The sequence below is a fragment of the Cupressus sempervirens genome, chromosome 2, assembly GCF_028749045.1.
Source record: "Cupressus sempervirens isolate cs-2001-9-10 chromosome 2, ASM2874904v1, whole genome shotgun sequence".
NCBI classification, from domain to species: Eukaryota; Viridiplantae; Streptophyta; class Pinopsida; order Cupressales; family Cupressaceae; genus Cupressus; species Cupressus sempervirens.
The window spans coordinates 82,987,169-83,059,257 of record NC_143119.1 but is presented as its reverse complement, the minus strand read 5'-3'; positions in this window follow the sequence as shown (position 1 = coordinate 83,059,257).

The following is a 72,089-nucleotide window of genomic DNA, read 5'->3' as shown; positions in this document are numbered from 1 at the left end:
CTAATCATGTTTATTGCAGGTTCGCCTTACATGGTTTAATGCTCTTGAAAAAATAAACTTGAATGCTTAAACACATTTTTTTTTAATAAATGTTGCTCAAACACAATCTTGAATGCCATGGGTTAAAATCAATTTTCCTTAGAATGCATGACTAAAACAAACTCAATCTTGAATGCAAAAGATCAACTAACCATTGCAATATCTCACACTTCAATTTTTGGGGCATAAAAGGAATCTACATTCTAGAAACTTCATAAATTGTAAAAATCAAATAAAGATGCTCTAAGTGAGTTTGTAGTTGGACTCTCCCTCTTTAATCACCCATCAATTTAACCATTGGTTGCAATCTCAGCGCTATCTACAGGGATGGGTCCACCTAAGAGGGTGTTAAGTGCTCCACAAAGGTCAAAATCCACTTGTGTTTTTATTAGTTTTTCTAACTTAGAAAATTTCTTGAATGCACATTAGGCTTGCTAATACTTCATTTGGGCATTAAAATTTGAACAAATCTTGACGTGGAGGGCCTCAGGGTGCACGCTTGAAACCAAGTTTTACACATCTTTCTTTTTGGGCTTAAAACAAAATCACACCACTCTTGAATGCGTTAAAGAAAAGTAATCGATACTTGCCGTGGAGGGCCTTCGGGCGCGCAGGTTTACTTTCTTGTTGACCCTATCTCTTCTTCTTGTTCACATTCTTCAATCGATTTTGCTTTGTTGGTGCATTTCAAAGTTGGAATTGAACATTGTCTCCTAAACATGAGTGCTTGCAAAGTCTAGATAAACACACATAAGAGTTAGTTGGTAAAGGAACAAGCGTGTTTTTTAGCCCAAGGTCATCCAAATCTTCTCTCCCCTTGTCGTCTTTTGAGGCCACCTTGGGTGCATAAGATTAGGATCCAAAACCTTTCTCTTTTTAGAAGGCCTGCTTGGGGATTTCATCACCCCTTGGATGAACTCAACTCCAGCATTCTGGCAGAGTATAAAAATTGGGAGGTGAATCCAAAGACACCTCTCTTGGAATCAAGATTTTGTCACTCGGGCTAAGCCTCAAGGAACTTTATACCCTTGAGAAGTGAAAGAGGAGAAGTGGGTTACCACTCCTCTTGCTTGTGTGACATCTTTTTGGTTTCATCTATGGATTTAGGCCTCATGTACCTTGGGTATATCGAGGACTCCTTAGCTAAACCAACTATCAGCCTTGTACATGACCATCTAGGATGTTAATGTGTTTGAAGTGACTGATCAAAACATTTGTAAAACATACACAATCCTTGGCACAAGTATCACATTTTGAGAATCAAAAAATTCTATCTAGTTGTTCCTATCTATTGCTTGATTTTTTATTTGTTGAATGAATGTTTGCCAAACTGAGTCAATCCTAGCTTAGGGCATGCTTACGGTAGTCACTGCCTATTCCAAAAGTCAAACGAGTTGAAGAAAAATAACCAAGATCTCTCAAAGCTAAGCAGATTTAGGAATTGATGTCAGAGCAACCCAAACCCAAACAAAAGTTTCACAAAGCCAAACTCAAGCCATCTCAGGCATGCCAAGAACTTTTAGCCAAGAGAAAGGAAATAACACCAAGCCCTTGAATTGCCAAACTCCACAAAGAAAAGGACAAAGCTATCAATGAATCCCTTCAAGATGCCTGGTTAGATTGCACTATCCAACTTAACCAACATCCAGGAGTTAACCCTGCTTATGCATTACCAACTAGGCATGATTTCTATAATTAGACCCCCTTGTTTCTCCACATCTTCTTGCATAAGCTTCACTTTAGAGTCATCCTTGTAGGTAAGCCAACCATCCTTAGTCATCTCCTTAAGCATTTAAGCTCATCCATCTCATTTAGAACCAAACAATCTAGCTAGCAATCCAAAAACTTCACATCCAAGCCTTCAAAATTGTTATCACTTTGCCAAAAGTTTTCCATTCCTAACATCTTCCAAATCCACCAACCTCACCAAGGTTATCCCTTTGATAGAGCTTTGTCTAGGGTAATCTAGCTTTGTCACTTGTTATCCCTCATCACCTTGAGCTAAAGGTTGGGATCCACAAGTGGTCAATATCATGTTCTTCCTAAAGGATTATTAATCTATCCTTAAGTTGACACAATCACCACCAAGCTTGCACATAGGAAAGTAGAACTTTCATGCTTTGGCAACATATCTTTGAAGTTAGAATCCCCAACCCAATTCTCCTTAGGTTTTTTCATATAGCTTTGCCTCAACCTAAGAAATCATTTGCATAGAAAAGCCTTCCCCTTTTGCATCCGTCAGCATTGTTACATCTCATCCCTAAGAAACATTTTGCATTTTCATGCCACCTGTCACTCACTTAGCCAAGAAGAAGGAAACAATGGAGCCCTATCATTTGGATCAAACAGCATCGCTCCCCTTGAGCAGTCAACCATCCTTCAGCCTAGAGAACACCATACCATCACATACTGACATTGAAGCTTTCATGAACCAACCAGGAAATGCAGTATTAGAGAATGCCATTATAGACAAAAACAAGGAAACAATCATGGCTAACTTTTGAAGGGAAAACATTGGAGCCTTCGACTTTGGAAGACCTCCTCCCCTATCAGAGCCATCTCACCCATTTTTTGAACAACTCTCACCACCCATAGGCTCTTATGATTCAAATTATCCTCAATATGAGCCAAAAGAAGAGCCTCAAACCTGTCCTTATGATCCAACTGACCCAAACATACCAGCCTCCACTCAAGTTGAAATCTCCCTTCTGCAAGCCAATCCAGCCACCACCACTCCACCATTGGTCCATACCACTCCATCCCAAACCCCCTTCGCCCAAAACACCTCAGCATTCACTCCCTTCACTATTGCTATTGTTGCTCTCCAACCCAGCCTTCCAAATCTGCCCATCTCCCAAATCAGTGCTAGCATCTTTGGCCAACCTCAACAATATACAATTGGGATGCCACCCATGGGGCCAAGTAATCAGCCTTTCATCAACCCCAATTTGTTTACCTCATCTCAGAGCACAATTCCATCATTTCCACTAGGTCCTTGGAGCTCAATGCCATCAACCACAAATCCACAAGCTACTACCCTCACTCCAAAAAGCTATCAAACCCCACAAGCTACTACCAATGTTCTGCCAAGCTCTCAAGTGACCCAAGCTCCTATCACCCCTCTACCAAGCTTTCAAATCTAGCCACCAAGCTATCAAACCCCATCAGTTCCATTTCCAAGCTTTCAATTCCCACCACCTCCACCACCAACTAATCCATTACCTCCTATTACCAACTATTTTTCTATGCCATTCTAGGAGGAAATCCACCACCACCAACCACCAATTACTTGGCCTCTTTTACCATGTAGACACCTTCCCATATGGGGGCACAGCCCACATATATTGGTCAAACTCCTCAAATCAAAAGTCAAGTTCCACAAGCTCCCCAATCCTTTCCCCAAGCTTCACAACCATCTTACACCTTGCCTCCACAAAGCAATCCATTTATCCCACAGCTAGCCTATGTTCCTCAATCCCAACCTCAAATCCAATATTAGCAGCAAGCCTCGCAACACATGCAGCAATATGTGCCACCTCGACCTCAGCAATCCATCATCCACCATTCAGTTGCACAAGCCATGTACAATCCCTACCAGCCCCTATCTCAAAGCCATCCATATTCCATTGCCCCATCTAGAACATACCTACCTCAGGGCACTCCTACATTGGGGGCACCCTAGCCATCACCCATTAATTCAGAATGGGAAGCCATGAAGATAGCTTTGAAAAACATCCAGGAGGGAAATGATCCAAAAACTTTCAAGTTTGAGAATGTGTGTCCTTACCCATTTGACAGAGCCATTACCATGACACCATTTCCCAAGCATTTTGAGACACCCAAATTTGACAAATTTAGAGGAAAAGGAGACCTTGTCACACATATCAAAGAATTTTACATGCATTTCCAAGAAGTGGCATACAATGACGTCTTCCTCTTGTGTCTCTTTCCCAAAAGCTTGGCCGAACCAGCTCTTGAATGATTTTATAGAATCCCCTGTGGCACAATTAAAAATTTTGCTGAATTATCTGAGGCATTTGTAGCCCAATATGCCCATCTTGTTGAAACAGAGCTATTAGTAGTTGATCTTGTCCACACTAAGCAAAAAGGTGGAGAAAGCCTTCTCGAATATCTACAAAGATGGAAAACCCTTACCACCCACATATCTTGCACCTTGCCAAAGCACCATTTGGTGAAAATGTTTATTGATAATGCCCATCCCAGCTTGGCTCACCACATGACCATGAACTGTTTGCAAACCTACAAAGATATCAAAGAGAAAGGAATGATCCTTGAGCAAGGACAAATTAAAGATAGTGTGTTCAAGATTTACAAAGAGGCCAACCAAAATCAAACACATTCCAATGACAAGTCTAGGTATTGGAACAAAAAAAAGTACGTTGCAACAGATGGCGTCACTAACACTAGACATGTGAATATTGTTGGTCCTTCCCAAAACCAGTCCAACCCACCGTATCAATCAAACAATTTACAAGCTATCAACTACCAACAATAGAATCACCAAAGCTATCAAAACCACAATCCAAGAACCAACTTCCAAGGGTCTAGCAATCACGCTAATGCCATCAATGTAGCTATAGGGAAAAAGCCTAGATTCCAACCTACACCTAGAAATTATACACCCCTTGGTGAGCCTTTGGATGTCATTTTTGAGAAATTAGTCAAGAAAAACCTCATCAAATTTCCTCCTACCCAGAAAATTGACCCAAGCCAATCCAAAGCTGCATGGTACAAAGATAATGAGTACTCCAAATTTCATAGGGTAAAAGGTCACACTACCCTAAGATGCATGAAACTAAAAGATTATGTGCAGGACCTCATTGATTAGAAAGAAATCACCGTTGGTGCCCAAACCTCTCCCAATGTAGGCTTACAAATCTATCAAAATGCTTTTCCTCCTCACAACAACCAAAATTTTGGAAAAGCACCTATCCAAGCCAACAACAACAACACCAACAACCACCAATCAAACCAACAGCATGGGAAGAATAATGACCACACTTCATCCTATATAGACTATGGTAGCCTCATAGGTTGTATATCTGAGAAAGAGCCTTTTTTCAATGTTATCAATATCCAAGGACCAAATAATGAGTGTGCAGTCAACACTCGAAGAGCACAATTTAACATCACAGGCCCACCAATTTTACCAACACCATCAGCTCCATCAAAAAGCCAATACAATATCTTGGAACACCTTAGGAACATGCCAGCCTAAATCTCCATTTTAGACCTTCTTCACAACAGTCATGTGTACAAGAACATCCTTGATAGTGCTCTTATAGAATCCCATGTCCCTTCAGATATCAACACTACTAATTTTCATAATCTTGTTGGACACCTATCCTCCTCATGTGCCCTATCATTCAAACCCACCGACATACCCGTGGTTGAGCGAGATCACACCCTTCTGCTTTGCATAGCCATCATGGTATCCAATTTTGTCGTGAAAAGAGTAATGATAGATAATGGATCAGCCTTGAATATTTGCACCCTAAAATTCATTAAAAAAGCTAGGTATACTGAGGCAGATATCATCAATGAGGTTATCACCATCAAAGCTGATGACAACTTGGAAAGAACCACATAAGGAACTATTTTGCTACAAATCAAGGTTGGGCCAGTCATCCAAGAGACACTCTGCCATGTTATTGATCTAAACCTACCATTTAACATCCTCCTTGGTCATCCATGGATTCATGCCATGAAAGTTGTTCCATCCACTTACCATCAGTGCGTCAAATTTTTGCATCAAGGCACTGAGGTAACCATCCATGCCAATCCAAAACCCTTTGCTTACTGCAATGTGGTTAAAGCTTCATATACAAACCATTGCCCTAGAATTGATATCGGCACATCCATCGCTAGCTCATCCCACACTTGTAATGACCCAAAAACCATCCTCGCCTCCACCCTGTCTACCATGAAGATCAATAACAAAAGTTGTGGAGAGTATAGTCTGTCGGATGCATTTGCTGTCGGGGCAGTCCCACTTGATCCACACACCCATGGATGACCAACATATCACAAAGCTAAGGAGATTCCACCTCCTTGATACAAAAAATTTGGTCCAACAACATTTGTATCCTCAAAAATCCCTCTTCATGAGGAGCACACTCCAGATATCAATAATTGGTTATATAAGGATGCACCTCCAAGAAATCAAGCATGCCTTGATCACTTCAGCCAGAAGTATCCCCAAGAACATAAGATAATCATTGACAAATGGAACTATCAAGGTGATGGTCTAGGACCAAAAGAAAGAGGTATGTAGTGCCCCATCGATGCACACAAGTGGGAATCAAAGTCAAGTCTTGGCTTTGGCATACCCACAACTGGGGGCACCAATACAAATGGTCATGCTTTTTCAAAAATTCACTATGACCTTGTCAAAATCAAAGACATTCCTGAGGAAGTTGAAAAGAGAGCCTACGATGATATCCTAGACCAAATCTCCTTTGGAGACTCTATTCTCCAAGAACTATCCATCCACCTCATTGACCTACCACTCGCCCATCCACAACTCATAGATTGGGACCAACCAAGCATCATACACATTGATGAGTTCACATCAGAGGAAGTGCTTCTGAGATTCATGGGAGCCAAAACTCCCCACAAGAAAACAAAGCCAAATTCTGCATATATCTATAAGCTAAATCCCAAGGGGTATTTTGGAGAAAATCCCCAACCTAGTTCTGATACACCCAAAACTGGAACTAAGGTGAATCTGAGACTAGCTAAGGTAGCGAAGAGAACCCCTAAGCAAGAAAATCTAGAGTCACAAGAAGAACATGAGGATTTAACATTGCCTTCTCAAGATAATTGACCAGAGGTATCTTCTATTCTAATTGAGGATACTAGAGAAGTCAACATTGGTTCTTTAAAGATCCCTAGACTTGTTCACATTGCTACATCCCTATCACAAGACCAAGCTGACCTCCTCTTTGAGGTCTTAAGAGAGAACATTGGTCGATTTGCATGGTCATATCAAGACATGCCAGGACTTGATCCAAAACTTGTAGTTCATCATCTTGCAGTCGATCCAAAGATCAAGCATGTCAAACAAAAGCTTAGAAAATGTACCCCAAGGTGGCATTACTAGTCAAAGTTGAATTAGAAAGAATGTTAGCTGCTAAGGTTATCCGACCTATCGACTACTCAGAGTGGATCTCCAACATGGTCCCCATCACTAAACCTTTCAGGGACATCATAATCTACACTGATTTCAGAGATCTTAAAAAAGCTTGTCCAAAAGATGATTTTCCCTTACCCAACATAGATATGATTGTAGACATTACAGTTGGACATGAAATTCTGTCCCTCATGGATGGATTTTTTGGGTATAATCAAATCAAGATTGCAGAAGAGGATCAGCATAAGACATCATTCACTACCCCTTGGGGAACCTTTTGCTACAACATGATGCCTTTTGGCCTAAAGAATGCTGGGGCTACCTATCAAAGAGCTATGATAGCCATTTTTCATGATCTCGTCCATAGCATTTTGGAGGATTATGTGGATGATATCTTGGTCAAATCTCATACCTTCATGGATCATCTTGCTGACTTGGATAAAGTCTTTGATAGGTTGGCCAAATATCATCTCATGCTGAATCCCAAGAAATGTGTCTTTGGGGTCACATCTGGTAAGCTTCTAGGTTTTATAGTTTCTAAACGAGGTATAGATATTGACCCCAAGAAGGTCAAGGCTATCTTAGACATGCCTCCTCCTCAAACACTGCAATAGCTTCGCTCTCTTTAGGGAAAGCTTCAATCCATTTGGCACTTCATCTCCTAACTTGCAGATAAGTGTGCACCATTTGCACATTTACTAAAGAAGGATGAGAACTTCAAGTAGGATCCTTTATGTGAGTGCAGCTTCGATCAGCTCAAGCAATATCTCACCAATCCCCCTATCTTGGTTCCACCAATTCCTGGTTGTCCCTTGATCTTGTACATATTAGCAATGCCTACTGCTCTAGGGGCACTTCTAGCATAGCTTGATGACTATGGCAAAGAAAGAGCCATCTACTACATCAGTAGAACCCTAGTTGGTTATGAACTCAATTATACTCCTATGGAAAAAGCATGTTTGGCAGTTGTTTTCTTAACTCAAAAGCTTCGCCACTACATGCTAATTCATACCATCCAACTAGTCTCCAAGATCGACCCTCTCAAGTATATGCTCTCTAGAATAGCACTTACAGGCCGTTTGGCCAAATGGGTTATGCTCCTTAGCGAATTTGACATCTAGTATGTGGACAGAAAGGCAATCAAAGGGAAAGCTATAGCAGATCACCTAGCTGATGCACCTATAATAGATGATTATCCTTTGATCACAAAAATTTCCAGATGAGCATATTTGTCTAATTGAAGAATAGCCCCCATGGAAACTTTAATTTGATGGCTCACACACATCTCATGGATCAGGGGCAAGAATATTGTTGGTCACACCTCAAGGAGATTACATTCCAAAAGCCTTCAAGCTACAATTCCCTAGCACCAACAATATAGCTGAATATGAGGCTCTCACAGTTGGATTAAAGATAGCCACAAAATGGAACATTACTGAGTTAGAAATCTTTGGGGATTCTCAGCTCATCATCAAGCAAGTCCTCAATGAATATCAAACCAAAGATGAAAAGCTATTACCCTACAAAGAGCTAGTTGATCAGCTAACCCAGCATTTTACAAGGCTTCAGTTTACACAAGTGCCTTGAATACAGAACAAAGCAGCAGATGCTATGGCTACTATAGGCTTGCTCTTGGAAATTCCCCAAGCAGCTACACAGTATGAGTTTTTAGTCGAGCAGCTCCTCACACCCACCTATGCGAATGAGGATTCAAACTGTGTTTGCATCTTGGTTGGTCCCCAATCCCCTTGGTACCACGAGATTTATGCTTACCTTAACGATGGTATCATATCCCCTCACCTCACACGTACCCAATGCTAGAACCTCATCCAAAAATCATCCCACTATGTTATCATAGCCAATACCCTATATCATCAGGGTTATCACGATACTCTCTCTTGATGTTTAGATGAAAGTGAGGCCGCGATGGCATTAAAAGAAGTACACTCTGGACTTTTTGGTGCCCACACGAGTGGTATTGTCCTAGCACAAAAAATTCTTAGAGTAGGCTACTATTGGCCTACCATTGAAGAAGATTCCTGTGACTTTGTCAAAAAGTGTCTCCCATGTCAGCAGCATGCAAATCTTATGCATGCTCCAGCACAAGATCTACAGCCTATTGCACCACCTTGGCCTTTCACTTGTTGGGGCTTTGATCTAGTTGGAACTATCACACCTCTCTCATCTGATGAACATAAATGGATAATAACAGCTATAGACTATTTCACTAAATGGGTGGAAGCAGTCCCCTTAGTCTCAGCTACAGGAGTTTAGGTCTCCAAGTTCATCTTGTACCACATTGTTTGTTGCTTTGGCATCCCATCCACCATCTTCACCGACCATGGAGGTAACTTTGAAAATCTCAACATGGAAGAATTATGCACTTCCCTCCACATCCATCACCACTTTTCTAGCCCATATTTCCCACAAGGTAACATCCAAGTAGAGGTAACTAACAAAATCCTCCTCAAAATCCTAAAGAAAGTTGTCAATGATTTCGGCCACGATTGGCACCTACAAATAAATCCAACCCTATGGGCCTATCAAACCTCCTTTTGTACATCCACTGGCATAACTCCATACTCCCTAGTCTATGGTGCCAAAGTGGTACTACCTATAGAGGTTGAACTTCCCTCCTTGCACATATCTTTGCAAGGGAAAATATTAGATGAAGAATATAGAGTAGCTCGGCTCACCTTGCTAGATCTCTTAGATGAGAAGCGACAACAAGCCTTTGATCATCTCACAGTCTATCAAACTCGTCTCAAAATGAATTTTAACAAGAAGGTGCTTCCATGACACTTTTAGCCAGGTGACATGGTCCTCAAAGAAAACATGAAAGTCCAAGCAGATCGAGAAAAGAAAGGCAAGTTTGAACCTACATGGCTTGGTCCTTATGTTGTCACTACCTCCTTTGGCTTCGAAGCCTATTAGCTATCTACACCAAAAGGAGAACTCTTGAATGATTCTACTAACATCATTCATCTCAAGAGTTTCTATGCTTGAAGATCCTTGGTATACCCAGCTTTTGAAAAATACAAAAAAAAAAAAAAAAATAGTAAAGAGAAATAAGCGTCCAATGGTAAAAACTTGGCAATTCAAGTGCCTTGGATAGGTACCTTGGTGAAAACCTGATAATTCAGGCACCTTATGTAATAATACTAATCCATTATCTATCACTATCCTATCCCTCATCAATTCACCCACCATCCCATAAAACACTTGCTTGTTCCCTTGGTGTTCCAGCCAAATATCCAAAATCTAATGGAGCTTGTAAATACCTCCTGTACAGCTTGTAAATCTTGTACCTCAGCTTATAAATCTTGTACCTCAACTTGTAAATCTTGTACCATCCCTTGTATCATAGCTTGTATATCCAAATATTTTCCAAAGCTTGTACCATATTCTAGCTTGTAAATAAGCTTGTATCCTAGTTTGTATCCTATCACATGCACACAAAGAACCCCATTTTCCTTAAGCTTTTCGCAAACCATCTACCTATCTGCCTATCAACTATTATAGACATCCCACCCTTCACCAACATTTCCATCTCACAAAACCCAAACATGAATAACCTTGTACATTTGTAACATATCTTGGTCTGTCAGCTTGTACATCCTCTTTAGCTTAGTACCATTGCATCTATCCAACTTTCGTGTCAGTTCCTCCTTGATCAGCATCTAGCACACATCGCACAACCCTTGGTTAGCTATTCCAATGCATCCTTTAGCTAGACCTCCTATCACCAAAGTGTTATCCTTCTTAGTTCAGCTCACCAGATCCATCACTCATCCAGATCCATTAGCTTAGGTGCTCTCTGATAGATCCTTGTAGGATATAGCTTTCCTCATGTCTGCTCTTGGTCTTTTAGTACCTCGTCCTAGCCATCTCATTGGCAAATAGTTCTCTTTTGGATTTTTTCTTTCTTTTGATTTAGAATCTTCCCTTTTGAGTCTTGAAGTATCTTTTCAAAGAAATCTTTTTGTTCCCTCCTCAAGGTTGCCACGATCTTCCATATCATGGTATACTGCGAAAGGGGCAATCTAGGTGTAACGTCTTGATTAGGTCTTTTGTTTGTTTTTTTTTTTGGCTTTTGGGTTACCTAGTGTCGGTTCCACTCTGATTCTTCTGAGATTCATGTGTGATGTTGGGGCAATCCTTGTGTGTTTGTTTTGAGTCAGTTCATCGGTCCTCTAGACAGTTGGTGAAAAGGCCTTGATGTTCTTGGTAACCTTGGCAATTAACCAACAGTCCTATAGCAAATCTAGTGCTCAACTACATGGCGGTACTTCTCTTTGAAGTATCCCCCTACTCAAAAAGCTTCAATGGATTCCCTTCATCTCCATTATCCCCCATCTATATCTAGCATCTATCTCTCCTACCCTAGCTTTTGCATCGGTATCTCTTTGAATCAATCATCACTCTTAGCTTTATGGATCCACAATCCTAGTCTTAGGGATCCACCAATCCAATCAATCCACCAAACCTCACCTTTTGAGATTCACAATCCTAGTCCTAGGGATCTCCGAAACCCATCTTCTACCAATTTAACTCTTTGAAATCCTGTTGCATCTGCTTTTTAATCCCCTCATCCCTTCTCCCTATCCTAGATTCTTTTTTATGGCACTCTGCTCCTTCATCCTCTACCTTCCCTAAAGTCTTAAGCTTGCTTCCTCTTGTGCATTTGATAGCCCTTTATCATTCTCCCATAGTGAGAGTTTGAGCTAATTCAGCCCCTTCTCTTTGCCACTCTAAGTCTCCTTACTTATCTCAAATTCTTATATTTTTCAAGAAGCCATCGAGCCTCATTTTCTCTCCCCACTGCCTTCTTGAAGGGGGCATCATCTAAGTCTAGTCTCTCCTCTTCTTATTCGAGACTAGGGCAACCTTGTTGCTAAAACATCTTCCTCGTGTTGTCTTCATTCGAACTTCTTTGAAATAGTGTTGTCTCAACACTATGTCAAAGAGGGGCAAAATGTAGACACCTAAATTTGATTACACCACTTTGGTAATCCTATTTAGTTATCTCTAAAGGCATCATTAATTAAATTCCTATTTAATTAATCCTTTTCCATCCCTTAGCTGATTAATTTAATTAATCATCTATAGTCCTAATTGATAAATCAAATAACCTATTATTTATCAATTAAATCCTATTCTTCTATCTAAATTCCAAAATCCCCATTTATTAAATAAATCTATAAAAACCTCAAATCTAATAACCCCTAAACTATCCTAAATCTTCCATTTAGCCTAATCCAACCCATCCACCCATACTAACCAAGCTTAGCCACTAACTCACCCACCCTCATGAATTCCATCCACTTGCATAGCTCTAACAAGCCTAATCTAATCCTAAATCACCTCTAATCCCCTCCCTAAAATTGTCACATTCCCTAAGCAAGCTTAAGACTTTCCTAAGCCAAGCAAAGTCAACAATCTCAACTCCCTCCAAAATATCCCAACCACTAAGCCATGAATGCTCTTACAAAGGCCATAAAGACTCTTACAAGCCCATTCATTGCTCTTGCAAGCTATTTATGAAGGGTCTTTTACAAGCTATTTATGAAGGGTCTTTATGAAGATATTATCCCTTGAGCCTCCTTTGTTGACTCATCCTTGCCCTTTCCTCCATCCACTCACCCTGTGACATGTGTTACTCCCTGATTGGCTGTAAGGAAGCACAATCCATGTGCTCTTCTCTCATGCAATCTGAGCCCTCCATAAGTTTTTTCCTTTCCTTGCATCTTAACCCTTCATCCCTCAAGCCCTTAGCCTATAAATTGAATCCCCTCCCAAGCCATTTCATCACAATCCTTGAGTTAAAGTTATAATTCTAGTTTGAGAAACCAAAGACCTTAACCATACCCTTATAATGCCAAATTGAGAGCTCACAAAGCTACCAATTTGCCATTTTCCATCTCCATTGAAGCATAGTTTGAGTATCTTGAGCACACATCCCAAATCCTATCAAATAGACTCATCTCTAAATCAAGTGACCATCCTCATTGGGAGAGCCATTCTATGGCTCATATTCTCATTTGAGGGTTTCACTTTGTCTCTCATAAATGTTATGATTTTTATGCTAGTTAATTCTTTGTTCTCTTAATAGATTAGTATTTCTTGCTAACATATTTCTCATATACAGCGACTGCTAGTATATGATTTTCTTGCAGTAACATAATCTTGGTAGAACACTTATAACTAATGAGTTAACAAACATGTCCACCAAATTCTATTAGATAAATATTGAAAGAAAGCTAAAAAAATGACAAAATAAATAAGTTTTCTTAATAATATATAATAAAGTAACTTGAAATCAAATACTCTCTAAAACTCACATACTCACATTCTAATTAATATAGAATATTTGAAATGGTTTAGTTTGTTTATAAGTAGGAGATATTTTCCACAAGCAACCAAATTGTGATATTACTATCAGGATTTAATTGTGTATTTTTTGAGTCAAACTCATTATGATATCACGGAGGATAGCAATATCACAATGATATCATAATTTGACTTGGTGTAGAAAATATCTGCTAGTTATCATTTGATGAGCTTAAGGGGCTTTCTAATGAATGGTTCATAAGGCACAAGACTTGGTGAAGGCTGTGCAAATGGGGTTGTAAGTAGAATGGGCTTAACCATGGAGGAAACTTTGTAGTTAAAAGTGCTCGAGCTAGAGTAATATTGGGATGGGTTACCTCTCGGGAAGTCCTAGCATTCCACCTTGATGAGCATCACCTTGATTTAATGAGTACTAATTATTCCATTTATTCTCATTAGAGATGGATTCATGTGTGAATCACTACTCAAAATACATGAGTCAATTGATTTGTTTAACTCTTTGAAAGAACTATATGATTTTGATAGTGTAATTTTAAGTGGAGCATTTGTAACCATCCACCATGATGGTGCTCACAAATTCTTTTAAGATAATAGACAAGTATAACGGAAATAAAGAAGCAAATAAAATCTCTAATATTGGGTTTTGGAATCCCTTGCAATCAAATACTATCTCTAAAGACCATGTCCATAGGAAAATTGTCAAATGCAACAATGGCTATGTTCAATTGGGGTCATCAAATTTATAGATAAAATTGAAAAGTTTGAAACTTGATGAGAACAGGAATGTGACGAGAAAGAGGAAACTATTCATAAAGTGTGGGGATTCCATGAGTAAATGCAAAATTTAATAGTCTAAACAATTCAAAATAAAAAAAATATCTCCTTTCCACAAAAAGAATGACATCATAATTATAATGTCATCAAAGGCACTGCGATTTCCACGACATGTCAAAGCCATAAATGGAACGTGCCCAAGACAACCTTTTCTTTTAATTATATTTTTCTAAAAATAGCAAGGCAGGAAAAGAGATCGTTAGTTGTTAATTAGTTTTGTTTTGTTCAAATAAATATGATACATTGTGTTTAACATAGTATCATTTGAATATTATTCTTATAAGTCAAGGCTTATTAGTTGGGACATAGTTTCTATGCTTAACACATATCTTTATTGTGATATTGCTATCAAATTTAACTGTGTGATTTTGAGTCAAACTCATTGACCTATGTTTCATGAATAGTGATTCAACACTGCTCATAAGTAGTCAAACACATCTTTATGTTTGACTCAAAAATTAAATTACAAGTATTGTTAGCAATTCTCTAATAAATTTAATTATAATTAATTCTTAATTTAAATAAAATAAAATTTAAAATATTTTAAATAGATTTTAAATATTTATTATTTATCTTTAATTTATCATTTATGAATAAAATGGTCATTTAAAAAAATCTATATAAAACTAGCACTGTACTGTTTTGTGCTTGCAATGATAGGTGATAGGTGCTTAATAATAAAATTGTTTTTAAAAATATAATCTCATGTGAAAAAATTAAATTATAAAAAATAATTTTTAAATTAAATACATAATATTTACTAAAATATTTTAAATAGATTAATAAATATTATTTTTTTCAATTTAATTTGTGAAATATGAAAAAAATCATTTAAAAATTTGTCATCAAAAAATCTATTATAAAAAATTAATAAGAGAAATACAAAAAATAATATGAAAAATAATGTCTCTAACAAATATTTTATTGACTAAATGAATTATAGAATCTGAAAAACAATATTTAAAGAAAAACTAAACTAATTTTTTAAAAAAAAAAACCTAAATCAATTTTAAATATTAAAAGTTAAATAAATAGAGATGACAACATTAGATAATGTGGATATCACAAGTAATTATTTTTTATATAAATAGGAAAAAAATAATAATAATTAAAAGTGGAGATTTAAAATATAAACTTATGTGAACAAACTACATTATTAATAATTTTCAATTTAAATAACATAATATTTACCAAAATATTTTAAATAGATTAATAAATATTATTTATTTAAATTCAATTTATCAAATTTGAAAAAAAAATTATCATTTAAAAAATTCCATCAAATAATCTGTTATGAAAATTAATAAGAGAAACAAAAAAAAATGAAAAAATAACATCTCTAACAAATATTCTATTGACTAAACAAATTATAAAAACTCAAAAATAATATTTAAAGAAAAATCTAAACCAATATAAAAAAAAAATTTTAATAATTTAAAATCTAAAATCTAAATCACTTTTAAAAATGAAAAGTTAAATAAAGAGAGATCACAACATGAGCTAATGTGGAGATCACAAGTAATTATTTTTAAAAATAAATAGAAAAAGAAAAAAAATACTTAAAGTGGACATAACAACTAATAAATATCAAAAAAATAGTTAAAAGTGGAGTGAGATAAAAACTGATCGGTAAATAATTAATGGGATTTACAATTTTCGAGCCAAATTGACAACTTTTTCGGCCAACTCACAACTTTTTTAGTGACAATTTTTATGTTAAAAATTCAATTTCTAGGAACAAAGTTCCCACGAATAGCCTATCAGCTAAAATATTATTATAACTAGCAATTGCACAGTTTTATAATAAGATTTTTTTTAAAAATATAATCTTATGTAAAGAAATTAGATTATTAATATTATTTTTATTTTAGAAATAAAGAGATCAAAATTACAAGAGATCACAAAGTATCAAAGTTCAGAGGCCAAGCCTCACACCATCAAAATGAAGTATATACAATGAAACAACAGAACAAAATCATAGACCATGTCACCAAGTAAAGCTCATAAGCCTAGGTATCCACCCAAGCTACCCAGCTTAAGGGGCCATCCATCCACACCATGCTTTTCGGATCTTGAATTTGATTCTACATGTAAACCATCTCACTAGAAGCATTATGAGGTCTTCTTTTAATCTCATTGCTAAACCTACTAAAGGTTTGATTGAAAACATGTATGTTATCCAAGTGCAGCCTCCAGAAGTATCCATGATTAACCTCATTCGCAAAAAAGGTAGCATGATCATCCTTCAGTAGCCTTTTGAATTTAGCTTTGTTGATTTTCATGGTCATCTAAATTTGCGAAAAAATTTTAAAATAAGTGAGACTTCGAAAAACCTCAGTAAGCATTCTGGGGATATTTTGAAACCTTTCTTCATTTTTGCACTTCCAAATTTGCCATAAAATGTAAGATGAGGTAATATCCCAAAACATATTAACATCTTTTCTAGAATTAAGGATAAAGCCAGTAATAACTTCAAAAATACTGAAATTAGAAGGGATAGAAATACCAAACATTAACCAAACCTCTTTGGCAAAAGTGCACTCAAAGAAAATATGCTTTCCTGTTTCTAGGGTTCTACAAATGCTGCAATAGTTAATATCAGAGAAGGAGTTCCTAATAGGCAACTTATTAAGAATAAGTAACCATTTAAAACTTTTAATTTTAGGATCAATAGAACTTTTCCAAAGATAATCAAAAACCTTCATCCAAGAATAAATATCCAAATCGGTAATCCAACTATTGTTAATATGATTGATTATGTCAACATTATAATTTAAAACAGAATAAATATTCTTTTCTTTAAGTTTGGAGATGGTGATACCATCAAGCCATTTTATCTTCAAATAACTATTAGAGTCCACATGACATAGGGTAGGGATATCATTACTAGCTTTAACAATCATACTATAAGTCTTTTTATGAGATTCAGGAAGTTTAAATTTATTCTTTAAAGCATCCCAAGGGATAAGTCCGTCCATTTCAAAGATATCAATGAATTTCTTGATTCCAAGGTTAGCCCAATACTTAGCCGAGCACCCTTGGGTAAGAGCAAGGGGTTTATTACCAAGCTTAAGGTTCCACCAAATGGATCTTTCACCATGGAGGGTTTTATTATCATAGAAGTCTTTGTTAGTGATGAATTGCCTAACATGGTTCTAGGCTTTCCAGATGGATTTAAAAACTGCCGAGCCTTGAACTATAATAGGAAATTCACCACAAATGAGATCAGTGAGAGGAAGATTTTTCCAGAATTTAGCATTTTTAGGATATCCCCTCTCAATATTATTACGAATCAAAACTTTCCAAGGATCACCTCCCTCTAAGGCATGAAAGATCCATTTGGAGGCTAAAGAATTATTATTAATATTATTAAATTTAAATAACATAATATATACTAAAATATTTTAAATAGATTAATAAATATTATTTGTTTAAATTCAATTTATCAAATATGAAATTAAACAAGAGAACCAAACTTGCTGTGTATTTGTAATTTTTTTATGTGAACTTTGGTTGCATTTGCTGCTTTCCATTCTAGGGATTGACTTCAATGGTGAAGGTGGTATCGTTGGATGGTAAGGAGATTGATGGCAGTGGATAATAGGTTGTCCCCGTGTGTATAACCTCACCAAGTGTTGTTTCTATGCCCCCTCTCTTTAATTCAAGTAACTCATTTGTCTTTTTAGTAGTCTCCCCATTGTGCAATTCAATCTCTCCCATACCTCCATTGTTTGCAACCAACAATCTGCCTAATGCCATTATTAATGGCAATCCTCCTTCATCTATTAATATTGCATTCAAAGTCAAAACCTTCTCGAAAGTGGTGGCTCTTTCTGGTAAGGCCATTAATGCAAAGGCAAGGTTTGTTGTTGCAAGTCCTAAGCTCAATGAAGCCTCCAACACTGGTAAGGATTCCTCGACTCCCTTGGTACCCTTTTCCTTAGCTCCTAATTTGAAAATGATTGCTAGAATTGTTAAGGAAAAGAACATGTTAAAAGATACTGCTATTTTCTTTTTTGTGGTTGAAAGTGATAAATGTCCCCACCACAAATTTCTTGATGATTGGTTCCACAATTAGTAGAACATTAAGCTAGGTTTTAAAATTTCATTTTGTCATCAATTTTAGAAGGGTTTATTTGTCATTTTCTTTGATAATCAAGATTCCCAAAAAAAAGTTCTTAAAAAATAGTATCGGACTATAGGGTCAACCTCCTTCGGTGCCTTGGCTTGGACCCCTGAAGTTTTTCATGAGGAAGTGTTGGCTCTTTGAGCCCCTAGATGGATACTTGTGAAGAATATCCCCCATTCTTATGGCATTTTTTGCTTCAATTACTTGAACCCTTGGGTAAGACCATCCAAATGGATGACACTGTTAGGCTTGCATCTCACATGGATGCTAGGATTCTCATTTCACTCCTTCTCAGGAAAGAGATCCCTACAGATATCACTGTTAAAGTGTTAAATGATAACTTTGTTTGTCCTATTGAAATTTTAGGAGGCTCGAATGCTTGCTTTCTTTGTAGGAAATAGGGTCATCTCAAGAAAGACTACCCTATTGTTAAAAAGGCTTCTTCTAAAACACCTAATCAAGCTAACCCCAATCCTCCTTCTAGCTCTACATCTCAGGTTAACCCCTTTGATACTTTAATTTCTAATGCTCCTCCTTCTTTGAAACCTTCCAGCACTTCCAATGCTTCTACCTCCATTCCTACTTCAAGTCAACAACATTTACTACCCCCTAAGCCGATGTCTAATTGTGATGATGGTTTTATAGTGGTCAAAAAAAGGAAGAAGAGAAAGGGGAATAATACTAGAAACCCCAAACCCAAGATTCCTACTGGTAAGCTTGTCACTCCTCAAACTCCCATTAATTCCTCTCCTATTATTGAAATTATTGGATGCCCTACCCCTATTACTAAATTTGATAAACCTATGTCGATTCCTCAAAAACTCCCTCCCAAAGTTTTTAAAGAAATTGATGATGATTGTTTATTTGAAATCATTTCAGCTATTGATTCTTCTTAGAATATGCTTAGTATGGATATCGATTCATCTAGTTTTGATGATGATCCTAGATCTGATGGCCTTACCACAAAAAGGTGGGGGAGGCCGCTTGGGTCTAAAAATAAGCCCTTGGGTAAGAAGATTGGGGATAGTACCACTAAATCCCTATCATCTATTGCAATTGCATGCCCTACCCCTATCAATGTGTCCCAATGTATTTTTTATCTTGGAATATTAGGGGCCTCAAATCCCTAGACAGAAAATTTTTCATCAAGCATTTGTTGAATTCTTTTAACTCTGTTGATATATTTATGATGCAAGAAACTAAAGCTACTAGTTTTATTCTTAAAACCAATCTTAATTTTATTTGGAAAGATGATATTAAATTTTACTCTAACCACACCAGGGGTAGACAAGAGATTTCTCTCTTGGTTAATCCCAAATGGGGAAAATTCATTATTGCTAATGGTGTTTCTCCTTATCAAAGAGCTATCTGACTTATCATGAACATTGATAATAATCCCATTGGTTTTTTCTCTATTTATCCTTCTAATGATGCTAAAGAAAGAATATCTTTTTGGAACTAGTTAACTACCCTTCCTAATATTCCTAGGTTAATGGGGATTTCAACATGATTGAGTCCTGTAATGATAAAATGGGTGGCAATCCTTTCAAATGGAAAGAAAATGAAAATTTTCACTAGTCTAACTTATAAAATCCAAAAAGTTATTTGATCCTCTTGCTGGTAATAAAGATGCTAATCCTAGAATATGGCACACTTGGTGCAATTTCCAGCAAGGTCATTCATGGATATATTCTAGATTGGATCACTTCTATGGTAATAAGGATTCCATCTCCTTTCTCCCTAATAATCTTGGGAATATTATTCTAGTCACCATGAGTACCCTGTCTGATCATCATCCTATATTCACCAGTATCAATATCAACTTTTCTCTGATCCATCAAAAGTCTACTTGTCCCAAATTCTTGCTAAATTCTAATCTTCTAGATGAAGATGTTCTCTATGCCATCCAAATCATCAAAAACATCAATTGTTTTAACCTTAAGGATCTCTCTATGAACGATAGATGGAAGCCTAATCTTCTTTCTTGGAAGTGCTTTCTCCAAACCATTGGTCAAAAGTGTGCCAAGGATTATAGGTTCATAGAAAAACATATATGCTTTGAACTTGAAAATGTTGAATTCAATGTTCAGGCTGATGCTTCTAATCCTAATCTCATGGCTCAAGTTATAGCCACTAAGGATGCCCTGAGTAAACATCAACAAACCAAAATTCAAAGTGCTAAGATCCACTCTAGGGCTAACTGGCTTCATCATGGGGACCGTAGATCCAAATTCCTTTTTAACCTTCTTAAACAAAAGCATATTAAAGAGTCTATTGATAAACTTTTTATTGACAACTAGGAAGTGTTGGATCCTAACATCATTACTCAGGCTTTTGTTCACTACTATAGAAAGCTTTTTTCTTTAGAGAACTCGATGGGGGCCAATGAAATTAGAAAAAAATGCAAGCCTCTTATTCCCAATAGACTAGATTCTGAAGATGTTCTCTGCCTATCTAATCCTATTTCCATTGACAAGATTAAAAATGTTATAAAAGCCCTTAACGATGACAAGGCCCCTAGGCCTGATGGGTTCACTATTAAATTTTATAAAGCTAATATCAGTTGGATTAGTAAAGATATTCTCAATCTATATAATGAGGCCATGTACTCTGATTCCCTGGGTCCTAAGAGCAATAGTGGTATCATTAAGCTCCTTCCTAAGGAAGGGGACAAACTTTTACTAAAAACTAGAGGTTGATTACTCTCCTTAATGTTTCTTATAAACTCTTAGCTAAAGTTTTAGCTCTTAGGTTGGTTCACATTCTCCCCAAATTTTTCTATGCTACTCAAACTAGTTTCATAAGGAGTAGATATGTTTTGGAGAACCTTATCACTGGTTGGGAAGCTATGGAATGGGCTAAATGTTCTCATCAAAATTTTGCTATGCTCCTTATTGACTTTGAGAAAGCTTGTGATAGAGTTGAGTGGAAGGTTATTATTATGATGCTACAATCCTTTGGTTTTCCCCCATTTTTTTGTAATGCTATTCAAATTATGCTCAAAGATACCTATGCTCAAGTTGAAGTTAATGAATCCCTCTCTAAACACTTCCCTCTTGGTCACTCCATCAGGCAAGGTTGCCCCTTGGCCCCTACTCTCTTTTTTATTACTACTTAAGCTCTATTCTATATTATTAGAGATAACACTTTGTCTCCTGAGATTAGAGATCTTTACCTTCCTAATAATGATGAGTTTATAAACAGTCATTTTGCTAATAATACTACCTTATTTTTAGAACTCACTGATAATAATTTTAAAATCTACAAATCAAGTTGGATCTATTCTATACCATCTTTGGTGCTCGCATTTCTCAAGCTAAATCCATATGCCTGGGTTGGGATGAGAAGCCCCCTATTTGGTTTAATCAACATAGTTTCCAATGGGGAGGCTCTAATAAAATTGTCATGTATCTTTGTATTCTCTTTTTTGTTGAACCTTCTCTTAAAGATATGTGGTCTTGGATTAAGTCTAAGATTAAGAATAAGCTTAATAAATGGCATAATAGGTCCTTATCTCTTATTGGTAGAATTCAAGTTTGTCAAAAAATGTTGTTCTCTTATAGTATTTATTACTCTTCTACTTGGATGTTCAATAATTATCAAATTTTAGAAATTCAAAAGGCTATTAGACATTTTCTTTGGTCTGATGGTAAAGGAAACAAAAATGTTTCATGCTATTAAATGGAAATGGTGTCATATGGATAAAATCCTTGGAGGGTTGGGGCTTAAAGATATCAAGTTGCAAGGTATTGCCCTCTCTACTGAATGGATCTTCCACTCTCTAGAGGGTGATAGCCCTTGGAAAGTTCTTGTTAGACATAACATAGAAAGGGGCTTCCCCAAAAAAGATAAATTTTGGAAAAATCTTCCCTTTTGTGACCTTATTGTTGGTAACTTCCCAATTATTGTTCAAGGTTCTACTATATTCAAATCTATATGGGGAGCTTGGGACCATGTCCAAAAACTTATCACCAATAAGGAATTCTTTAACAACAAGCAAATCAATAGTGAAAGATCCATTTGGTGGAATTTAATCCTAAATTGCAAGCCCCTTGCCTTATCCCATGGATGTTCTACCAAATTTTGGGCTAAGATTGGTATCACTCAATTAGTTGATATTTTTTATCAGGATAAGCTTATTCCTTGGAAAGATCTCAAGGTTAAACTTAATATTCCTGATTATCATAAAAAGACTTACAATATGATTTTACAAGCTTCTAAAGACCTTCCCTATATTTGTCATGTGGATTCCCATAGACACTTATAATGTAAGTGGTCGGATGGGGTCATTTTGGATAAGTTTAAAGCTAAGAATATTTACAAGATCATTGATCACAATGAAGATATTATTGATCGTATTAACAAGATTTGGTATTTCTCTTTCGATATTAAAATCTTGAATAAATTCCTTGACAATATTTGGAAAAGTCCTATGGAGCCTAAAATAAGATGTTTTCATTGGCTGGTCTTACTTGATAGACTCCCAATTAAATGAGATAACCATAATTCTAAAAACTGTAACTTATGCAGGCTGCCTGAAACTGGTAGACATATTCTTTTTTATTGTCTTTTTACTATAGAAATCTAGATTTTTTTTGGAATATATTATCTTGTTAATGTGAATATTCTTGAAATTGTTACTTGTCATATTAACGTCTTTTCGAATGTGTTGTCTTCTAACATTGCTTGGCAAATTTGGAAATGCAGGAACGGGGAAAAATATCAATGTAAGCCAAGGATTCTCACCAACTTTTTTGAAAACTCACCTATTTTAAAATATTTCTGCAAGTTCATACTGCCATGATGGTCGAAAAGGAGAAGTTGAGAAGGTTTCTCAAGGATGGGCATTCCATGTTCTTCTACTATGAGCTCAAGCATGGTTATCAATGGAGTAGAACCCTTGACGATTTGGGGTTTTTTTAACACACTTGCATGAGACTTAATAAAGAAATTAGGAGAAACCTTAATACCAAGAACAAGGAGTTCTTTATGCTTACCCAAATCTAGGAGCACAAGAATATTGTTTGGATGGAAGGCCCACTCGTGTGGACCATGTGGGTCGATGTTTACTTTGATATTTTGCACTAGTCCTCTTGTTGTCTCAGTTTTGTTCCTTTTGTAATTATGGTACTTTGATCTCAGTTTGAGGCTCTAACTCCTCATTTGTTACTTGGTGAACTTGTATTTTTTTTTATCTCTCTATAGTTAATAGAAAAAAAAAATATCAAATATGGAAAAAAATTATTTAATAAAATTCCACCACAAAATCTATTATAAAAAATTAATAAGAGAAAAAAATGAAAAATAATGACATCCCTAATAAATATTGTATTGACTAAATAAATTATAGAAACTTAAAAATAATATTTAAAGAAAAAATAAACTAATTTAAAAATAAAATAAAATAATTTAAAAATTAAAACCTAAATAAATTTTAAAAATCAAAAGTTCAATTAATAGAGATTACAACATGATCTAATGGGGAGATCACAAAGTTTTTTTTTTTTTAATAAATAGGAAAAGAAAAACCATAGTTAAAAGTGTAGACTTAAAATATAATCTTATGTGAATAGATTAGATTATTAATAATTTTCAAGTTAAATAATATAATATTTACTAAAATATTTTAAATAGATTAATATATTTTATTTATTTAAATTCAATTTATCAAATATAAAAAATAACCATTTAAAAAAGCTTTATCAAAAAATCTATTATAAAAATTTAATTTAAAAAATTTTTAAAATTTAAAAAAAAAAAAACTAAACTAATATAAAAAATAAATTAAAAACTAAAATCTAAATCAATTTTAAAAATCAAAATTTAAATAAATAGAGATCACAACATGAGCTAATAAAAACAAATAGAAAAAAAGAAAAAAACAATAGTTAAAAGTGAGATAACAACTAGTAAATATCAAAACAAGAGTTAAAAGTGGAGTGACATAAAAACTAATAGTAGATAATTAACATGAAGGATTTATAATTTTAACTTTTCCATCAAAAAACTCAATTTTAGGGAACAAAGTTCTAACAAATAGTCTATCAGCTAAATAAATTAATAAATAAATATTATGAAAATAATAGAACTAAAAGATAAACAAAAAATAAACTAATATTTTTTTAAAATAAAAAATTAAACTAATTAAAAAAATTAATTTAAAAAATTAAAAAATTAAATTAGTTTAAAAGATTAAAAATTAAAATAATTTTAAAAATAAAATTAAAATAATTTCAAAAACTAAAACTAAATCATTTTAGAAAATCAAAATCAAAATTAGATTTTGAGAAGAAAATTAAGATTAACTTGTATGTTGATATATAAGAATGAGTTTGTTTGAAAAAACTTTATAACTAAGAATATTATATGAAAAAGGTTACTCTTAACGCATTTTTTAAGGTTGTTAATTTAGGATGTAATGATTTTTTAAACAATGCTTTAGTACACTATTTTTAACTTTAAGTTCTTTCAAATCTATGAAAAAGCTAAAGGTGCTTCTTAGAGACTTGATAGATTTGTTGTAGTGTATTCACTTATGTTTGAAATTCTAAGTAAAGTGCATAAAATGACTATGTGAGAAAAAAGTAACTATGAATTAACAACAAAGAAATAATGAAATGAAGAAGCGAGAATAGTGGATCCAATTAGTGGATTCTTTAGAGTTCTTGTGGAAATAAATGTTGTACAAAATCAACATTGAAAATAAGCAACAAAAAAGCTACATGGCTTGACTAAAACAAATTCTCTTATTTTTCATTTTTCTAAGATTTTGCTTCCATATTTTTTTAAAATTTTACTTTCATTGGGCCATCAACTCTACAATTTACACCTAAAATTGTTGAGGAGTTAATGGTGCCCAAATTAAGCCTTGTAGTTACATGAAACATTCCATAAGCACACTAGAGATCATGTTTATTGTGTGAAAGAGACATCAAAGGACATATTCCATGTTTGTTGTGTGAGATGCATTATATAGACTCATTAGGGAACTCAATATTTAGGATTTAATCATTGTTCAATGGTGCCCAACCCTACTCATTAGCAATAAATTTTCCTTTAATAGCTTTTTGATCAACATATTCAATGCCAAATTTGATGAGGATCATAACCCATTTAACTAACCTCCCTATTAATATTTTTTTATTCAACAAATATTTCAAGTGATCAATTTTTTCTAGTAGCTTGGTATAATGAGCCAACATGTAGTGTTTAAGTTTATGAGATGAACTTTGTACAAGACCAAAGTTATATGCTTATAAAGTAAATGGATTGTTTCTTTTTATTATAATCCTCCTACACTAAAAATGCTCCAAGTGACATGAAAGTTGTTGAGAAGTACAAAATCCATAGTTTATCCTAAATAGGGGGCATTGGGATCGATGAATTTGTAAGACACTCTTTTAGTTGATTTAAGCCATTTTCACAGTTTTCATTCCATTTGTAAGTAACACCTTTGTGTAGAGTTTTCATGATTGGTTGTGACTTGTTTGCCAACTGTGATATGAATCTCCTTATAGATTAAAAACTTCCTTAGAGTCCTCTCATTTGGCTGATATTCTTATGGAGTTACATGTTCATGATGGATTTCACCATTTTAGGATCCAGTTTAATACCTTTAGCTAATATAATGTAGCCCAAGAGTTTCCTAGATGTGACTATAAAATCCACACTTCTTTATATTTAGCCTTAATATAAATTGTTCCATTCGATCTAAAATTAGACTAAAATCCACTAGATGTATTTTTCTTTGCATGAATTAGCCAAGTATCATCCATGTAGTCATTCATCATTTTGTGCATCATATCATGAAAAGTAGTCATCATAGAAGGTTGATATATTGTTCCTACATTTTTAAAACCAAGGGGCATGAAATTTCAACAAAATGTTCCCCAAACACAAGTGAACATAGTCTTTTTGCAATCTTAGACTACTATCTTTATCTATTTATATCTGAAAAAACCATCCATCAAGGAATATATCTCATAAACAAAAATTATGTCTACTATTGTGTCAATACATCTAATGATGAGTGTATGTAGAATAAAGTAAGTGTAGATATGTAGCAAATTTATTTGACAAGATAAATCAAATAAATGTAGAGTTGATGATTGGCATATAGACATTATCAAGAAAATGAAATGGAAAATTATAAAAATGACCCCACAAGAATTCAAAATCCTTATGGTTTGGTACACATGTATGTACATTCGTGAAAGCGTGGACATGACATTAAATTGTTTGATTGAATCTATAAAATGGGGTATGGAAAATCATCAAATATATTACCAAATGTTAGCATTTGTGATTTCCCTAGAAAACATAAAGCACAAACCTTTGATGTTAAATATTGATAGAATGCCTAATCAAATATGTTCAATACACAATGGAATTCTTGAAGAGATGTTATAAACTATAGGAAAATCCAAATGAAACTTGACTCCAAATTTGGGTTTGAAAGAATTTGGCATTCCATTTGTGCATAATAGAAGAGTCTTGCTAGATGTTATAATTGTAATTTCCTTGAAGATTTTGTAAGCACACTTGTAGTGTGTGGAGTATTTTATAGATTCTTCAAAGGTATGCTTATTGCTTCCATCTATGAAAACAAAAAGCCTCAAGGAGGAGGAAAAACATCTATTTAATTTCAAGTGGAAAAAAAAAAAAGAATAAGGCATCAAATGGCACAGGGAGAAAAAATGTATTTGTGGTGCCCATAAAGGTGAGAAGAGTAGAGACAAAAGAGTACATTATGAGGGCCAATTTTTGTAGATGAATCATGTATTTATTAGTATTTTGTACATAGTCTATTTACACTAAATATACATAGAGATCTTTTTTTTTAATTACATGTTAGTTTTTGGACAGAGAGTCTCTATTTTTTATGTTGGAGCATCTTGTATTATGTATGTATGTATATATCTTGTATTACATACACACACACACACACACAAACGTGTGTATGTGTGTGTGTACATATATATGTATGTGTGTGTGTGTGTGTGTGTGTGTGTGCTAGAAATATTAGATAGGCAAAGTTACTAAGAGGGGAGGGGTGAATTAGGAACTAATAAAACTTTAACTTATTTCACCAATTAATCCTTCATTAATATTCTGATCTAATTTCATGGATGAAAGAATGAAAGAAAATAAACATTCATATCAGTTTGACACAAGATATTGTGACCTAGAAACCTTCCAAATAGAAAGTAAAATTGGGGTAGGGATGATACCCACAAGCTTTACTATTGTAGTATAAAGTTGGCCTATTAAGGCTTACAATTGATCACTTCTAATGATCTGCCCTATTAGGAGCAACAAGGACTATGAGGTCCACCTTGTTAAAGGATTTACAAAACATACAATGAAGTATGCACTCAACAAAGAGATTTTTCAAAGATTGTTAAGTCTACCCTATTAAAGGATTTAATTGATACACCTATTAGGATGAACCAATGGTTGATCTCTGATCTACAACTTTGATTTGCTAGTTGAGATTCCTTTGAAATGTAAAGATCACCTTGTTGTGATAGATAAATCTTTGTTGTCCCTTATACTTCTTATATCCTTCTCAATTCACACTTCTACTCTTTATAATTGCTTCATGAATCCTTATTTGGATATGATACAATTCATTACATATATACCAATCCAAGTCATAATTCATCAAAGTTAGCTCCAACATAGGTTTCCATCAAGATCACAAAGTAGGCCCAACTGCTAACACTTAGGTTTAGAAGAAAAACTTGGTGATGTTTTGATACTCAGCAACCATTTTCAACACTCAACATCGTCATGCACTTAGTAGACATAGAAGTGTGGTTCATGCTAATCACTTCCAAGTAGCTTGAATTTAGTCTACACTTGTGTGACTCAATGAACCCTACAAAACTCAACATATAAATTGAATCACTTGGTTGACACTCCATGGCTTAGTCAACACTAACACTACGAGCTTGATAGATACTGGAGAGAATGGTTGATAATGTGCAACTCGGTTAATACTATGAAGCTTGGTTAGCACTATCACTGAACAACTCAATAGATACAACTCATCATGAACTATATAAAGATTCTAGAACTTAGTAGCAAACATAGAACTCAGTAACAACTATATTACTCAGTAGTAACTATATTATTTGGTTAACACTTCAAACTGAAAAATAAGCTCGGTAGTAGCTTTAACCACTTGACTAAGTGTGAGTCACTAATAAATAAACTTTGACCTTGATGTCAACAATATCCCCCTTTGGCATTAGTGAAACAAACACTTATCAATCCAAAACTAAATGCTCAAAATTTCAAGTCCAAAAAATTCTTTTATCTCTTTTCCATATCTACAACTCAGTAACATACTTTGTTTCTGATATTTTCTAAATATGATTTTGTAAAAGATGTTTTCTAATTATTTGTACATGCATTTGTATAATACTATGTTGTTCCCCTATACATATATCTCATTTATACTTCTCCCCAATACTCTTCATATATACATTCATCTTATATATAGGTCTCCCCCTTTTTGACATAAATGTCAAAGGTGTATACTACATGTTAATACAAAAATGTGGCAAGAAGTCAGAATGTACCTTCAAAATTAATTTCATTGTCTTGTCCCAATTTTCCTGTAACACCTTGCTTGCTGGTAATGTAATCTATACTTTTGCTGATAAATCCATCATGTGATCAACTATGGAGAAGTTATTGTTATGGATGAGTGTCTTGGCATGTGCAATGTGTTTCTAAAATGCATCCATGTTTAGAAGAATCATGCCTTGGATTTCTACAAGTGTGGCCCTAATCCTAGCTTCTTCCCTTAATAATTATGCTTGCAAATTTTTCAGATATTAGCTCTTTGAATAGTGAGTAGAACTATAGCTTGGGTCAACTGAAAACTAGTGTGCAGTTGCCTACAAGTCTTCATCTTTCTTAGATAATTTTTCCTTTATTCCTTGGGCGAAGATAAATATATCACACAACTTACTAAATAATGAAGATACATCATTTGTAGATATTTCCAATGAACTAAGAATAGTAGACAATTCTAGTTGGTTTATTGCAATTTTGTGTGCCACTTGTTTTCAAATTTTCTTTCTACTCTTTGTAGAAACTTATCTTGTCCATTCAAATTTTTGGACAAATTATACTAATTGAATCAAAATAGGTTGTGTACTATCAACCTCTATACTTAGTGCATTCACAAATATGTCTTTTATATCTTCTAGTACTTGGGTATCCTTCCTTTTCTATTCTCTAAGAATTTGTTTCTTAGCTTTTTTCTGTAGCAATTTTCCTAGGATCTTCATCTTATTGGTAGTGAGGGTAGTGTTATCCTAGTTTGGAATAAAAATATGCTCATCTAAATCTATTTCCTCTTCTTAATCCTTTGCTTTTAGAGTAGAAGAAACAATTTTCTTACCCTTGTCTAATACTTTAGTACTTAGTTGAGACTAGTTCTTAACTATCATTGTACTCACTATTGACACATTTGGAATTGTGACAATTGTAGAAATTGAGGGCTAGCAACAAAAGTAGATATGGCACTGATAGCATAAATACCTTGTTGTTGTATTGTAAAATCTGATGATGGAGGCACTTGTTGCTTGGTAGATGAAGTGTTGATCACTTCAATCAATGTAGTACTTACCTGAATAGGTGTAGAGATTGGTTGGGTGCTCAGTGTTGTAGTGGTTTCCATAACCAACTTGAAAAAAGCTTTCTCAAAACCTCATGCCATTAAATCTTTTCTCAAAGAGTGAGGAAATGAGGCCATCATTGTTGTTGCAATCTTTTTTGGGTTAGTTTCCTCAATACTCTAAATCCCAAGGAAACTTTCCTCTGTAGCTTCCTATTCTTCCTCCTTATTATCTAGATTTACATCTTTTGTGTCCACATCTTCTTCGTCATCATTTTCATCGTCTTCCTTATCATCTTCATCATCTTTGTTACTAACATGAACAATAAAATCATTGGATTGATGAAGATTGCAAATATTCTTCCATGTGGTTGTAGTTGTCTTTACCACATATTTATTGTCTTTCATCAATGTCATACATGTGTTGAATTTAAGAGTGAGCTTTTCTTCATTCTTCTTCAAAGATTCTTTCACCTCTTTCTGACTCAGACTTGACAAGAGTTTCCTTAGAGTCTATTCAAATATGTCTTTTGTGGTCTTCTTTACATGCTCCCATCTAGGCTTAATTTCTTGAATAAGATCATTAGGAATTTTTTGTGCAAGCTGATCAGGCAAGTGCTTCCATTTTTCCAATTTTTTCATCATCATGTCTTCAATCATCTTTTTCTCATTTGCATTCTTGGTTCCATATCTGAGAGATTTGAAATTTTCCATTGCAAATCCTCTTTCCAATTCCTTCAAATTTTCCTAAAAGGTAGGTGGAGGCTTTTTGAAAATAATTTTCTTAGCATCTATTAGTTGGCGTTTTAACGTCAATTTAAAAACTTGATAAATTTTTCATATTTTGCCTCTCAATCTCCCCTAATCCATGTTGAAAAATGCTTTATGGAGTCTTGTTTCAAGAAGGCAATGTTCAAATTGATTGTTATAACAAAATATCTAGTAACACATATGCCAAAACTTGAGATTGAGAGAATAGGTTTGGATGGTACAAAGCGGTCCCGAACCTCTTGTATCAGTTGAATAGGTTTCAGTGATTCAATGGTTTAGAGCTTGAGTTTGTAGACCCAAATTCCAACTTCATTTTTAGATGTGCACCATTTTTCAGACTTGTAATGTGAAATTAGATGTAAATTCATTGGTTGGATTTGAACAAGGTTCAAATGGTTTGAAGGGTACAAAGGTACGAAGGTTCAATATGCTTTTCAAATGGATTCATTGATTCGATATGGCTCAATGGTTCAAACTTCAAATGTAGATCCAAGTCAGACTTTGATATGTAGATTCACATATCCAATTTTGAAGATCAACTTCAAATTCAAAGTTCAACTTAGAGACATGATGATGGGTGTAATTTAGTAGTTCACGAGGTTTAATAGTTTAAAGTTCCAGTTTTAACAACTGTAACATATTTTCTAAAAGCCAAAATTTAGTTCTCAGTACGGGGGTCATGAATTTTAAACCAACCATTGGATTGGGCTACATTTTAGATATGTCTTGGATCACATAATTCTCTAAATCTCCTCCAAATATTTTTATCAGACTCGTGATGGATCAAAAGTTATAGGTTTCTGAGTGTGTCACTATCAAATTAGCACTAACAGTCACACAATGCAAATCATAGAATAATAGTCATATTTTGGGGTTCATATCTCTTAATTAGACCATCACATCAATCTGAATTTTGGATATTTATTTTCAAACCTAATTCTATAAATATCCTCCAAATATTTTTATTAGATTCAATATGGATCAAAAGTTACAGGTTTCTAAGTGTGTCACTATCAAATTAACACTAATAGTCACAAAATGCAAATCATAGAAAATTAGTCATATTTCTGGGGTCATAACTTTTATTCTAATAGTTGGATTTGTCTAAATTTAGAATATGTCATAACCACCCTAATTTTTTAAATCCTCTCAAAACAATTTTGTTAGATCTATTACGGATCAAAAGTTATGATCATTTCCATGAACTATCAAAACTATAATGACAATTATGAAAAGATGACAACATTTCATCACTGATAAATACCACATGTCAAAGTCTTCTTACAAATATTATAAAATGATATCCATAAGTTCTTAATTATAATGTTTATAAATACTTTATGTTAAAGAAGGAAATGGATAAAGGAAAGTGACTGTAAACAATGATCAAAGGAAAGGAGATTTAATTTATGATAATTTCTAAGAATTAGTTTTAATAACTGAAAATAAACCGATCCAAGGGGAAAGATAAATATGCAACTCAAAGCGAAAGAGCGGGTTCTTTTTCTAAAATAAGGGAAGATTGTGTGCTTCTCCTTTTTGGTGGTGTGGGGAGTCGTGAAGATTCCACTATTTTTGCAAACTGTGTGTTGCACATTTGGGGAAAATTCAGATTGTATGAAGGGGGTAGTTTTTTCTATTGTAATTAGAAATGCCTTCTTTTATTTTAGTTTTCTTTTCTAGTTATCTGAAAATAGTTTGAACAGTAGTAGTCAATAGTATTTAGTGGTTTTGATTGAAGTTGCCATATTTTTGGGGTCGTAACTTTTATTTTAACCATTGGATTTGTCTAAATTTTGAATATGTTTTGACTGACCTAATTCTCTAAATCCTCTCCAAATGATTTTGTGAAATCTATTATAGATCAAAAGTTATGATCATTCCACGAACTATCAAAACTATCATGATAATTATGAAGAGATGACAACATTTCATCACTAATAAATGCCACATGTCAAAGTCTACTTATAAAAATTATAAAATGAAATCCATAAGTTCTTAATTATAATGTTTATAAAGACTTTATGGTATAGAAGGAAATGGATAAAGGAAAGTGACCATGAACAATGATCAAAGGAAAGGAGAATTAATTTATGATAATTTCTAAGAATCAGTTTTAATAACTAAAAATAAATTGATCCGAGGGGGAAGATAAATATGCAACTCAAAGCCAAAGAGGGGGTTCTTCTTTCTTAGTAAAAAAGGGAAGATGGTGTGCTTCTCCTTTCTGATAGTGTAGAGAGTCTTGGAGATTCTACTATTTTTGTAGACTATGTGCTGCACATTTGGCAAAAATTTAGACCCTATGAGGGGGGTATATTTTTTATTGTAATCAAAGATGTATGCTTTTATTTTAGTTTTCTTTTCTAGTTATAGTAGTATTATTTTTGAGTTAAATGAGGATTTCATCATTTTTAAGACGGTGTGCTTTAGATTGTTCTCACTCTTGGTTTATGTATGAATCAGGACTGAATAATGGAATTGAATTTTACAGTTGCATTCATTTAGTGCAGGAGCTTTTAGGTTTTCATTTAATATTTCTTTTTCTTTTCGAGTGTATACATGAATGAGAAGATTGTATGCTTCCATTGCTATATTTTGTGTCCTTTATTTCTATTTCAGTTGTAATAGTTTTCCCCCTATCCAAGAATAGTGAGGGAAGCCTTTTCTTTCTAGTTAAAAGCATTATAAATCTCATTCTTTGCATATCTAATCGGGGAGTTGTACCCTATAAAATTTAGAGGGTGCTTGCTCAATCCAATGGAAAAGTGACCCAACTATTGGTACATTTTTGTGTCTTTGTTTTGGGCATTCTTGAGTCATTTTTTTTTATAGTCATTTTGTGCAAAGAGAAATCTATTTAGTAATAGATTTTTGGTGACTCTATTGGGGAATCAAAAATGAAGATCAGTATCTTCAGTTATTTCCTTGGTGAAATTTATTATCTTCATTTCTAGGAGATTAGTGACTCTGTACAAAGACCATGCTAGATATGAAAGCCATGAGAAAGACAAGGAAAAATCCCTCTCTCATGGAACTTTATTCAATGGAAGATAAAGTGTTGTGCAATTTTGTAGATAGCTATAAAGAAAGCATTTCACGAGGTGTCAAGAACCATACAAACCTGGATAATGGCTCCACATCTTGGCTATTGTGGAGGAGTCTTTGTGTTAGATATCATAAACTAAAATATTTGAAGGCACACAAGAGAAAATTGTAGTAGCTTGAAATAAATTTTGACGCCGGTGATGAGGAAGCCTCTATTATTTCATCTCAATATATCTTTTTCAATTGTGCAATCCTAAGTGAACAAGAAGCCCAGGTGGATTTATTTCAGCTTCCTAATAATCTAGTTTCGAAAGATGAGAATAGTCTTGATAATGCCATAAGATTGGCAAGCAAAGGTGATGAAATGTTGTCCAAATTTTATTTTTCTCCTCATGCAGAAGATTTCACTTTTGAAGGTTGTGATAAGCATCCTTTCCTTAAAGATTCTATCAAAGTAATTTTTGATAATGTCCTTCTAGAATATGAATTTTTTAAGGTGATGAAAGATGATGAAAATGGTGATTCTTTATGTGTGTATGATAGTGAAGGCCTATTCTAAAATATTTTCATTTTGAGGTAAATGCAACAACAAATCTTCTTGATATTGTTGATTTTGTAAATGATGTTGAAAAGCATTTTCAAAAGGGTTTACTCATGGATAAAGAATATTTAGATTTGATTGCAGCCAAGAAGGACAGTAGTAGAGGTGACCATGAGGAGAAATTGCACCCCTTGGTAATGCTAGAAAACCTTCGCAATACCTCATGTGTGGAAGAAGAGATTATGAATTAGTTTTTGCTCTCACTCAACCAAGAAGATTTCAGCATGACAGATTCAGGTATTAACTCTCTTTTGCCTATGGATAAAGTTGAAGATTTTTCAAACATGAATTATACAGAGAATAATAATATGCTTCTTGAGAATGCTGATCCATGCACAAGAAATCAAAAAATTCCTATGCTAGAAGTGGTACATTTGATAAGGACAAGCGAGTGCTTTTAAGGATGTGTGATACTCTTTTTAGTTATGTGTTGGAAATGTAGTTCAAGGCTTTGTGCCTTTTGTTATGGATTCTCATCATTTAAAAAGATGTAATGATCAAGATTTGACATTTTCCCTTTTTTATGAAAAACTAGTGGTGTGTGCACCTAATAACGAGAATGCCAATTTTTTTTACTCCAAGATAACATAGTTGTTCCTTGTTCGAAAAATAGAAAAAAGGAGGAAAAGGAAGAGATTCCAACACAAATGGTGAGTGATGTTCCAACTGTAAAAGGGTCATACTTTCATCATATTGAACACTACTATTGTCATGGATTTTATGTAAGGGAAGACATCCAACTTGTAGCTTGTCGAGGGAAGAAAAGTTTAGTATTTGGGTCAGAAATTTGGGTATCTTTCAGTGTACATCTTGGGATTTCCAAAGTGAACACATTGATGTATTTGATCTAAGTATTCATATGATGTGTGCTATTTTGTTTGGTCTTGATCATGCTCCTATTTTACATGAATAGTTTGAAGGTGATGTGATGTTTTCTTTTCAGATATTAGAGCATGAATTCTACCTATTAAAGATTGCTAATGGTGTTGAAAACTTTGTGTTGGAAGACTTAGAAAAGTCTAAATTTTATTATGAACTGTGGCTCTTTGAGAAAAATGTATACTTTTCAAAATTCTTTTGCAACATCATTTTTACTTGCAGCAACAAAGAGTCTATCCAAATGAAGTGGTGTTGGCGTCTTTCATGCAGATGTAACCTATTGTTCAAAAAAGGCTCCTACTTTAGTTAGCCTATGAATGGCTTTGTGTAAGTCATTCTTTCATTCACATTCTTTTTGGTTAGGTCTCCTCACTAGTACATATTTGTATATAAGTTTTCCTTGCTTTTGTTTATTGTTGTCTTGTTGCTAGTCTAGGTGCTTAGAGTGGGTTATTTTTCTTTCTATCTTGCTTTGTTGTTGCCCTTCTCTCCTTATTAGTAGCCCTCTTTTTGTCATGTGCTTTGACTCTAGTTTCCTAATGGACTAGGTACTAGTCTTTTGACCAAAGATGTTAGATTATTCATGCACTTTTCAACACATGCTCCCCAATTAGAGCTAATCTTAGTTGGAATTTTAACCCCAATTTTAAAACTTGATAACTTCTTCATATTTTTCCTCTCAGTCTCCCATAATCCGTGTTGAAAAATGCATTATGGAGTCTTGTTTCAAGAAGGAAATGTTCAAATTGATTGTTATAACAAAAAATCTAGTAACACATGTGCCAAAACTTGCGATTGAGAGAACAAGTTTAGATGCTACAAAGAGGTCTCGAACTTGTTATACCAATTGAATAGGTTTCAATGATTGAATGGTTTAGAGTGTCAGTTTGTAGAGCCCAAATTCCAACTTCATTTTAAGATATACACCATTTTTAGACTTGGAATGTGAATTCAAACACAAATTTACAAGTTGGCTTTGAACAAGGTTCAAATTGTTCAAAGAGTACAAAAGGTACAAAGGTTCAATATGCTTTTCAAATGGATTCATTGATACAATATGGCTCAATGGTTCAAACTTTAAATGCAGATCCAAGTCAAACTTTGATATGTAGATTCAGATATCCTAGTTCAAAGTTCAACTTAAAATTTAAATTTCAACTCAGAGACATGATTATGGGTGTAATTTAGTAGTTCAAAAGGTTTAGCAGTTCAAAGATTCAGTTTTAACAACTATAACATATTTTCTAAAAATTGAAAATTAGGTCTGAATATGAGGATCATAACTTTCAAACCAATTGTTGGATTGTGATTCATTTTAGATATGTCTTGGAAAACCTAATTCTCTAAATGTCCTCCAAATATTTTTATTAGGTTCATTATGGATCAAAAGTTATAGGTTTTTGAGTGTGTCACTATCAAATCAACACTAATAGTCACAGAATGTAAATCATAGAATAATAGTCATATTTTGAGGGTCATATCTCTCAATCCAGCCATCAGATCAGGCTGAATTTTGGATCTTTGTTTCCAATCCTAATTTTCTAAATATCTTTTAAATAATTTTATTAGATTCATAATCAATCAAAATTTATAGTTTTCTAAGTGTGTCACTATCGAATCAGCACTAATAGTCACAAAATGTAGATCACAAAAAATCAGTCATATTGTGCACCTACTGGGTCAAGTGATTTGGCAATTGTTGGAAAAATTTTGAATGCTAGAAGCTCACATTATACTCCTCAAATCAACATTTTTATCCTTTCTTTTCTTTTTTTCTGGAAGAAGCCATGCTTGGTAGTGTCTTGTAGGGTTTCAAAAAGCTTCAAGAATTCTTTCAACAACAAACACACAAATCACTTAGAAGCACATAAATCACTCTTCACAAATAGCTCTCAAAAATTCACAGTGAAAAATGAATCCAATTTTCTTCCTTTTAATAAATTTTGACCTTTTGATCACCATAAATGCTTTGGTATGATCGCTCACTCGGTGACAGACTGTCTTCTACTCGGTTCTTTCTTTTAATACTCAACAAACATTCATAGCTCAACAGTCTCAACATTACTCGGTAGAGACTTCAACAAATCTATGTCAAGACATAATACTCTAAGGTAACCCAACCTTTCTTAGCAAGGTCTTGTAACCCAACCTAGCTTGGTAACAGTCTCAAATTTTTGCAACTGCTTGGTGATCCTCGTGCATCTATAATGCTGATATGGATTTTTTCTTCTAGCTGGCCAAAACTGATGAGAGATGTCTACTTCACAATATCAATTCCAGTTATTCCTATGGGAGTTCAAGTTGAGATGCTTGATTCACCCAAATCTTGAGTGACATTTACTTCATGACTTGAGCTTTCATTCTCAAGAGAATTTTTCACCCATTGTTGCTTCATTTTTATTTTTATTGTTAGCTTTGATTTTCTTTTCATCTTCAATGCTTCCAATGTTCATATAATCCTTGGCAAGATGTCCAAGTTCTGTACAAATGAAACATCTTCTAGTGACATCTTTTTTCCTCATGCAATGTTTCACACAATTTTCTCCAATGTGCCCAAATTCTCCATAGTAGTGGCATCTACACCATGTGTTGTAATCCCATCCAAAATATAGCTTTTACAATTTGTCCTACTGTATTCAATATCTTGGTTTTGCATTTAGAAGATTTATGTCATTGTTTCTTGCAATTGTAAAATTTACCTTCAAACTTAGGCTTCTCCTTGAATTCACTATCTCTATGACCATACTTATTGTAGCTATAAAACTTTCCATTGAATCTTTATTTACCATTACTCCAACATTTGTTTGATGTATGACCTAACTTATCACAATGATTGCAAGTAGGGCTTTGATTCTTTTGAGCTCCTTGCTTGGATGATTCACCTTCTTCTGTGTATCCTATTTCTACTTTTCCTTTGTGTCTATACTGACTTTTCTCATTCAACTGATTCATTCTTTCTTGATATTTCAACATTCTCTCATTGGTTTTCTTTTTAGTTTTTAGATCATTTTGTAGTCTTTCATTCTCTCATCTTAGATTCATGAGTTCTTCATTTGCATTAATGAGTTGATCAATGAAGTTTGTTTGTTGAAGGGATAGATGCTGAATTTTGTTGTTCTCTTCTTCTATCTCTTCTTTGGATTTTTCTTTTCTCTTCCATGACTTCACATAATTTTACTGATTGCATTTCTTGTTATTTTATTCAGCTTTCTAACTTCTTCTTGAAGATTGGAATTCTTTTCCAATTAGTCTTTAATTGCTTCATCAACTTCATCTAAATTTATTTCTGGACATATATCTTTAATTCTTTCTTCAGTATAGAGATTGTCATTCATTTTTACCACAAGATCTTTCCTTCATTTCAATGATTGAGAGAGTTTCTCCTTTGCTTTCTTCATCTGCCGAATAGCTAATTCAATATCCAACTTTGCATTGTCAATAGCCTTATCTAGCTTGTATACCTCCATTGACTCTAATATTTTCTCAAGCTGCTAAAATTCTTCTTTGAGAACCATAAGGGCTCTAATACCAATTGTTGGAAATATTAGACAAGAAAGGTTATTGAGAGGGGAGGGGTGAATTAGGAACCAATAAACCTTTAACTTATTTCACCAATTAATCCTTCATTAATATTCTAATCTAATTGCATGGATGAAAGAATGAAAGAAAATAAACATTCATAGAAATTTGACACAAGATATGGTGACCTAAAAACCTTTCAAATAGAAAGTAAAACTGGGGTGAGGATGATATCCACAAGCTTTAGTACTGCATTATAAAGTTGGCATGTTAAGGCTTACAATTGATCACTTCTGATGATTTTCCCTATTAGGAGCAATAAGAACTATGAGGTCCACCTTGTTAAAGGATTTACGAAACATACAACGAAGTATGCACTCGATAAAGAGATTTTTCAAAGACTGTTAAGTCTACCCTATTAAAGGATTTAATTGATACACCCTTTGGATATTCTCTTTATATTCCCTTTATCATCCTTATTTGGATATGTTACAATTCATTACATATATACCAATCCAAATCACAATTCATCAAAGTTGGCTACAACATAGTTTTCCATCAAGATCACAAAGTTTGTCCAACAGTTGGCACTCAGGTTCAGAAGACAAACTCAAGGATGTTTTGATACTCGACAATGATTGTCAACACTTGACATCAGCATGCACTCAGTAGAAATAGAAGCTTGGTTCATACTAATCACTTCCAAGTAGCTTGAATTTGGTCAACATTTGTATGACTCAGTGAAACACTATTGAACTTGGCATATAAACTAAGTCACTTGGTTGACACTCCATGGCTCAATCAACACTAAAATTGTGAGCTTGATAGATAATGGAGAGAATGGTTGACACTGTGCAACTCAGTTAATACTATGAAGCTTGGTTAGCACTGTTACTAAACTTGGTAGATATTGCTCATCATGAACTATATAAAGATTTTGGAACTCAGAAGCAATTGTAGAACTTGATAACAACTATATTACTTGGTAGTAACTATATTACTTGATAGTAACTGTATTAATTGGTTAACATTGCAAACTGAAAGATAAGTACAGTAGTAGCTTAACCAATTGACTAGGTGTGAGTCACTAATAAACAAATTTTGACCTTAACGTCAACAATATATATATATATATATATATATGAGGAGAAAGAAGTGATGAATTCAAAGAGAAAAATGAAACATGAAAAATGAAAAATAAAAAATGAAAAATGAAAAAATGGAGAAAAATGTTTTTTCATTTGCCAAGCTACATGGGTGGCAGAAAAAGAAAAATAAGAAAAGTAGTTGTCATTTCATTTATCAAGGTGTGTAGGTGGAATATTAGAATTTTGTGGCAAGTTCCTAAAATCATACATTTAATATTTGTTGTAATCCAAAAAGGCGATGCAATTTTCCTATTGGGCCACATGGTTGTGCTTAGTTGTATTTTGGTGGGAATTTAATATTTTTTATAAGGTAGTTGCATTTACCTTTTATCCCATATTCGTTGTGTTTGTAATATCTTGGATTATAAGTGATATATAAGCAAGGCATTAAAACATTTGTAAGAAAGTTTTTGAGGTGAGATCAGTGGTAAGATCTTATTTAGTGGAAGCTCTTGTGATAGAAGCTTTTGAGGTGAAGGATCTTAGTGTATAAGATCTTAGTTGAGAAGTTTTTCTTGGTGAAGCTCTTCTTGTAGAAGCTCTTAGTGTCCAAGCTAGTTGGAAGCTCCTGGTTTGGAAGCTTTCTTTTTGGAAACTCTCTTATATTGTAAGGAGTTGGGGTTCTCTCATGTTGAAGAGTTTGTAGAGATTTTCAAGTATAATAAAAGCATGCTTTGTGAATTATTTTATCTTCTCTTTCTTTCCATATTATTATGTTTTTGGTTGTGAGTTGGTAAGGCTGGTGCAACCCTTCATTAGTGGTATTAGAGCATATCTTCATCAATTTTTTATTTTATCTTGGGTTGCAAGGAAGAGGGCCTTACTTTTTTCATCAACCATCTAGAATCTTAATTAAATTTTAATCAAAAATAAAATACAACATTATCAAGAAATATTATGTAGATCATAGTTCAATAAATGATTCTACTTAGACTCAAAATAACTGAAGTTTTTTAAATAGCATTGGAAATAATATTTCTAGTAAAGTGACTTCTTTTGTGAGCTTTCATTAGGATAAATCACAAACTACTAAATTAATGGAATGTCTCCTATAAAATTATAATTTTTAAAATAAATTGAAGCTTGTTTCTTTATAATTTATTAACATGTAGAATTACATTTTCTTTTGTTTTTACCTAGTCATCAACATGATAGATCAGGGATGTCTCTAAATAATCAAATATCTCATAGACATTTCTTACAGTCTATTATGTCTTGGGGAAAATTCAAAGTATTATTCCTACTTATTATATCTCAAATAACTGAAGCAAAAAATACCACTGGAACAAACTAATGATTTGTGCATACTAAGGCCCAAATACTACAAAATGATTGGGAGAATTGAACATGCCATAAAGAATGCAAAAGTTTTCCTAGTATTGAGGTATTACTAAACTTCATTGTAAGAATATATACTTGATTCTAAACAAGTTGAATGCATTCAAAGGATCAAAAAAGAAAATACAACCAACATAGAAAAAGCATCCAACAAATATGTGTTGAAAACTTACGTAGTATTATCCATGGGTAGAAGAAATAATGAATAAATAGAAGTAACTTTTAAATGTGGTACAACTATATTCTATGCACAGTCTCCTTTAGATGATCTCAAATCTTACAAGAGCTATTATTTTGTGGAATGAATAGACTTGTCTTTTTTATCAAACTTGTATCAAGGTGAGACAAGAAATGCAAAAATGGAAAGATTTTGTACAAGAAAAAAAATTGTTGAGAATTCAATGCACCCACCTTTAGCTCAAACTCCAACATGTTTTAGCTTCATGATTGAAACTCTTAAACTATGTCTCTATTCCATGGAGAAAGAGACACCAATTTTGTTGAATGAAAAAATGGTTTTCGATGCATAATCTCCATGGGAAGTCTTCTATTGGACCAAACATGCAGTTTTGTGAAAGTCTATGCATTGACCAACAATGAAGAAATAGCAACAATTTCACTTAAAAAAATCTTTGATAATATCATGACATTAATTTGGTAAAATGATGCAGTGGCATCCTTGGATGTCTAGCAATCTTGCATGTTTGATTTATTTTGGCTTTGGAGTTGTGCACTTGGTCACCAAAGGAGTGGTGCCCGATCATTATTGGGTGTAGTATCAGTTGAGGAGATCGTTCAATGAAGGGTTTTCAATCGTTGATGTAGGAGTAAAGCATCAATTTAATTTAATTTATTAAATTACCTTTACTCCTTTCTTAATATTTCACTTTATGGACTTTTGCATTCACATTTAATAATTAATTACTAATTATTAAATGGCATTTACCTCTTAGGTTACCCGTTTTTAGGTTTTGATCTCCTTCTATAAGGATTGATCTTTTGTAATTATCTCTCATCTTTATCATTTTTTAAAATATAATTTGCATATTTTTAGAGAAAAACCATTGCTTCCTCTTGTCTTTTTCTTCTCTATGATAGGTTTTTCCATGCAAGTATTTTTTGGGCTTTGCGGATTTGTATTTTTCTCAAATCCTTCATGGTATCAAAGCCAAATCTATTGTAGTTTGTTGAATATTTGGAGAAAAAAGAGAATAAGGGCTTGACAAAATAGATCTAACACTTTTCAAACTTTTATTATTATTCTTTTTAGAGGTGCGACAATGACGATTCAAAAAAAAAACTATAGAGGCGAGTTTCAAATAATGATATATCACTCATATGAACTCCTTTTTCCAAGCAATTATTTTTGTTTTGGGGTGGAATTTCACGATCTACACATTGGTGCAGGTTGTTTGCGATCTCTATTTCTAAGTTTTTCTTAAAATCACAAATCCCAAATTTTACAACTTCAAAGGCTTCGTTCAGGCTCATATGGACACATATTTAGGTGCTATTCTTTTTATAAGTGGGTGATTTATTGTCTACTTTCCATATTTAGTATCAGTTTGGAGAAATATTTAGTTGACATAGTAATTTCAACATTTGGTCATTTTTTGGCCTAGAAAAAAAAGGTATTTGTGATTCATATTTGAATCTTTTTTTCTCTTCTCTCATTTATACATTCCTACTAGTAGCCAGAGTTTGGTTTTATGCATTGTGGGGGGTGTTTTGTCATATTATTTAGGTTATTTACTTATGTAAACTAGAAATTCATTAATAAACAATTCAACATCTTCTAAAACAATGGTTGAGACCTGTTCTTGTCTAGAACTTCTAACACCTCATAATTATCACACATGGAAGACCTTAATGACATGACTTCTCCAGTCAAAAGGGTTGTGGTCTTGTTTGGATGCAGTGTAGCCAATTTTACAAAGGCCTTTTTAGGTCATGCAACATAGGAACATGATGGATGAGGCAATAAGATTGATTTCTTTACAGGTATTAGATAGAATATAGTTTTATCTAGATAGGTGCAATAGTCCTCTAGCTATGTGGGCCAAGCTTCACAGCTTGTTTGGTACTATGAATGAGTTCAGGAAACTTCAAATAGGAGTAGAGTTTACCTCTCTTGTACCAAATTCCTTTCCTTCCATTGATGACTTCTTGATGAAGTTCAATCAACAAAGATCTTTATTGCAGGGTTGTGGGAAGACCAAGACTGATGTTGAGTGCATTTATCTAATTCTTTCTAAGCTTGGTGGAAAACTTTAGATTTCTGCTTCTACCTTCTATTCCACCAAAGATGCTTTGGGTAATAGATTTTCCATGCCATCGTTTGAATTTTTTTGTGATCATTTGACTCGAGAGCAAGCTAAGCTGTCTTAGTTGGATTCTCTCATAGGCTCACATACTTATGCATTTGTAGCTTAGCCATCTTCACAGATGAAGGAGAAGACACAAAAATCTCATTCTACAGAGTCTCATATTGACTTTAGCACTCACAGTTCATGAGGGCCACCTCCTATTAAGGGGGGTAAACCAAAGCCAAAAAGAATAAAGTGTGCTTATTGTAATAAGCCTAATCATGATGAATCACATTTCTATGAGAAGAAGTTAGATGGTTATGCCAAATAGGTTCCATATTTGATAACTCTCTTTCAAAAGAGAAACATTGATATTCCTTCTATTTCCCATAGATCTTCTTCATCATTATCATTTCAATCAAATGGTAAATATATAGGAAAGGGTCATGCACTATGTGCAACTACTATTCCTTATTCTTCTAGATGGTTATTGGATTTACGCGCTTCACACCATATGGTATCTTCTCAAGATTTGTTCTCTTCTTTTGAGGCTTCTCCTACTCCACACATTTTGATGGGGAACAACACTATTGTGACTGTAAATGGGAAAGGTTCCATTGAAATGAATGATGGTACATTTAATGATGTATTTTTTATTCCATCTTTGTCCTCTAACCTTCTTTGTATTTATCAGCTTAGACATAGTGGGATAGGGAAGACAGTTGAGTTTGCACAAGATTTAGTGCACATTAGAGATAGTGAGATAGGAAATATTATTTCTATAGGGATTTTTCATCATGCTTCCCACCTATATTCCTTCATATTTTGATCCACCATCTCCACTATCAGATACTCACTCTCTTTTTTCATGAGAGTCTACTAAGGTGAAGTTAGGTTGCTTGAACTTATGTGTCATTCCTAAGACCAATGTTGTGACTTCTATATCTCCACCTCCTATTCAAATTCCATCTCTTGCATAGGACTACTCTTCAACATTACCTACTATTGTAGCTCCATTCATTGAGATACCTATTGTAGTTGTTGAGGGTATATCAAAGGATACACATCTCCTTTCATATGATAGATTCAACACACCTATTATTCCACCTCCATTGGAGATTACATTTCAAGATTCTCATGATTTCTCCTTTGAGCATCATCTAGGACTTCCAGTTACATCTTACATACATGGGTCTTATCATCCTTGTCCACTGACTTTTTTTCCTTCATATTGGAGCCACATTGGTATGTTCATCAACACAAGAGTTCTTCCATTCTACGAGGGGCTATAGAATCTCAAGCTTCTATCATGGAGGCTTTCATTGGGCTTATGGTCTTGAGAAATTCTCTTGAGATGTTTCATTTGTGCATCCTTTTCTATCTCTTTTTGAAGTAGAACTTTTTCCACTAGGTTTTCTTTGTTTCTCCATTTCATAGAGATTTGGTTGTGATTAGGTACCTCATCAGGCCTTGTTGCTAGGACCCAAGTTTGCTTTCAACATTGTGTTGTAGTTTCCTTGCTTTTTATGCATTGTTTGTAGTTGTGTTGTTGCTCATCTTAAGGGGGGGTGTTAGAGTAAAGTGCTAATTTCATTATATTTATTAAAGTACCTTTACTCTCTTCTTAAGATTTCACTTTATGGACTTTCACATTCACATTTAATAATTAATTAGTAGTTATTAAATGGAATTTACCTTTTAGGTTACCCTTTTTTGGGTTTCGATCTCCTTCTATAAGGATTGATCTTTTATAATTATCTCTCATCTTTTTCATTTTTTAGAATATATTTTGCATATTTTCAAAGAAAAACCCTTACTTTCTCATCTTTTTCTTCTTTGTGACAACTTTTAACATGCAGGTATTCTTTGGCCTTTGTGGATATGTATTTTGCTCAAATCCTTCAGTTGAAGGCCTGCTTGGCATCTACATTATTTTTCTCATCATATACTATGTTTCTCGACAATGGTTGTGGGAGCTTGGTGATGCTTGTAGTGGTTTCTGATGCTCAGTAGCATGGCTTGAGGGATGGAGTTATCATGGATTTGTTTGGATGATTCGGTGCATTTATATTTTATGTGAACCTATTTTGGTCTTGGTTAATTGTTCTTGATGTATTTAATAAGTGTTGTAAGCCTTTCAGGATTGAATCATTACCACCAATCCCATAGGGGCCTCCCCCGATGCCTAACATAATTGCTTGCCTCAATAGTTGTTGGGTTGAGAACATGTATTTAGGTTAAATTGTGAAGTAGAATAATTAGTTTTTGTTGCATACCCTTTTTCTTCATAGGCATATCTTTTATTATGAAATTAAATTTAGTGATTTTATCTACAACCATTATTTTACCTCATATTTATTTTAGATTGAATATGTGAAGGCCATCTAAAAGTCATAATTTTCTCAAGAATGGCTATCTACACAAGGAATCTTGTTTTAGTTTTCATAGATATTTATATATACTACTTTGTTTAAATTATTCTATCTTTTATAGATTAAATAATGTACAATTTCTTCTTTTAAAAAATTTACAATTGATTATTTGTATTGTAAAATTTTTATAGAATCGCTTATTTTAAGTTTGAGGTAGTTTTTAAATTTCTAAATAATTGGTTTTCTTTTTTTTTAAATAGCAAACTTTACTGCTATCGATATGGGGAAAAAAGTAAGATTAATTTTTTTAATGATATCAATAAGAAAATATTTATTTATCTCATAATAAGTTGTGATTTACTTTCTATTTTTACTTGAATTCTATTGGTTGGGTTGTTTTTAAATTCCTAGATAGTTGATTTTTCTTTTCTAAAAAAATAGAAGCTTTTGCTAACGTGGTTTTTGAAAAAGAATAAAATTTTGATTAATTTTGACAATGATATAATGAGAAAATATTGATTTAAAATGCATTTAAATAGAATTGTATTTTAGATACTTTTTACATTTAATAAAAATAGTAAAGATTAGGAAGTTAAGAAAATATATATTTATATTGGTTTTTGATATGCCAAAGCTAAGATTGATTATTTATGTTATTAATTATTATTTTATTAAGCATAGGTAGATTAGAACCCAAGATCTCTTCGATAAGAGGCTCACAATTTACCATCGTGTTGTAGGATCTTGCCAAATATATATTTATATTGTTAATTTTATAATGACGATTTATTTATATATTAGATATTTATTGTAATCTATTTCTTTATTTAATGTGTTTTTTATCTATAATTTCTAAAATATCTTGTTTCTCTATATCAAAGGGCATGAAAGAGAAATTAAATTTATTTTGTAAACGAATGTGTGCGTGGGGGGGGTGTGGGGGGTGGTTGGAGAACCTTCTTCATCTTCATCTTGAGCCTCAATCCTAAACTTAAACACTACAAAAAAATGAATGCCAATTGTAAACCTCATTGAGCCTTGATCATAAGCTTAAACACTAAAGAAGAATGAACCCCAACCCCAATAATAAGGCAAAATTAATCATAACCTCAACCCTAACCCAAAAAAAACTCCCAATTAAAATCTAATCATTAACTAATGTGACATAATTAAATCCTACATGTAGCTCTCTATGATGATAGTGACCCAGCTAGGGTCTTAAATTAATTTTTAAATTTAATAGGAAATAAATAATTTGACTTTTAAATAAGTAATAAATAATTATATATATTATGTTGGCATGTCACTGCTACTAGATTATATATATTATATAATATATATAAGAAAGCCAAGTGTTCTCCAAACTTTAATTTAACAAAATATAACAAAATTATATTCTCTAAAAAATTAAAGCCTCGATAACTCTTGGCTTCCTATATATATTATATAATATATATAAGCTAGTAGATTGAAAAATGACATAAAAAAAATTGAGATGATTAAAATGGCAAAAGACAAACTAATTGAATGTAACATTTTCCTTTTCACCTTCTCATCTCATTAGTTGGGCTAAAAGCAAATGAAAACCCCTCCACTTGATTTTTCTCTTTTGTTGTTGTAGTTACATAGAATATGTGGATTGATAAAGCTTCATAATGAAAAATATGTACTAGAAATTATTGAAGTTGATGAAAGTTCAACCCCACAGCTCCCAAGAATCACCTGCATGCAAACACCCATCACAGAAAGAGAGAGGCAAAAAGCTACGGAGGTAGGAATTGTCAAATCCATAGATGAGACATTCTTGATGAGCAAAAAAGAAAGATTTCTATTATCAACAATGAATTAATCTATGTTCTCGATGTTTACAATGAGAGATCATCCTTATAAAGGAGACTGAAACCCTAAAAAGGTCTAACCCAAGCTACATCATAATAATTAGTAAAAGAATTAAATATTAGCTACCTAAAGTTTAGCTTAAGAAACTATATTTAATTAGGAAATATCTAATTACTCTAACACCTCCCTTAAAATAAATATAGGGAGTAGCTAAAAACCTAGAAACTACTACTTAAAGTAGAAATTGGGTCCTAACAAACAAGGCCTGCTAAGGTACCCAAGCACAAAAAAACTCTGAAAAGAGGAGAAATAGAGAAAACCACATGGGAAAAACCCTACTCCAAAAAGAGATGGAAAACATGTTGAAAGAAACTAGTGAAGAATTGAAGAAGCTTCCAAACTAGGTGTAAGAATTTCTCTTAGGGCAAGATTCACCCAAAATTGTAGAACTCAAACACAAGCACAACTGTAGACCAAAAAGAAGTATGATTAATATATCAAAGTATGTCCTCATACATTGCTCTATTTAGATGTACAAATATACTAGGAGTACCTACATATAAAGTCTTCTCAAGAAGCCCCTAGAATGTCTCTAGAAAGAGCCAAGAGATAAGATAAGTGTGACAACTAAGCACATATCTTATCCATCATTCTATATGATAGGATAAGAATGATGAGGTGTATCACAAGTAGAGATGTTGTAGACACCATGTGCTTAATTAGTGATCTAACTCTTGTGTTGTAGATGCCATGTACATAAAAGAGGTGCGAAATCCTATTTTTTCAACATGACAACTCACAAGAGTGCACATACTCTTAGGTGACTAATAAAATAAATATTAAAATAATGCATTAACCTAAGTAAACTTAAGTGTAAATATTAAATATGTATTTACACCAACACCCCCCTTAAGTGCAACTTAGGGGAATGCATTTAAGCTCACAAAATCTAGGATGAAATGCCTTCCTAGCTACTAGGCCATGTTAGGTACCCATGTACACAATGAAAATGCAATTTTTCATAAAGAAAAGAAAGAGGGAAAAATTCATGGGAAAAACCCTCCCCTAAAAGGAGAGATAAAGAGACAAGATGCATGGATGTATGGAGTAATCAAGACCCCTCCATTATGACATACATCTAGTATATACAAGAGAGAAATGGGACTAGGACAAAACCCCCTAAGAGAAAAAAGTTCCCTCCATAAAACTAAAGAAGAAGAAGACAAGGTAGTCCCCCCCCGCCAAAATGTAATGTGTTGACTAGTGAGAAATGCTCCAATGTAGAAGCTGATCCATGACCATTGAATAATGTTCCTCGCCTTTGGAAGAAACAATGATAGAGGTACTGGTGAGACACTTTCACTATGTGTGGAAAAAATCTCAATGATGAACGGTGTCTCTAAAACTTGTTCAAGTGTCCTTATATAGTTGAGAATAAGTGTAGATCTAGCAAGGATTGTTGTAGAACCTATTTTAAAGAACCAAAAATCTCCTTAAATGATAAAGAGACCTCCTAAAACTGCTATACATAAGGATCCACAATCACATTAGCCTATAAAGACCGATCATGTAGAGAATGGACATGAGGGTTAGAGTGAGCCCTCACAACAATTGTAGAAGGATTGTCCTCATCAAAGAGAACCAGAATATCATCAAAGAAGTCTTCTAAGTCTACTATGTGTGACTCCATGAACAAACCTAAAATTTCAGTTAAGAAGTCATCACTGGAGGTTGAAACTAGAAGACAAAGTGTACCCTAATGTGTTGAAGTGCATGAATCTATCACTACAACAATATATGAAGAATTTTCCTCAAAGAGAAGATGAATGTCATCAATAGTGTCTCCCACATCTTCAATGTGAGACTCCACAAATAGGCCTACAATGACTAGAAGGAAGTCATCGCATGAAGGTAAAGTAGGAAGACATGAAGTGTCCTGCTGCACTGAATCTAAAGCATTTGTGGCTAGAACAAGATTAGTAAGAGCAACAGGAGCATCTAGATGTGTGATCTTATCTAGAGTTGAAGAAACCATAGCTGGAGTGACAAAATGTAGAATGTCCTCTAGAGATGGAGGAACACACGGATCTCCATATGCTTCCCAAATAGACATCCAAACATCATAAGGAAAACTTGCCATTATAAGATGAGAAAAAGATTTCTTATTCATTTTTTTATATAGAAAGTGATGAAGGTGCACAAGATGTGTCCAATTGAAATGTGGTGGCAATGAATAGAGATAAGGAACCAATTCTTGATGGTCTCTTAGGTGATCAAGTACCAAAGCACTCCATTTGTGATAGTTCCTTGTTGTCAACTATGGTCTAATACCAGACTAACATATCTAACTAGACTTCATGATATCAATCAATGAACCTCCCAAAATGTAAAAGAAATTCAAAGAACCCCACCCCCCCAATGTATGATTTAGGCACTTGGTAGCCACTTGCCAATTTAGGGCCTATTTTTTAAAGTAGTATTTCTATCCATAAGACCTATAATATGACTAGAGATCTAGAAAGTAGACAAAAAAAAAATGCACTTTCAAAAAAAATGGAACCTGATTATGTGTTCAGATGAGCCTGTATTAAGCATTTGAAGTGGCAAAAATTGAGATTGTGAGTTGTAGAAAAATTCAGGAATAGAGATCTCAAACCACCTACACCAACATGTAGATCACAAAATTCTAACCCAAAGCAAAAAAAAATTCTCGTAAAAAGGAGTCCATATGAGGAGAGATATCACTGTTTGAAAATAGTTTTTGTTGTTATTTTTTTTTGAATCATCGTCGTCATGCTTCCAAAAATCAAATGGCTCTAGATTTTGCCTTAGATGTTTGATTTGGATGAAACAAAATCCAATTTGGGAGTTTTTTGATCTTCTAAATGTGATGCAAATATCTGATTTGCACCAGCAAGCACCAATCTTCACCTGCAAAAAATCTCTCCTATGATGGCCAAAAAGATTCTGGAAAATAATGCAGATCTGGAAAAATAACAAAGATGTAGATGAAAAAAATGTAGATCTAAAAATTAAATGTATAGATCTGAAATGATCATACCAATTTTGCATATCGATCCTTTAAGTGTTTTTTTGCAAAAAAAATTGCCTCACAATCGACTTTGGCCTAGGGTAGGCAACTTTATAGCTGATTTTCACCGAATTGGCATTTTAGATGCAATGGCAAGGTAAGATTTGGCTCTAGACACTCCAATTTTCTATGATACTCTAGATTGAGGCCAAGGTGTTGAAGCAAGAAGATGGTCTCAAATGGCTATATGAAGAGAAATTCTCCAAGAGCCTTGATACCATGTAAGAATTTTCCTTAGGGTAAGATCCAACAAAGATCGTAGAACTTGAACACAATCATACCTATAGACCAAAAAGAAGTATGATCAATATATCAAAGTTTATCCTCATACATTGCTCTATTTACATGTACAAACACACTAGAAGTGCCTATATATAAAGGCCTCTCAGGAAGCACCTAGAATGTCTCTAGAAAGAGTGAAGAGATAAGAAAAGCATGACAACTATGCACACATCTTATCCATCATTCTAGATGATAGGATAAGAATGATGATGTGTATTACAAGCAGAGATGTTGTAGACAACATGTGCTTAATTACTATGTTAACTACTATGTTGTAGACACCATGTGCATAAAAGAGGTGCAAACTCCTGCGTTGTCAACATGACAACTCACAAGAGTGCACATACTCCTAGGTGACCAATAAAATAATGCATTAACCTGAGTAAACTTAAGTAAGTGTAAATAGTAAATATGTATTTACATCAGTACTAGGGAATTTCCTACAAGATAGGAACAAAAGATGATCTTGTAGAACATTGCTAAAGCATGCAGAATCTGCAAAAGTAACTGCTAATCTAAAAAAAATCTCTACTAAAATAGAACTTGACTAGGTAGAGAAGACTATAATCTATATCAAATCAAGAGGCACACAAAGGAAAATAATTGAACTCGAAGATATAGATGGCATAAAATACCAAAGCCTAAAGAGTTGATCAATCAAACCAAGGAAGCATCAGAAACAACAAAAGAACCACCCCTAATGCAAAAAAGGGTGAGGTGATAGGAAACTCGAAAAGTCAGCTAGAAGAACTACATGTTAAGGAAGCACAATCAAGATGCACAAAAGAGTACATATGTGTGTACTGAGGTGATCAATCTCAAACACATCATGAGGCTAATATCACATAAGGGATACTCACTAGACAAAGGAAGATGGCAAAAAAAGGAAAAACATCAAGCCCCATAAAACTTTAGAGTAGTGCATGTACAATAAGGTCCAAGATATGGTGAATCTCAATAATATAATAATCTACATGAGTGTCCTCAAATGACACTGCTCAAATCAAAAGGAAAAACAAGGCAAACAACTAAAATGAAAATACAGATGTAGTATGACACTTTATCTCAATGTGTTTGTAAAAATGCATAAAAATAATATCTAAATAGACTAGAAGAGACATAAGACTAGTACAATAGATAGTAAAAGTCATGAGAAATCATCTAAAGAAAAGAAATCAATCCTTGGACTTGAAACAACCAAGATATCCACTAGAATGCAAAAATGCAAAATATTAAATAGAATGTGGCTAGAGTAGAATCTGAAAAACCAACCAACATCACGAGAAAGATCTTGGAAAGAGCTTTCCAATGATATAAAAAATTCCCAAATTGAAGATCGGATGCTCAAGAGATGTCTCCCAGAGTGAAAAAATAAACTCTTGACTTTGATAGCAGAAAATGCCATCAAAACAATATCAAAACTAAAAACTAACTATACCACTATGACAACCTTGGAACCAACTTTTCAGCAATATCTCATTTTCAAAAATGGAGTCTATGTGCTTAAGATATGAGAAAAAATGTGAAGGTAGGTCCAAATAGAGCCCAAGGAGGTGATAGGAAATGTTGATGTCAGCAAGTGACGAAGCTATATTTGATGGTCAAATGACCACCAAGGAAAAAATGTTAGAAAATGACCCCTATTGGAAAAAATATCCAACCACTGGAAACACAATGCCAGACAAAGGACCGATGCTGAATTAAAAACTAGTGGCCAAAAAAGGAAGTCAAAAAGCATTTACTTGCCAAATAAGGCAAACAAATAATAGCTTGACAATTAAACCCCCATAGGTCATAGGTCCAAAAACTGAAACCACCAATCATAAAATGAAACCATTGTCTAAATGGAGGAAGATGTGGGATCTCCTTCTTTAAAAATGTGCACCAAAAAACCATGCTAATGATGGAGTTCAACAAGTGCAATCCATGTGGCAAAAATGGAATTGATCATATTAAAAGATTCCAAATGCATGGAGATTGCAATGGTACCCACAAATTAAGGTGTTGATTTGGCACAAAACACACACAAAGGACAAGGGACAATGTGCTCCAAATAAATATGTAGGCCGAGTGAAATCCATCGATCATTTTTGAAAAATCAGCAAAAGAACACCTTTAGATGTGTGGAAACTGTAGAGCAATATAAGAAATAGGCCTAAGGAATCATTGGAGTTGGATGCTAGACAAGGTGCATAGTGAGGAGCCCAAAAATTGCATGTCAAACTCCAAGAAACTCACATGCACTTAAAGCACTATCTAAATAACAACCTGTCAAAATTGTTGTGTGCACCAAAAATATTGCACTCTAAAAAGAAGTAGAGGATGTCGAAGAGTGGATTATAAAAGATTGCGATGGACCTCCAAGTCTGCCAAATATAGAGTGTTCCAAGTTAAACTGGAACTGGACTAGTAGAGGGAACAAAAAAACCTTTCTCTACCAAATATATCCATGTCTATGGGACCCATACTTCCACGTGGTTCTTGATTCACATAACCTATTACAAGACTGCCAAAAGTGGCTCATTCTCCAACAAATGATACGTCTCCACCAAAAAAGATAGAGAGAGGTCACGAACCAAACAGAGGTGATTGAGGCCTCACATGCGTAGGAAATAATGAATATTGCCAAAAGACCTATAGAATGCCACATTTTCCAAGGGAGTCACTCCATAAAAGGCAGTGTTGAGTCCAAGATGAGAGGTGCCATAACATAGAGCACCAAAATGCAAAGGAGAGAGTGTTTATATGAGGAGAGAATCCTATGAGCATTCAAAGATTCCATTTAATGTGGCATGGATTTCCATGTGCTATCAGAGAAAGAATGCACACAAAGAGGTGGGGTCTAGGAACCCTATGTTTTAAAAAATTGCCCCTCCAGTATAAAAACAAAACTCCAGCATGCATTGGGGTCTGTGTTACAAATCATAGACAAGTCAACAAGGCTCAGGCTAAGTGCAGAGGGCAGAGTGCTAATATGTACGTGGGGTCATTAAAAAATGTAGTACAGTTTACAGGTCAACTCTCTAATTGCCTCACAAAAAATCATGCATGCCTCAAAATTCTTTTTTATAAAATAAACAAAATTATTAATGTTGCTCTGAAACATTTTTTGAAGAATTAAAAAAAAAATCATTGCCTTGATTTGTGTGCCCAAGTCAAAAGAGCCTGGGTGCAAAAATAATTTACCTTAGATTTCAATAACATCCAAACTAGACATATTTTAGAGCACTCTAAGCTCAATGGTGATGTCCATTTGGGCTTAAAATGCTCCAAAAAATAGGCCCCCCCACAAATCTAACACAAAATCCTCTAAAAGCCACAAATCAAAAAATTGATGCCAAATCTCTTAAGAACATAATAGGGGCATGAAGATCTAGTGCTTTGATACCATGTTGAAGTTGATGAAAGATCAACCTCACAACTCCCAAGAATTAGCTACATGCAAACACATGTCACAGAAAGAGAGAGGTAAAAAGCTGTGGAGGTAGGAATTGCTAGATCCATAGATGAGTCATTCTTGATTAGCAAAAAAGAAAGATTGCTATTATCAACAATGAATTAATCTCAGTTCTCAATGTTTACAACGAGAGATCATCCTTATAAAGGAGATCAAAACCCTAAAAAGGTCTAACCTAGGCTGCATCATAATAATTAATAAAATAATTAATTATTAGATAACTAAAGTTTAGCTTAAGCAACTAGAGTTAATTAGGAAATATCTAATTACTTTAACAGAAATAATATAAGATTATTAGAATAAGAGAACAAAGAACAAAATTATTTTAAAATTTTCTAAGAGGAGAACCAATGAGGATCCCCAACATTATTTTGCTAATAGATCAAAGATCTCATAAATTAATGTAAAAGTCTTACACATCTAAATCTATGAATTTAAATTTAACTAAGTATTAAAAAATTATCACAATTATAAAATGGGAAACACTACTACATTTGGGCTCAAATTGTGATGGCCACTTGTTGCCCAAGCGATAGTACCAAGAATTGGCTCCCATTAGACAAGCATCAAACTTTTGCTATTGCAAATTGTGACGACAAGCACTCTTGTCATAATTGTGACGCATATAGCCATCACAATTAGAAAGAAAGAAAGGCAAGATTCCATCTTCATGTCATCAATATTGTGACAGTCTACTATTTCAAAAATGACTTACATTTTCAGTATGTTGTCGCTAGTTCGATGGTTGTGCTAAAGGGGCGACAACAACCCATTTTAAAGGTCGTCACAATTGTGACAACATGTAAAGACAATGATATTGGAATGATGACTATTCATCGGATAGGGCATGACAATTATGATGACTTGCTGAATTATATAAAAAAATTGGTCAAGATGGAAAATTTATGATCAATGTGCCCATTCAAAGATTGTCTATGAATTATGTGAGCCAGTGCCTCATGACTGTGCTCTCGTAGGCTCTCTAGGGGGATTAGATCCATTACTATAGAACGAGCTTGAGATAGATCTACATTCATAGGATTGTTCCAAAGTAAAGATCAAAAAATCTAAAGTTCAGAAAGAACATTGATGAAAATTTGTGACTGAAATGAATATATGAATATGTTATTTGTAATCTATTTAATGCATTTAAAAAATTCTAATCAAAATTAGGTACAATCTGAAATGACTTTGAAAAACTTGTCTCTTCATACATAATTTCTTAGTTGAAAGCAACTTTTAAATTGGATGTGCTCTACTTCAAATTGTTATAATTTTCTAATCAATGTTATAGTTGTTGACATCAAGAAATTAAGACAAGAAAAACTATCAATATATATACAATGTGACCTTCTTACTAATCTCTCAAACTAATGTGAATTACTATTTATAAAATATTTATGAACACTTGAACAAATTACACTTAAAACCCATCAAAATTAAAAGACAAAGCTTAACTAATTGGAATTGATGTGAGCTATCAAGCTACTTAGTGTTATGACTACTAGAAGAGATGTATAGTTAGAGAGAGACAATGATGACAACATTCATTTTGTTTCACATTTCCCAAGCTCACCACCTTTCAATACTCCTCAACAGCCATGGTTATTGGCAATGGTTGTCCATAACTTTTGTTTGAGGCCCACAACAACTATTAGAATGTATAGATCCTCTTAAAAAGATGATTTGTCTTCCATTAATGGTGCCTTGCATGATCAATGTGCCCATTTAAATATTGTGTGTGAATTATGTAAGCCAATAGCTCATGATTGTGCCCTCATAGGCATTCATCCAAAATTTGGAATCATTAATTTGGCTTGCATACCATTTTAGCTAAATACCCCAAATTGGCATAGCCATCTTCAACATACTTCCACTTAGGTTCAATTTCCCATTTCATCTATCATCGTGGACTTCACTTGTAAATTTTTCGTAGTGACAAAATGAAGAAGTTGGTAGAACAAATTGCAAAAAGCATGTGTGCAACATATGTGGATCTCTCACTTAAAATGTCTTCTCTCCATTCTATTTGTGGTAGGAATAAGGCATTGGACTATTTGATAAAGTGTCTTGTGAGTATTTATTTCAGATGCAAGGTGAAATTGTAGGAAAGTGCACAAAGTGAATAAAGTTTTATCCTGCCACCTGTTACATTTTCTCCACCTTGCTTGATGTCTCATGCACGCAGACACACCCTAAATCTCGTTCTGACCCATGGGCTAGAGGACAAGCCTTGAATCAACATTTTAATATCTTTTAAAGCATGATTGAAGTCATCAAAACAATATGGACTATATTTTCCATAATCCAACTTCTATGTCCAAGTAAAGAAATGGACAATATACTTATGTAATAACTTGTAAAGGAAAACATGAGCATTTTAAATAAGCAATATTCCTCAAAAAAAGCACTACCAAAATGAAAGAGAAGGTTAGGCATATAACTTAAAAGTTAAAACATAGATTACCTTGACATGAGAGAACAATAATGCAAGACTATAAGTATTAGCAACTACCTCAAAAAATTTTGGTGTATTTTTAGGGTATATGTTATATTAGATTGGTTTTGACAAATGAGTGTTTACACACTTATGTCATTTACTTAGTTTATGTCGAACAAGTAGCACATGATGAGTACAACATGTATATAATAGAGCATATCGAGTCCACAGTGAGTGTTGAGCCACTTATGTGCCAAGATAGTTCAAGTGCTAAGTAGATAGTGTATGCTGACTGATTTAGGAGTCAAGAAAGCAATGCATGTTGAGTGATATAGATGCCAAGTCACAGTAAAGAAATTAGTATATGTTGAGCATCAGAGACTTCAGATACCGAGTGAGATAGTCTTATCATAGTTGTTTGTAGTGGCACAAAAAACTATGTAAACCATTTTTTAGCTGACTTAAAGATCAAATTGTGATATTTTGGAGATAAGGATGAATCTTAGGTTGGATTCCCAATGTAATTACATGAAGCCAATTAGATAAAGGAAAGGTTTAAGAGGAAAAATGGATGAATCATAGTCGTTGATTCATACCTAACCCTAAGTCACAAATGTATTCTTAAGGAGGACAAACCCTAAACTTTAAAAAGGTCTATGAAGGAGCAAAGAGAGAAGTTTGCATGCACAAATAGAGCATTCATGGTGACTAAGGAGTTATGATCTAAGATTACATTGTAGAATCAACTAAATGAGAATAGAGGAAGAGAAAAGCATACACAAGTGAGATATCTAACCAAGAAGGATCGAGAATACATCAGTTTAGAGGTGATATATCATCAACCAATCAAGTGCTAACCAAGGGATCATTGTTAAATCATTCTAGTAAGTGAATCATTCAAATCTCTTAATAGAGTGCTTCTAACAGGCTATATTGAAATCCTCTAACAAGGTGCTTACTTAATTGTGAGTTGAATTTGAAGTCCTTTAACAAGGCACACTTTTAACAAGGTGTTGAAATCCTTTAACAGGGTTAGAGCTAATAGTCTTTGTAAGCCTTTAACAGGGTAGATCATGTCTCATGATCAAACATTGTAACCTTCATTGGATACACTTTATTAATGTAGTAGTGAAGATTTGTGGGTGCCATCCCCACCCTAGTTTTACCTTCTCATTGGAGGGTTTTTGAGTAATCATATTTGGTGTCATATGTGTGTGAATACTTATATGTTTACATGATTTAGATATACATACTTTACATGGTATTTCAATTTACTTAGTGAATGTATGGGATGGATGTGTAGTGAATGTTTTATGGATCAAAATTTAAACTACTAATTCACCCCCCTCCTCCCCGCTCCTCAAAAGTTTACCTTTCCTATTGTAATTCCAAAAATTTCTATCAGAGCCTTGTTCTCTAAAAGAGAAGCTTTGCAGCTTTGAAAAAATATCTTGAAATGGAAATCTACAAGTTGGGAAAGATCATTGAGAATTGGGGAATTGAAATACAACTCACTCTACATCAACTAAATGAAGCAAGAGAAGAAATAGAGAAATCTTTGAAGAGAAGGAAGGAAATTGTCATTGAGGAGAATGACACAATATAGAGAGATAGACACTACTAAGCTATTTGCTAATGGAGACTCCAATGAATTTGATACAACAGTTGTAGATCTAATGGAAAAGAACATAGCCCAAGCTAAGGAAATTAGAAATCTCAAGTTAGAGCAAGAATCACAAGCCATACTATTATGTGAAGTGACTGAAAAAAAGAGGAAAGCTATGGAAGACAAAGCCATGATTGAAAAAGACAAAAGAATTTTGAGCAATAGACTGGAAGAGAAATCATGAAAGCTAACCAAGATTTCCAACATGCAATTAGATACACTGAGTAAAATGATGAATGCCAAATACGAAATGAATGTCAAGGACATTGAGATACCAACATTGAAGTTGCAGGATGAACAATTACAAAGAGAGCTAAAAAGGGAAAAGGAATTTTTTTTAAGTTTCAATAAACCAAGTGAATGCATCAAATACTTTGAGCAATTATTGAGATCCCCTAGACCCAATAATGACACATCTGGACTAGGATACACAAGTACTGAAGAAGGAGAATCATCCAAAAATGCTAAAGAAAGGAACAAAAAAGGTAAGAATTTCAAACCTACTTGTCATAATTGTGGTTAGAAAGGACATACTACTAATGTGTATAGGAGCAGGACTATAAATCAGAATGTCTAATGTAGGGTTGCTCCCCTTAGTAGCATAAACTCGTAACAGAAACAAAGAAATAACAAAAAATGCAAGAACAAAATATGGAATTATTATTTGTGTCCCAAAATAAAAAGTATAGAATTCATATGTACAATATGCTAACCCACATGGGCACCTTCAGTACAATAATTTGTAAGACAAGCTATGGACTATCACCCAGAGCTATTCTAGACAATGTTTTAACCTTTCTTAAATAGGCAATTTTATGTTGCCTGGGAAGGTTCTAGATGCTGAAACTTAATACCAAGGGCCAACAAACCCTAAAAAAACATATAGAGTTGGCCAAATACATTTTTCAACAATTATTTTAGAATTTTCGAGTAGCCCAACTTCGGAAGGACATAACTCATGAACCATTACATTGATTGGTTATTATAACCACTTTTTGGAAATGCTAGCTCTTGATCTATAGGATTGGAACCGCACTAGCACCCTTCTATTGAGTTTTTAGACCTCATCCGAGCACTCTAAGGCCTCCAAAAGTGAGCCTAAAGATTTTTTTGCAAATTCTTCCATCGAAAATCTGCAATAACTTCTCATATATTAATGCTTAAGCAATGAGAATTTCATGATAGGCTTACAGCTATAAAATGAACCTTCCTATAGAAAATAAGAATATTCCAAGCTCGTATGAAAAACTTGCTACAAATAGCAAGTTTCCATAAATAGTAACCACTGTATCTATTAGTCCTTATTAAAATATAAAAGACTAAAAATAAAATATTTTTGGGTGATCCAAGATTGTCCTTACACCTAGGATGCTCCTGCATCAATGTCAAGCACAAAGACATGATTCACTATCATAAGTGCAACAAACAAGGTCATCAGGCACATGAATACAGAACTATGACCATGCACACTCAAAGATTTGAAGGATGTTGTTATAACTATTAGAAGTATAGACATAGAGCTTTTGAGTGCATATCCAAATCCATGTGGTCATCAAATAGGCAAACAAAGGTAAGGAACAATAGCAACTCTTATAACTGGGATTATTATACAAGATATAACTATCATTATTGTCAATAATATGGAAATGTTCCTAAGAATTGCATTAGAACACACTTCAGAAGTGACTACAATAGATGGTTGAGTCAAGCCACATGTTTTAGCTATTTGAAGACCAATCACATCAGTCAACATTGTCTAACAAAGTCAAAGGCACCAAGTTGTGAGTTTGATAAAGGCAAAGGCAAGGTAGATGTTGAAAGTGTCAGAAGTGAAATGAGCAAGGCATGGAAGAAAAAGGATGATTGTAGCACATCAAATGAAGAAGGGATCACTTCATCCAATGGGTCAGGTGATCACACCTCATCAAACTAAGAAATCAAGAGGTATGTGGGACTGATATTTAAAGGTTATATCATACATCAATTATAAAGGATTTAGTATTGAAAAGATTACATTGGCATGAACAAATATGCAAGATGTTATTAGGAATCCAAGAAAAATCTTTAAGTTTTTCATGTTGTTGTCAAGAATGAAAAGTTTCCTATGACTGTCGAGTGAAATGCTAGAGGATTACGAGCTAATAGATTGGCTAAGTTTATGTTGAGCTTGCAATGGCTTCCGAATGAGTAATATGCTAATGGATGTCGAGTGAATCTGAAATTGGTTGATGTTGAGCTTACAGTTGTGTAAGAACTCAACATTAATTATAGGTTTTCAAAAGGGTATTTGATCAATTTCAACTCATTTTACATCATTTTGAAACTAAGAAAGAGAAAGAAGAGCAAGAGGTGATCTAGAATTTCATTACAAGTGATTGCAAAAGATTTGAGTAGTATTTCGACCCCATTTCATTACATCTTGTAAGGTATTTATCAAGTGTCGAGTTACACTATTTTTATTTCCATAAACCCTAGTTTTGCATAATCGCATCTAGTTCAAAGGGTGTAGAGGGTAAGGAGGTTTTGAATGTTCAACTAGCTAGTAATAAAGTCAAACAACTAATATTCAAGGCCCTACCTAATATTTCTTACAAATAAGACCCCTTCGATGTGTTATTCATGATACCACCGAAATTTTTAATGGTTCAAGATGTAAGGAAATGTTACAATTGTAAAATTGGGAGTATTGGTGATATGGAGATTAGGAAAGAATATGATAGATTATGTGAGAATTGTGTACTAAGGGAAGAATTTAAAATTGTAGAGAAGAAAGGGTTAACTTTTGCCCTAGATTTCCTGAATGTTTTCAAGACCAAGTGGTTTAGGATTGTGTTGAGCAGAATTCATGATAGTTCACTTTGGTTAGAAAATGGACCTATCAAAATCACTAAAATGATAATCCATAAGATAATAGGGTATCCAACCCTAGATCATCCTAAGACTCTAAGGAGCGATTCAAAAGAGGTTATTGAAAGAATATAGGAGCTATGTGGAATAAGAGAGGAATGACTATTGACACCATCATAGATTCAATTATTAGATTTTGCAATAAGGGTTATTTCCCACAAGCTTTACCAATCAAAAAAATTAAACAATGTGCCCTATATTGCAATAGATGTTGGTTACAAAATTGTTAAGAAAGATCACACATATGATCTTGCAGAGTTACAACTATAGTAGTTGATTGAGAACCTAGGAGCTATAAGAAAGATAAAGAGTGCTCAACGCAAATTTGATTCTATTTTGATATGCATTTTCTTTTATGTTCAAAACACATTTCCCACATTTGGCACAGTTGCATGGAAAACAAAGAGGTCAGTGGTAATACAATTTGGTGAGTCCATTGAACAATTGGGTGAGAACTTTGAGTCAATTATGACTAGCTACTTTGAGGAATTTAAGTAGTCCATGAAGAAAAGATTGAGAATTCCAATACCACTAGTGGAAAAGCATTATGATGATGTTTATTTCCTAGTGGATGTTGACTACACATTTGGTCAAGCAACGACCCCAAGGATAAGATGGTTGAGGTCATTAGGATATGAAATCAATGTAGATGAGGCCTCTATAGCTATTACAACTTTATTGGTACAAGATATTGACAAAGATGCTACTGCATTTGGTAACTATGAGATGGCCAAATCCAATATTACCATGGAATTGAAGACTACCTTTGTTATAAAGAAGAAGGAGAAGTTGGTGAAGAAATTGAAAGCTAAATTTGGTGATGGTGCAAAGCAAGAAGAGGATGAAGAGGAAGAAGACATCCATACACAAGCACCACTTGCACTTACACAAGGAATGGGAGAATATCAGCTAGAGGAGGAGACAGAAGTTGCAAAAGGTGCCAAGGAAGAAGAAGTTGAGGAAGCACCTACTCCCACTGATCAAAAGAAGAGACTAGCTAAGGCCCAACCAATGACAATGTCCAAGAAGACTGTCAAACCAAGCCAACCCAAACATATGGAACCTACTTCAAGGGCTAGTGCACATATCACTACAAAAAAGGCAAAGGAGAAATCCAAACTAACAAAGCAGGAAGGAGGAGTGCAGAAAAGACCAAGAACAAAATATATTGCACAAGTTGAATTTGATGAGGACATAATAGAATCAAATGACAATAGCCAATTCAAAGTGGTGAGTCACAATCCATTATCATATCTAGACAATCTATGTGAAAATATTAAGAATAGTGTAGATTTGTTAGGATTTTTCCATGTTGATTTTGATAACCTTATTATTGTTTAAACTTAGAAAGACAAAAGGGAGACATCACTTGCACAAGTTATGCCTAAACTTAGTAAGGCACAAATTGATAAGGCTATCAAGAAATATGTAGTCAGATTTGTTCCAAAATATAGAGCCTTTAGCATACTGCAAAATAATATTGAAGATTTTGTGAAGAAGTACACATAGATGTGGAAAGTCACATATGGACTAGCAATAGTAAAGGTAGGTGAACAAGAGCCTATAGAGGTCAAAGATGATGAAGAAGATGATAAAAATGAAGACATAGTTGAGGGAGGTACAAAAATGAATGTGGATGAGTAGGCAATAGCTAAGGCAAAGTAGCAACAAGAATAGATTGTACAAGATACACAATTTTCTATTGTCAACCCTCAACATGTAACAAGTGTAAATATTGAAATAGTAATAGTAAAGGATGTTTCTGATCAAACTACTCAGAACTTCAATCCCCTTATAGAGGAAGGTTTATAAAAAGATACTAGATCAGTCTACACTGCAAGCAAAATTGTGTGATAATCGTGTATTGGTGAGTGTAGATGAGATTCAAAAATAAGTGATTGATACTACAAGGGAAGAGGTGAATACACAAGAACCACCTTCTATCACCCCTCAAGTCACTAATGTACAACCTTTAGATAATATACTAGAAGCCACATAAGAAAATGTTGATACAATTGAGGAGAATATAGTGGAAACCCAAGCCACTACTGAAGGACATAGTCAAACAAGTCAAATAAATTTATCTGCACCTCCAGCACAAGTGCAAGGTGCATCACAAGGCATTGTGGAAAACAAGGACAAGCCTAAAGAGACTGAGTTGACAAAAAAGGTGAAGGAGAAAGTAGCAATTCAAGCCCTAATAACTTTACAAAAATTCAAATCTCCTTCTAGTCACACTCTTCAAAAGCTAAGCACAGATGCAACACCATTGCAGATCTCAGTGCCAAGTCCAAGCTCATCAAAGGATGAAGAAGTGATACAATATGGAGATGTAAGCCTAGATGAAGAGATTGTCTTACCAAAGTATGATTATAATGCAATGAAAATTGAGCAGATGGGCATACTCCAGGAAGCCTTAGCTAGAAAGAAGCATCAGAAACTGCTCAGAAGGGAGCATAGGCAGAAGCAAGCTTTACTGGATATAAAAGACATCTTTTTAGATGCATTCAGTCTACCTACTCTAGATGAGTCCAAGCCACTCATTGAACAACTAACAACTATAGTGGAAAATATTAGTGATGCTACAAATGCTAAATTATTAGAATGGTTTAAAAAGAAATTCCAAAGAAAAGTGAATGAGAAAATATCAGGCGACATAGCACTCACACAAGTTGCATTGGCAACAAAAGTAGAAAGTGTGAAGAAGGTACTTGAGAAAATTTTGTCATTGTACACTAAGCTATGCAATCCACCACTCTTCACACAAGAGACAAGAAGTCACATTTTGAGTTTGGAAAGTCAAATAAATGCATCAGGTGCAAAATTTCCTATGACACCAACTCAAAGTGAGAAGAACTTCATAACTTTGCTACAAACTCAAAGTTAGTTAGTATAATTGTCTACAAATAAAGCCAATATAAGGGAAAAATTGATTACCATTCAAACAACATTGACCCCACACATGGAAATTGTGCACAAGTAATTAGGTTATGATAAAACTCTTGCTAAAAAAGACCCAAATCTTTCAACATTAGATGGCCTAGTCCACCTTGCTATTGAGCTAGCCATCCAAATCAAGTCTTTGGAACTAGCATGTGAAAATTGGGATGTAACTCTCAAGATTATTCTAGAGGTCCATAAATATTTTTTGGACAAACGCACTACCATTGTATAGCCCATTAACATTAGTGTCAAAAAGGGGGAGATAAAGAGGAGATAGAGAAATGGATGAGAATAAGAGCAAAGTGGGAGATGAAATGAAAGACTATCAGTTAGCAAAGAAAAACAATAGTAAGAAAGTCAAAGAAGTCAAAGAGTTAGTTGAGACACATTTACTCAACATGAGTAGAAAATTTTGCATTTTGAGTACATAACCAGACCTATCAACTTAGGTGGAGTATAAGATTTTGAGGTATATAGGTTGTTGCAAAATTTTGAAATTTTGAAATTTTGTATATAAGATGAATAAGAGATATGTTATGCTCATAAGGATAAGGTTATTAATGCATGACCAAGTGTTTTTGACACTCGTGTTAAAGGGGGAGATTGTTGATCTCAGATTGGTGTTGACAAATGAGTATCTACACACTTATGTCATTTACTTAGTTTATACTAAACAAGTAGCACATGCCAAGCACAACATGTATATAATACAACATGACAAGTCCATAGTGAGTGTCAAGCCACTCATGTGCCAAGTCACTCAAGTGTCGAGAAGATAGTGTATGTTGAGTAATTCAAGATATGAGAAAGTAGTGCATATCAAGTGATATAGATGTCGAGTAATAGTAAATAAATTAGAATATGCCAAGCATTAGAAACTTTAGATGTCGAGTGAGATAGTGTTGTCATAGTTGTTTGTAGTGGCACAAATGAGTTGACTTAAACATCAAATTATGATATTTTGGAGATAAGAAAAAAATCTTAAGTTGGATTCCCAATGCAATTACATATAGCCACTCAAGTAAAGGGAAGGTTTAAGCGGCAAAATGGATGAATCACAATTGTTGATTCATAGATAACGCTAAGTAACCTATGTCTTCTTAAGGAGGATAAATCTTAAACTTTAAAAAGGTGTATGAAGGAGTGAAGAGGAAGTTTTCATGTGAAAATAGAGCATTCATGGTGACTAAGGAGTTATGATCTAAGACTACATTGCAGAATCAGTTAAAGGAAAATAGAGGAAGAGAAGAGCATACAATAGCGAGACATATGATCAAGAAGGATCAAGAATACATCAATTTAGAGGTGATCTATCATCAAGAAATCAAGTCCTCACCATGAAACCATTGCTAAATCATTCTAGTAGGTGAATAAGTCAAATCTAAAATAGAGTCATCCTAACAAGCTGTATTGAAATCCTCTAACAAGCTACTTACTTAATTGTGAGTTGAATTCCTTTAACAAGGAACACTTTTAACAGGGTGTTGAAATCCTTTAACAGGGTGAGACTTAATAAAATTTGTAAGCCTTTAAGAGGGCATACCTTTTATAGGGTAGATCATGTCTCATGATCAAACATTGTAACGTTCATTGGATACACTTTATTATTGTAGTAGCGAAGATTTGTGGGTGTCATCCCCACCCCAGTTTTACCTTCTCATTGGAGGGTTTTTGGGTAATCATATCCAGTGTCATATGTGTTAATGCTTATATGTTTACATGATTTAGATGTACATTCTTTACATGGTATTTCAGTTTACTTAGTGAATGTATGAGATGAATGTGTGGTGAATGTTTTATGGGTGAAATTTTAAACTACTAATTCACCCACACCGACCCCCCCCCCAGAAGTTTACCTTTCCTATTGTAATTCCAACAATATATTGCCTAAGTAAATATTGAGGAAAGTAAAAGATCCATTTGATGTCCACTCAACCTTAGAGAGCATGTTTCCTAAAAAATCCTAAAGAAGAGAGATCTCGTAGCTTGAGAACCCTTGTGCCTCAAATGCCAAAAAAAGAAAAGCCCAAAAATTTGAGTAATTATCTAGTGATGCTAGCAACAACTATGAATATAAGGAACAAAGACATGCCTTATTATAATATGAATGATTTGGTATAGATGATATGATATGTGCAATAAGATATGTTGTTGCAATTGTTTTTTGGCCATCACAGTGGTTATAGAAAGATTCTCCAATGAGACAACCATCATGTCAACAATTGGACCAACATCATCAACGTGAAAATCCAAAGGTTATTGTGATGAAACTTCTTTACTATCTAACATCTATGTTTTTCTAGGAAAAACTCTATTTTCCTTGTCTATAGGAATTTCTTATTCTTTTAGACAATTTCTTGGCACCTCTTGAGGATTCTATCTAAACAAGTTGAACATTTCAATCATATTTACCAACTCTACATATTAGTGAATATTTAATACTAATTTAATATGTGTCTAACAACATGTGCATTCAAGAAAGAAAAAGAGCTTTTAAATTTATCACATTTTTTGTAAAATTGCACCAACTACTCTCCAATTGCAGCCTAAAAAAGACTAGTTCCAATTGCTTATATCATCACTAAGATTGGAAGCCTCATAAGTACAATACATGTTCTTAGACAAATGCCTTGCCAGATTAGACATGGCTAAAACCATTGCTACAGAAGCTTGTGATTTTGACTGTTGTGCAAGGATAGTAGAAATTTTAATGATATTAATCTCCATTTGAGGTTGTTGCTCCACATTCTTGTGATCAAGATGTTTAATGAACATGGAAAATAGAAAATGAGTAGAATGGCCTACAAATTGACCAAAAAAAAAGCATGAAATATGATAAAATATTAAAATGAAAAGGTGAACTGGGTATTTGGAACCAGTAATTGAAATATTCACATATAAATTATAATTTAACCAAAGTATTTTGAAAGTAAAATTCAAAATTCAAATCAATTCTACGTATCATATATAAACCATGTAATGAGGATGGTGGTATGTGATATATCCTCTCTCCAACACAAAAATCGGTGTTTATTGGAGGATGTTCATTGGGGACCCATTGTTTCCATAGATTTTTGTACCTAAAGGGTGCATTAGAGTCACCTTCACTCATTATCGTAAGAACATGAGCCCCCTTGAGCAAGGAAAAATTTCATGTTCTTATTGAATTTTTTTTTAATATTTTGACCTCAAATCGATTTCCTTGATTTAGACATACTAAATGTCTCACTTTCTTCTTCCATTCCTACATTTTTCTCACTCGAGGAAGACAAATTTGACAAATACCTATTTGTTGGTACCATATTTTGATCAAATTACCTTGTATTATTTGACATGATCCTTCTTCACAGGAACAAATTATTCTTGCATGCTTATTGAGTTTATTGTGTATATCTGCAAAAATATTGGACATGTTGTACTTAATGTTTATATCTGCACATATGCTTTTGAAAGAAAAAATTGGTCTAATTAATGTGTATATCTACAAAAATATTTGACATATTGTAATTAATGTTTATATTTGCACATATGGTTTTGAAAGAAAAATTTGGTGTATTTATGCCTCTTCATTTTGATTTCTGTTCAAGGGAAGTCCATCAATGGTAATAAAAAAGAAGAATGCATTTTATAAGAGTTTACAATTGTTCAACAAAATTAATGTTTTACAAGAAAATGCACTTGAAGAACTATTAGCTTAGAAGCAAGAACATAGTGTTGAAATAGTACAGGAAGTACTTGACACGAGAGGTTTGCAAGTGAAGGTGTTGATTAAACTCGAAAACTTGAATCTTGAAATGTAAGCTATCGAGGATCAAACACCTATGCTAGAGTTCATTTGGTTCTTCTACATCTTTCATTAGTTTATCAATGAAATTATTTTTTCTTTCAACTTATCCATCTATTGGTTTATCCATGTGTAAGTGAATGGTGTTAAACATGAATCATTATCATGTCAAAACTTCATCTTTGTTCAAAATAGCATCTGATCACCTTAGAACTACAAATTGCAAAAAAAACACAAAAATGACCACAAATTACATTGTCATCGCAAATTGACCCCAAATATACTAGTGAGAAATGGAAAACAAGAGCTCTAGGCAAGCAAAAGTCCTTGCCTTGTGCAAGGTTGGAAAATAGGGAATGAAGGTGCAAGGTGCAAGGTTTTGTTCTGAGTAAAAGATAGAATTAAAAGAAAAAGTGAATAAGTATATCTATACAAAATAATTGTAGGTATCAAAATTAGGAATAAAAGTTTATTGAATTTTACAATTTTTTCATATCTACAAATATAAAAAACTCATATGGAAGCACCATATCAATGTAGCCTCAAATTGAGAGATAGAGGCATAGTAAATGCATTCCTCATAAATTTCTATCTTGGTTGATGTCAGGCGTAGGCATTTTTTATTTTATCAAAGCATTTTATCTTCATCTTCCTTTAAAAAAATTTAAAGCTTCCATTTTGTGGCAAAAAGTCATCTTAAGAGGGTGCATACAAGAAATCTACTCTTATCTTAATAGCCTATATAGTTCTCAAAACTTTGTAACACATATAAACATGTAGAAAATACAGTGAAATTTATTCTTATAAGAATATTAAACTTGGAATCAACCAACTCTCAAAAGTTAAATACATTGAGAAACATTGGAAGTTAGATCCTTGCAAGTGAGTGCCATAGATTATACTACATCTAAGACACAACATGTTCAAAAAATAGGAAGATAATGTTGTACACAATTGTTGTTTTAGCCTTAGGAGTGTATAACTAAAATATTCAAGAGCATAGTTTGAGAAGTATCTAGAACATATAGGAGTTTGTTGAGGTCACACATGATGTTTTAGTCTAGTTGATGCAGTTGACTTTCATTGTTTATTTAACTAATAAATTTGATATAAGATCTAGTATACTCTAGAATAAAAACATTAAGAAACTCTAAAAAAATGGACAATTTTTAACTTTTTGTGTCTCCTAAAAAATGGAATCAATTAAGATGGCTTCTAGTTCTCATCTTCCAAAGACTTGAAAATTTCACATGTAAAAAGAAGCATTAATTAAATTATGGATAAGATATCAAATATCAAATATAATTATATCATCATTAAATATTAGAAAGAAGAAAGTAAATTGTTAGAATGGCTAATTCACATAGAGTGGAAAATACATGGATTTAAATTTTTTGTTGTTTAGTATTGTTATTATATTATGATTGTATAATAACAATTTAATGATTTTATGAATGAATTATTTATTTAATCATAATATTACTATCTTGAGCTATAATTATATTTGTTTTTTTAATGTTGTATTAGTATATAATATATTATCACATTTAAGTAACATGATATTACATTATTAATAAACAATTATAATTATAATAATTAGTGGTGCATGTCCATGGGATGTACTTGCAGTTTGTGGGCATACACAACATAACTAAAATTATGTGTGTAGAGGAAAACTGTAGTGGAGAAAGCCACATTTTAATCTTGGTGTTCATGTTGCCACATTTCACCATTGAGAAGTCTATGTAGAGAATGGAGGCCAATTGTCTTAGGTTGGTTACCTCAAAGTAACAATACTTCCTTTTTTAACAAATTGTAGACATAATTTTAGGGTGAATAATATTTGAAGTTGGTGCTTCTTTATCATTAACATCAGTTGAGTTTTTGTGAGCTATGTTTTGGATTTGGATTCCAAACAGAAAGTGGATTCAGTGATGAGGGAATGCGTGAGGCTAGAGTGTTGTGGCAAAATGAAGGTCATTTGGGAAATGGCTAAGCTGCTCATATCAACTACTATAACAATCTCTGGGATCATAATGAAGATTAGTAGTGACTTCGTTATGTGAAAACATTGGTGCAACTATTTCTGAAGAATTATTTGGAAGAACACAAAGGGTCTGATCAAACATTCTAGGCATGACATGATTCTTATAACATTGAAAAAACCCTTTTATGTGCACACTCACACTTTGTTTGTTAATTCTTTCTCCATACAAAATGTATTTTAAAAATATCAAATTACAATGAAATTTCTTTTCTTTCAAATTTTAGCATATGATCTTCCTTATCTGTAGTCCTTGTTGTAAATTCAAACAAAAAGGTGAAGAAAATAATGTGTTTTCCAAAAAAAAAAACAAGATGCATAATTCACTAGTACACATGTCAATTGCATTAGCTTGAAGATTTTCAACAACCTCAACAAATAAATTTGTGCAAATCTTGTTATTAATATGTTCATATATTATGCTTCTAATAGCCTATTCTAGGGCTCCTGATCTATGCACAAGCAAAGGGAAGTCTAGCAAAGGTTATAATGGAATTGCAAAATCCTAAATAGAAATCAAGGAAGAAAGATCAAGGAAAAACAAATTTATTCAGAAAACTATGGAAAATATATCTCTAATTTTAAAATTTCAAAAGGGAACCAATAAAAGGAATGGAAACAAATGTTGCAAAACGTATATCCTTTTGAAAATCCTGACAAGTGTAATTTCATGAGAAGCCTAATTTGCATAGGATGTCTTGCCCAAACCTTTACCTTTGTCTTTTATCCTCCATGTTGCAATATTGGATTGTTTCTAATATTGAACTGATTCTTTCCTAAATTGATTATTTCCTTTCCTATAGTTTTTTCCTTTCCTGTAGCTTTATGGGTTTGGCACACAACTAAATATGTACCTATACAGTTTTATGTAATACATGAATGAAAAATATTCTTCCTGATTTTTGATTTTCAAGTTGGTATTAGAGCTTTGAAGCGTGAATCATTTGTATCCCTTTATTGTACCATGGCCAATTTAGATTTGGAAGTATTTGAGAAAAAATCTACTCCCATTATTATTCAATATGAAAGTTCATCATTTAAGGCAAGGATTACACTTAGTGAAAGAAAAAATGATTTTTGGTCTCTAATCATGGAGATGCATATTGCTAAGAAGGAAAAACTCTCTTTCATTCATGGTAACTCATTGTCACGTACCAAGAAGGATGATGGATATAAGAAGTAGTATGCAGACAATCAAAAGGTCAAAAGATGGATGTTGATATCTATGTCCCTAGAAATCATGAAGAAATACATTCACTTACCCACTGCTTGAGATATTTGGAAAGCTCTTTCAAAGGCTTTTTATGATGGAGTAGATGAATTGTAGGTGTTTGTCTTGAATCAAAGGGCTTTCTCTACCAAACAAAATGACAAAACACTCTCTATGTATTATGGAGAATTAACTAAGATTTTTGGTGAGTTGGATCTATTGACATATCAGTCAAGTTTGTTATTAGTAACACAAACTTATTCAAATTGTATATAGCTACTGAGCCCTTTATACAACTATCAGTGT